Source organism: Salvelinus alpinus, chromosome 36 (genome assembly GCF_045679555.1).
Source record: "Salvelinus alpinus chromosome 36, SLU_Salpinus.1, whole genome shotgun sequence".
NCBI classification, from domain to species: Eukaryota; Metazoa; Chordata; class Actinopteri; order Salmoniformes; family Salmonidae; genus Salvelinus; species Salvelinus alpinus.
The window spans coordinates 19,705,312-19,777,400 of record NC_092121.1 but is presented as its reverse complement, the minus strand read 5'-3'; the positions used below and the strand labels follow the sequence as shown (position 1 = coordinate 19,777,400).

The 72,089-nt window shown below is 44.4% G+C and overlaps 1 protein-coding gene across 1 annotated transcript; it reads left to right on the top strand.

The window, feature by feature from the left end:
• The first annotated feature begins 12,096 nt into the window (after positions 1-12,096).
• On the top strand, positions 12,097-50,273 carry LOC139565503 (phospholipid phosphatase 3-like). Its single transcript, XM_071385904.1, has 6 exons — positions 12,097-12,990; positions 41,437-41,594; positions 41,886-42,172; positions 42,632-42,689; positions 44,381-44,557; positions 48,316-50,273. The coding sequence occupies exons 1-6, from the start codon at positions 12,786-12,788 to the stop codon at positions 48,415-48,417; spliced, it is 987 nt and encodes a 328-aa protein (XP_071242005.1). The 5' UTR covers positions 12,097-12,785; the 3' UTR covers positions 48,418-50,273.
• The last annotated feature ends 21,816 nt before the right edge of the window (positions 50,274-72,089 follow it).

Below are 72,089 nucleotides of genomic sequence, written 5' to 3'. Positions count from 1 at the left end.
AGAATGAGGAAGTGAGAATTGTGTAAGTAAACATAGACGTTCTCAGGAGCAAGAGTAACATTGGCTTTGAGTCTTTGAAAAGGACAGGGATAATCTTGGAGCTTTGTCTTAGTTTATGGGGATTCCAAATGTGATGGAATGAGGAACCATAGCAGTTTCATTGGTTACATAATCATACCGTAGTTCTGTATTCATGGTTGATGTACTACACAGCAACAGATTGCTGGCATGGACGCTTCGAACGTTATAAATTGTAAATAAAATGTATCACTAGCTTGGTTTCCATGCAATTGGTGACAGATTTTCATGCAAATATTCTCAAATCTGCATAAAAACAATATGCGCATTTTCCCAACAGAGATGTTTCCATCAATTGGACTTGCTGCAGATGTCTCTATGTGCTGAGGTATTGCACATATAAATACATTTTGCGGTTAAATTCCCATGTACGCATTTTCAACTCTACTGATGGTTTTCTCACATAAATAATTGCGTTATATAGCGAGTATGCCACTCTGGTTTTGGCATGTTTGCACTAGCTGTCACGATCGTCATGGGAAGAAGTGGACCAAAGCCCAGCGTGGTATGTGTTCATTCTATTTATTTCTTTAATGAACACCGACAACAACAAAACAAATTACGAACCTGACGTTCTGCAGGGCAAAATAACAACCAATGCAAAAATAAGAACCCACAAATGAAAGAGGGGAAAGGACTGCCTAAGTATGATTCCCAATCAGAGACAACGATAGACAGCTGCCCCCCCCCCCCCCCCAAAGGTGCGGACTCCGGCCGCAAAACCTGACTCTAAAGGGGAGGGTCCGGGTGGGCATCCCTTACGGCGGCCCTGGTGGGCTCCGGTGCGGGACGTAGACCCCCCTCCGCCCGCAGATCCCTTCGCTTTGGTGGCGGCCCTGGTGCATGGACCTTCACTGGAGGAACCGGGCCGCAGATCATCGCCGGAGGAACCAGACCACCGATCATCACCGGATCGTCGCTGGAGGCTCCGGACTGGGGGCCGTCGCCAGAGGCTCCGGACTCACCAGGCTGAGGAGACACACTGCAGGCCTGGTTCGTGGAGCAGGCACAGGACTCACCGGGCTGGAGAGACACACTGGAGGCCTGGTTCGTGGAGCAGGCACAGGACTCACCAGGCTGGGGAGACACACAGGAGGCCTGGTCCGTGGAGCAGGCACAGGACTCACCGGGCTGGAGAGACACACTGGAGGCCTGGTTCGTGGAGCAGGCACAACCCGTCCTGGCTGGATACCCACTTCAATCCAGCAAGTGCTAGTCACCAGCACAGGACGCACTGGGCTGTGAAAGCACACTGGAGGTCTGGAGCTTAGAGCTAGCACAATGCCTCCTGGGTGAATCACCACTTTAGCCCTGCACGTTCGAGGCACTGACACAGGACGCACTGGGCTGTGCAGGCGCACTGGAGACACCTTGCGCAGAGCCGGCGCAGGATATACCGGTCCGAAGAGGCGCACTGGAGACCAGGAGCGCTGAGCCGGCACCACCCTTCCTGTCTGGATACCCCTCTTTACGCGGCAGGTACGGAGAGCATGTACTGCACGCACCGGGCTGTGACTTTACACTGAAGGCACGGTGCGTAAAACCGGAAAACATGGCACTGGAACCATGACCAACTCCGCTCGCCCCGCTCGCCAACCCGTGTGCCAATTGGGGGGGTTGCCTCTCGTGCTCCCGACTCTGCCATAACTCCTGATCTATCCGCTCCTCTCTATCTGCCTCCGCCTGTTTCCATTGCAGGCTTTTGTCGCCTGCCATGATCTCCTCCCATGTCCACGATGTCCTAAACTCCCTTCTCTCCCGTGATCAACGCTGATCCTCTCTACTTCCGGCGCCGACCGAGATGGCCGCCTCGCTTCGCGTTCCTAGGAAAATATGCAGTATTTTGTTTTTTTATGTGTTATTCCTTACATTGGTACCCCAGGTAATCTTAGGTTTCATTACATACAGTCGGGAGGAACTACTGAATATAAGAGCAATGTCAACTCACCATCGTTACAACCAGGAATATGACTCTCCCGAAGCGGATCCTGTGTTTTGCCTTCCACCCAATACAATGGATCTGATCCCAGCCGGCGACCCTAAACAAAGACGCCGTAAAAAGGGCAAACGAAGCGGTCTCCTGGTCAGGCTTCGGAGACGGCCACATCGCGCTCCACTCCCTAGCATACTACTCGCCAATGTCCAGTCTCTTGACAATAAGGTTGATGAAATCCGAGCAAGGGTAACATTCCAGAGAGACATCAGAGATTGTAACGTTCTTTGCTTCACGGAAACATGGCTCACTCGAGAGACGCTAACGGAGTCGGTGCAGCCAGCTGGTTTCTTCACGCATCGCGCCGACAGAAACAAACATCTTTCTGGTAAGAAGAGGGGCGGGGGTGTATGTCTTATGATTAACGAGACGTGGTGTGATCATAACAACATACAGGAACTCAAGTCATTCTGTTCACCTGATTTAGAATTCCTCACAATCAAATGTCGACCGCATTATCTACCAAGGGAATTCTCTTCGATTATAATCACAGCCGTATATATTCCCCCCCAAGCAGACACATCGACGGCCCTGAACGAACTTTATCTGACTCTTTGTAAACTGGAAACCACACACCCTGAGGCTGCATTCATCGTAGCTGGGGATTTTAACAAGGCTAATCTGAAAACAAAACTCCCTAAATTCTATCAGCATATCGATTGTGCTACCAGGGCTGGTAAAACCTTGGATCATTGTTATACTAACTTCCGTGACGCATATAAGGCCCTCCCCCGCCCTCCTTTCGGAAAAGCTGACCACGACTCCATTTTGTTGCTTCCAGCCTACAAACAGAAACTAAAACAGCAAGCTCCCGCGCTCAGGTCTGTTCAACGCTGGTCCGACCAATCTGATTCCACGCTTCAAGACTGCTTCGATCACGTGGATTGGGATATGTTCCGCATTGCGTCCAACAACAACATTGACGAATACGCTGATTCGGTGAGCGAGTTCATTAGAAAGTGCATTGACGATGTCGTACCCACAGCAACGATTAAAACATTCCCAAACCAGAAACCGCTGCCATCAATCATGGTCTATATGTGCGCTCTAGCCAACAGCACGTAGTTGGGGCTGTTGGCTAGTGGCCAACAGCGCCAACTACGTGCTGTTGGCTAGAGCGCACATATAGACCATGACGAGATTGTTATTATCATGGACAAAATAGTGAGATTATTGTCAAATGGCAGCCAAGCATCGATTATCATGTCACCAGAAAGAAAACTGGATATTTATTGGAAAGGAGCATCAAGCTCATCACTTTTCACTTTCACCACCCTGTGAAGTTCATTATTTGTTTAATCTGTAGCCTAATAAACTGCATGCTTTCCCGACGAGTGTAGTGGGAGGACCACCCAACATGCTGCATGCTGTGACTCCAAATTTACTTTGATATGATAGTTATTATATCAATATTTGTGCATAAAAGCGTTTCCAACGACATTTATCGCATAATAATTTTTACCGACAGACAAAGATCCCACCTTGTCTAGCATACTGTTTTGTCGACATTTTGGAAAGTTTACAGAAAAATGTTCTGTTTCCATCAGGTGTGTCATTACATTTGTTTATCTGACATGTACTTTACTTTAAAGTTAATGAAAAGCTATTCTGGAGTGTGGCCTATGCTACATGTCGTGTTAATTTTCCCTCGTTCCCTTATTTTTTATGACTACTCTACATGCTGTGGCCATAGTTTATTATGTTGCCATGGGGAGGTGGGGCAGAGAGTCCCTTGTAAAAGACAGTTCATTGTCGATGTCAGTTGGCCTGAGCTCAAACATGACCTTTGGTAGGACATGGTTACCTGTACAAGGCCAGAGTACCATTTATTGGTCCGTGCTATCTGTTTGGGACGTCTGTACCCCATTGAAGTTTACATTTTAAATTGGTTAGGTAAGGGTTATGGTTAAGTTTAGGCTAGGGGTTAAGGTTAGGTTTAGAGTTTATGGTAGGGGCATTCCAAGCAACCTGGATAGCAATGACCCTCTTAGTGGGGTGGACTGACAGTTGATCAGTGTCATCTGAGGTGTGCTGTACTCAGGGTTGGGTAGGTTATTTTCTAAATGTAATCCATTACAGTTACCTGTCACGAATTGTAATCAGAAATGTAACTTTTGGATTACCCAAACTCAGTAATGTAATCTGATTCGTTTAATTTACTTTTGGATTACTTTCACCTTAGAGGCAATAGAAGAAGTCAAAAATGTGTGTCATCAAAGTGGTCTCTGACTTGTGGTCAGACTCGCTCAAGTGGAACAAATTTAAACTTGTACTTTTTGTCAATGCTGAATTTAATATCATTGAGAAAACACAGTACTGGTCAAAAGTTTGGACACACTTACTCCAATTAATATTGGAGTAATATATCTTAATATTTTTACTATTTTCTACAATGGTAGAATAATAGTAAAGACATCCAAACTCTGAAATAACACATACGTAATCATGTAATAAGCAAAAATGTGATATAAAATACCCTTTGCCTTGATGACAGTTTTCACACTCTTGGAATTCTGTCAACCAGCTTCACCTGGAATGCTTTTCCAACAGTCGTGAAGGAGTTCCTGTAGTGAGGTGCGTACTGGCGGCAGAGAAGTCAGGCGCAGGAGAGCGAAAACTGATTTACAACGGTGTCGTTTAATATCCATAAACCATCGTCAACAGAACAATACAATAAATGGGTCAAACAAAACCCGGTAAATACCAGCATACCATGCATAAGAAACAATTACCGACAAGGACATGGGGGGAACAGAGGGTTAAATACACAACATGTAATTGATGGAATTGGAACCAGGTGTGATGGAAGACAAGACAAAACCAATGGAAAATGAAAAGTGGATCAGCAATGGCTAGAAGGTCGGTGACTTCGACAGCCGAACACCGCCCGAACAAGGAGAGGGACCAACTTTGGCGGAAGTCGGGACAGTTCCCACATATGCTGAGCACTTGTTGGCTGCTTTTCCTTCATTCTGTGGTCCGACTCATCCCAAACCATCTCAATTGGGTTGAGAACAGGTGATTATGGAGGCCAGGTCATCTGATGCAGCACTCCATCACTCTCTTTCTTGGTCAAATAGCCTTTACACAGCCTGGAGGTGTGTTGGGTCATTGTCCGGTTGCAAAACAAGTAATAGTCCTACTAAGCACAAATCAGATGGGATGGAGTATCGCTGCAGAATTTTGTGGTAGCCATGCTGGTTAAGTGTGCCTTGAATTCTAAATAAATCACTGACAGTGTCACCGGCAAAGCACCCTCACATCTCCTCCTCCATGCTTCACGGTGGGAAGCACACATGCGGAGATCATCCGTTCACCTACTCTGCGTCTCACAAAGACACGGCAGTTGGAACCAAACATCGAACATATGGACTCATCAGACCAAAGGACAGATTTCCACCGGTCTAATGTCCGTTGCTTGTGTTTCTTGGCCAAAGCAAGTCTCTTTGTCTTTTTGGTGTTTTTAGTAGTGGTTTCTTTGCAGCAATTCGACCATGAAGGCCTGATTCACTCCAGTCTCTTCTGAACAGTTGATGTTGAGATGTGTCTGTTACTTGAACTCTGTGAAGCATTTACTTGGGCTGCATTTTCTGAGGCTGGTAACTGTAATTAACTTATCCTCTGCAGCAGAGGTAACTAGGTCTTACTTTCCTGTGGCGGTTCACAAGAGAGTCAGTTTCATCATAGCGCTTGATGATTTGTGCGACTGCAGTTTTCCTTATTGACTGACCTCCATGTCTTAAAGTAATGATGGACTGTCATTTCTCTTTGCTTATTTGAGCTGTTCTTGCCATACTATGGACATGGTATTTTTTACCAAATAAGGCTATCTTCTGTATACCACCCCTACCTTGTGACAACACAACTGATGGCTCAAACGCATTATGAAGAAAATAAATTACACAAATGAACACCTGCTAATTGAAATGCATTCCAGGTGACTACCTCATGAAGCTCATTGAGAGAATGCCAAGAGCGTGCAAAGCTGTCATCAAGGCAAAGGGTGGCTACTTTGAAGAATCTCAAATATGAAATATATTTTGATTTGTTTAACACTTTTTTTGGTTACTACAATATTCCATATGTGTTATTTCATAGTTTTGTTGTCTTCACTATTATTCTACAATGTAGAAAATAGTAAAAATAAAGAAAACCCTTGAATGAGTAGGTGTGTCCAAACTTTTGACTGGTACTGTATGTTTTTGCAAACATCTTTTATGAATTTAAAGGTAATTCAAGTAGCAATCATCTCTAGTTCTTCAAAAGAATCTGTAATCTGATCACAATATTTTTGATGTAACTGATTCCGTTTTTTTGTAATCATATTACATGTAATGAGTTGGCTGTACTGAGTAGACTACAATATATTAGATTAGGTGTTAGGTGTGTAGTGGTTATCACTAGGGTATGTCAATGTCACTGGATGCAATTAGAAAACTTTTCTGGGGGGGGACTAATTTCCCCCGCACATTGTCTAGGCTATACTCTTAGTTTTGTTCTCAGACATGTAAGCCTGGCAAGCGAGCTTAACTTTAACCACTGCTAAAGCAGTGGAGGCTGGTGGGAGGAGCTATAGGAGGACATGCTCATTGTAATGTCTGGAATGGAATAAATGAATGGTATCAAACTCATCTAACATATGTAATCCACATATTTGACTCTGTTCCATGTATTCCATTCCAGCCATTCAAATGAGCCCGTCCTCCTATAGCTCCTCACACTAGCCTCCACTATGCTGCAGGCTTCTCATCTCTCCTGGCCCACCTATTACACAGTAAATTACTTTCTACAGCCATCTAGTGGCCATTAAAATGACTGCTAACTGCTTTAGGCTCTTCTATTGAAGACAGAGTGAATGTATAACCTTTCTATCTAGTCCACTTGCTGGCGTCTGGAATCATCCCATGACCTTTGAGTCTGACATTTGAAAAGAAAAAGAGAAGTAAAGGTAGACCTGCAGGGGCGGATTGACCATGTGCTGGTCAATTTTTTACCTATTGGGCCTGTCTAACTTAATTTTTTTTCTTCACCTCTACAGATCAATGGTTGAGGGTTTGAAGCTCTATTCAATAAGACAAGGAGGTAATGACACAGACCTGTCAACCTAAATAATATGCTGTTAGTTCCTTATTTTTATTTTGTTTGATCATTCCTTTTCTCACTTGTGTTCGATCATATTTTCCTCTCTCACAATACTGTAGTATGGCTGAGAATGTTACGTGAGAGGAAGTACCCTTGCATGCTATCAGGCTCCTAGCCACGGCTGACTGTAGCATTGCTGAGATTGTTGCATGTGAAGAAGTAACCTTGCATGCCAGGCTCCTTTCCCACAACTGGTGAGGGACATGAGAAACATATTGGCCTGCATGTGAGTAAATGTGTTTGATTCATGAACATAGCTGCCTAGTTTGATGTTTCCTGTGCAAGCAGTTGTAGACCAATCATGTAAAACTACTGCACAAATGTGCAGTTATTTTACCTTGTGTAGTCTGTTTCTAATAAACCTTAATATACAGTTCTGAAAAGAAAGAGGTGACAATTTCTGTACTTCTCACCAGGTGGTGGCACTCTCCTACCGCTTGTACGTGCTATTCCATGCTGTGTAAGGAAAAATCTGAGACTGATCAGAAAGCCTACATTTGAAGGAATTCTCATCTCCAAGACAGTCATAAGATATATGCTAATAACTGTGTTATACCTATACATACCATTTTAGCAGAGACATTCAGGGTTGGAGATGTCCATTGAATATGCGGGTAGGCATAGGGTCTACTGCATGGTCTCCCATTAGGCCTTCACTGACCAGGAAAGTAACTGATGCTAGAGATACATCCATTTATTTGATCAAAGGAAGGATTAGATATTGTTGGGCAAACGGTGACATTTGAAGTGTAGGGCAAAGAGCAACATTTTCTCTCGTTTTTAATTGTTCTAGTTTAAGTAGGCCTGGGAAACATAATGGAATCTCTCATTACACACAAATCTACTCACCCATACTTACACTGACACCACAACACAAACTGCAAACATCCACATCCACATAACATGCACACACTATACTGACACCATACACACACGCACGCGGAAACACACACACGCTGCTGCTACTGTCTAATCTAGCCTGTTGCTTAGTCACTTTACCCCTACCTTTATGTACAGTACATACAGTAGCTACCTCAATTACCTCATACCCCTGCACATACAGTACACTCGTACTGGTACTCCCTGTATATAGCCGTGTTATTTTCTACTCTCTGTATACAGCCATGTTATGTTTTACTCCCTGTATATAGCCACGTTATGTTCTACTCCCTGTATATAGCCATGTTATGTTCTACTCCCTGTATATAGCCACATTATTTTCTACTCCCTGTATTTAGCCATGTTATGTTTTACTCCCTGTATATAGCCACGTTATGTTCTACTCCCTGTATATAGCCATGTTATGTTCTACTCCCTGTATATAGCCACGTTATGTTCTACTCCCTGTATATAGCCATGTTATGTTCTACTCCCTGTATATAGCCGTGTTATGTTCTACTCCCTGTATATAGCCACGTTATGTTCTACTCCCTGTATATAGCCGTGTTATAATCTACTCCCTGTATATAGCCGTGTTATTTTCTACTCCCTGTATATAGCCATGTTATGTTCTACTCCTTATATATAGCCATGTTATGTTCTACTCCCTGTATATAGCCACGTTATTTTCTACTCTCTGTATATAGCCATGTTATTTTCTACTCCCTGTATTTAGCCATGTTATGTTCTACTCCCTGTATATAGCCACGTTATGTTCTACTCCCTGTATATAGCCATGATATTTTCTACTCCCTGTATATAGCCACGTTATGTTCTACTCCCTGTATATAGCCACGTTATGTTCTACTCCCTGTATATAGCCATGTTATTTTCTACTCTCTGTATATAGCCGTGTTATTTTCTATTCCCTGTATATAGCCACGTTATGTTCTACTCCCTGTATATAGCCACGTTATGTTCTACTCCCTGTATATAGCCACGTTATGTTCTACTCCCTGTATATAGCCACGTTATGTTCTACTCCCTGTATATAGCCACGTTATGTTCTAGTCCCTGTATATAGCCACGTTATGTTCTACTCCCTGTATATAGCCATGTTATGTTCTACTCCCTGTATATAGCCATGTTATTTTCTACTCTCTGTATATAGCCGTATTATTTTCTACTCCCTGTATATAGCCACGTTATGTTCTACTCCCTGTATATAGCCATGTTATTTTCTACTCCCTGTATATATTCATGTTATGTTCTACTCCCTGTATATAGCCACGTTATGTTCTACTCCCTGTATATAGCCACGTTATGTTCTACTCCCTGTATATAGCCACATTATGTTCTACTCCCTGTATATAGCCACGTTATGTTCTACTCCCTGTATATAGCCACGTTATTTTCTACTCCCTGTATATAGCCGTGTTATGTTCTACTCCCTGTATATAGCCACGTTATGTTCTACTCCCTGTATATAGCCGTGTTATGTTCTACTCCCTGTATATAGCCACGTTATGTTATACTCCCTGTATATAGCCACGTTATTTTCTACTCTCTGTATATAGCCGTGTTATGTTCTACTCCCTGTATATAGCCACGTTATGTTCTACTCCCTGTATATAGCCATGTTATGTTCTACTCCCTGTATATAGCCACGTTATTTTCTACTCCCTGTATATAGCCGTGTTATGTTCTACTCCCTGTATATAGCCACGTTATGTTCTACTCCCTGTATATAGCCGTGTTATGTTCTACTCCCTGTATATAGCCACGTTATGTTATACTCCCTGTATATAGCCACGTTATTTTCTACTCTCTGTATATAGCCGTGTTATGTTCTACTCCCTGTATATAGCCACGTTATGTTCTACTCCCTGTATATAGCCATGTTATGTTCTACTCCCTGTATATAGCCACGTTATTTTCTACTCCCTGTATATAGCCGTGTTATGTTCTACTCCCTGTATATAGCCACATTATGTTATACTCCCTGTATATAGCCGTGTTATGTTCTACTCCCTGTATATAGCCACATTATGTTCTACTCCCTGTATATAGCCACGTTATGTTCTACTCCCTGTATATAGCCACATTATGTTCTACTCCCTGTATATAGCCACATTATGTTCTACTCCCTGTATATAGCCACGTTATGTTCTACTCCCTGTATATAGCCACATTATGTTCTACTCCCTGTATATAGCCACGTTATGTTCTACTCCCTGTATATAGCCACATTATGTTCTACTCCCTGTATATAGCCATGTTATGTTCTACTCCCTGTATATAGCCACATTATGTTCTACTCCCTGTATATAGCCACGTTATGTTCTACTCCCTGTATATAGCCATGTTATGTTCTACTCCCTGTATATAGCCACATTATTTTCTACTCCCTGTATATAGCCATGTTATGTTCTACTCTCTGTATATAGCCATGTTATGTTCTACTCTCTGTACATAGCCACGTTATGTTCTACTCCCTGTATATAGCCACGTTATGTTCTACTCCCTGTATATAGCCATGTTATGTTCTACTCCCTGTATACAGCCATGTTATGTTCTACTCCCTGTATATAGCCATGTTATGTTCTACCCCCCGTATATAGCCACATTATTTTCTACTCCCTGTATATAGCCATGTTATGTTCTACTCTCTGTATATAGCCATGTTATGTTCTACTCTCTGTATATAGCCACGTTATGTTCTACTCCCTGTATATAGCCATGTTATGTTCTACTCCCTGTATATAGCCACATTATTTTCTACTCCCTGTATATAGCCATGTTATGTTCTACTCTCTGTATATAGCCACGTTATGTTCTACTCTCTGTACATAGCCACGTTATGTTCTACTCCCTGTATATAGCCACGTTATGTTCTACTCCCTGTATATAGCCATGTTATGTTCTACTCCCTGTATATAGCCATGTTATGTTCTACTCCCTGTATATAGCCATGTTATGTTCTACTCCCTGTATATAGCCACATTATTTTCTACTCCCTGTATATAGCCATGTTATGTTCTACTCTCTGTATATAGCCATGTTATGTTCTACTCTCTGTATATAGCCACGTTATGTTCTACTCCCTGTATATAGCTGTGTTATGTTCTACTCCCTGTATATAGCCACATTATGTTCTACTCCCTGTATATAGCCACATTATTTTCTACTCCCTGTATATAGCCACATTATATTCTACTCCCTGTATATAGCCACGTTATGTTCTACTCCCTGTATATAGCCATGTTATGTTCTACTCCCTATATATAGCCATGTTATTTTTATTTGTTATTCACTGTGTATTTATTCCTCGTGTCACTTTTTCTATTTTATCTTTAACTCCGCGTTGTTGGAAAAGGACCCTTAAGTAAGCATTTCCCTGTTAGTCTATACCTGCTGTCTAAGAAGCATGTGCCAAATACAATTATATTTAATTACTAACTTAATTTAATACACATACCACAGTTCATGAAAGCACACTGAAATAAAAATGAATGCAATTAAATAAACTTTTATATATTTCTCTATACTCTTAATTCTCTCTCAAATATAGTATTGATTCTAGCATAACATAGATGTTAACAAATAAAACAAACAAAGATATTAGTGTAAAACAAAAAAGTAAGATAATCAAATTTTATTCGTCACATGCTTCGTAAACAACAGGTGTGCACTAACAGTGAAATTATTACTTACAGGCCCTTCCCTACAATGCAGAGAGAAAGAAAATAGAGAAATAATAGAAAAGTAAAACACATAATAATAGATATGCAATGAGTAACGATAATTTGGCAATATACAAGGGATACCAGTACCGAGTCGATGAGCAGGGTACTTGTGCAAGGTAATTGAGGTAGATATGTACTGTACATAAAGTGACAGATAGTAAACAGTTGCAGCAGTGTATGAGTTGAGTCAGTTAGTGAAAAAATTGTCAATGCAGATAGTCCGGGTAGCTATTTGGTTAACTACTGTATTTAACTAACAAGTGAGGGTGGGTTGTCAGAGGGTGCGACTGGAGCAAAGGAGATATAAACATTTTGCAAAACAAACTGCTGGGGGTCTGCCTAGTTTTGGGGAGGGACAAAATGCGAGGGAACAGGAGGACTGAACAGAAAATAGTCCAACACATGGAGAGGGCATTTGGAATAGTTGAATGAATGACATATGGGCAAGTTTGAAAGTTGACAGACTAATTGAGCAATGCGTGTTTTGCAAGTTATTCTTTTAAAATATTGATTTTGTTGGTTTTAGGGTAACGTATCGTGATGTAACGTGGCTAGCCAGCTACAGTAGTTGAAGACTTTGAACAGAACACGATACAGTGGGACAGTGAGCGCTTTAGCTCGCAACACCTCAGTGAACTGCCAGCTTTGCTTGACTAGCAAGAACACTTCTCTTTCAGTTTATCTTTACTCTTCTTTACGCTGTCGTCGAACTTGTCTTACATTTCACAGATAAGCTTGTTGCTAACGGTTTGATAGGTGTCAAGTTTAACTTTTGTGGTTGTTGGACATGGTTTTCAATAACAGCTAGCTAGCTAAAGTTAGTCAGCCATCATTAATTTGTATTTTTCAACGTTGGACGGACTGAATGTTCACCTTTGGGATACTTAACGTTACTGTCAGTAAACAGCAACAAGACAACATCAACGTTGTATTTTAAACGAGACAATATGCAAAAGTTCAACTCGACACACACTAGTACTCTTCCTCGGGACGCTGAGCTTCAGCAGCGTTTAGCCGACAACGGGGGAGCCGGGGAGGCGATGAAGGAAAACGGCGCTGGGAAGAATCACATCCTTGCAGAACCTGCAGACAGTTCACTCTGTACCAAGAGAAAGATGCTGGTCGCCTTGGATGTTTTCTGTCTGTTTGTAGGTAAGAATTATGGTGAACCCCCGTTGCATATTATTTCACCCTTTTTATTTGACTGAATCTCAACGTAGCAGCATGACATGATTGTCTGCTTTGCATTCATTAAATTCTTAGCCTGTCTCAGTATTTCCATCTTATTTCCGAGGAAATATGCAGAGGTCAATATCATAAACATGAATATAATTAATAGTATGCATGCCACAGGATGGGCAATTATTGCACATAAATCTAGGAGGCTCACTCTCACATTTTGTCCAAGTGATGATAGACGACCATTTAATTAAACGCATTACATTTATTAGCACAAGTAATTAATGAGAAGAACCAACGACAAAGTGCAACAGGTCTAGCAGTTCAACAGGTCACAATACAAGAATAAGTCCTTTCAAAAGCCAATTCAGCACTTAAGCACTGAAGAAAAGCTGGCAGGAGAGTTGTCCCGGGAATTCTTGAGTTCCCATGACAACCATCCATGGGGTTCTCAAGAAAAGAACATTAGAATAAAACATGTTGCTACCACTTTCCTGCTTGTGTTCTAATGCCAAAATTACATTTGTTCATTGTTTGCCTTGCTTCACTACAGCATTATCCCTTGCCAAGTATCTAAACTCCACTGAGTTGAGCACATTCTAGAGCTTTTGAATTGAACCTCCTCGATACTTACCTTGTAGGCCTACCTATGCTTGTCCTTTGTTGCGTGCATTTCTTTGCTGAAATCCATATTTTTTTTTAAAATAAAACGTTAATCAAATACAACCACCGATGTTTTCCTTGTTGAGATTCAATTGGCATTCGCGACTGAGTTTCCATCTTAGAGAACCAAGCAATGAGGAAACAGTCAGTGGTTGTATTTGATTAACGTTAAATAAAAAATATTATGGATTTCAGCAAACAAAGAAAGGCACGCAACAACAGAGGACAAACATAGGTACATGATAAGGGTTTAAGATTTTTTATTATTTTTTAAGTATCGACATATCGCGAGTCAGAGGTTAATTTAAGGAACTCTAGTCTGCACTCAACTCCATGGACGGGTTGAGGCACTTGGCAACAATATCTAATGTGTGCAACAAAGATATTCTGCCAAATTAGGAGGCTATTATATAATTCAATAAAGCATTGGATAATGGCCTAACAGTATGAATGCTGATAGGGTTAGCAGTGTTAAGCCATAATGTGGAACATGAGGCAATATGACAATCACAACGCACCAACACAGAGGGACTATTGGGTTGCTACTTTGTGGTAGTTATCATTGGTTACTCCTCAACTAACATGAGTGAAACACAATTGTGTGCCTAACTACACCCCTGAAATGAAATGGGGTGGGGGTGTCGATCAGCCTCTCTGGTGCTGGCACTATGTGAAAGCAGGGAAGAGTGGTTTGTTTTGAAGTCGTTAACATGACACAAACAGGACTATAAGGTGGAACCCGTCCAGGCAGACAGACAGGTCTGCCAGCGCACCGTTGGCGGTTACGAGCTGCCTGCTGCTTCCCAGACAGACACTGACAGACAGGTTCACTCTCACTGTACAGCCTGTTATTCCTCCTTGCCTGCAGGTATGCTATTGCCTCCTCTTCTGCTAGGTAGTGTAACAGTATAACTTTAGACCGTCCCCTCGCCCCGACACGGGCGCGAACCAGGGACCCTCTGCACACATCAACAACTGACACCCACGAAGCGTCGTTACCCATCGCTCCACAAAAGCCGCGCCCCTTGCAGAGCAAGGGGAAACCCTACTTCAGGTCTCAGAGCAAGTGACGTAACCGATTGAAATGCTATTAGCGCGTACCCGCTAACTAGCTAGCCATTTCACATCCGTTACACTCACCCCCCTTTCAACCTCCTCCTTTTCCGCAGCAACCAGTGATCCGGGTCACGGCACCAATGTAACAGTATAACTTTAGACCGTCCCCTCGCCCCGACACGGGCGCGAACCAGGGACCCTCTGCACACATCAACAACTGACACCCACGAAGCGTCGTTACCCATCGCTCCACAAAAGCCGCGGCCCTTGCAGAGCAAGGGGAAACCCTACTTCAGGTCTCAGAGCAAGTGACGTAACCGATTGAAATGCTATTAGCGCGTACCCGCTAACTAGCTAGCCATTTCACATCCGTTACACTAGCATGCTTGACACTCACCTAAGTGCTTAGGAAGTGGCTGGTAAGTGCCAGACAGAGACTGACTGGCCCAGAGTCAGAAGATGGGAAGGAAATATACTTTTTCAGTTCTTAGCTCAGCCTAATGAGAACACGTGGGCTGGTGTTGACTTTCCTTATCCCTGGCTGCTGGTTGCATTGCAACACTAGGATTGACTCAATCACCGGGTTGCATGCTTGAAAGAACATGAGTGAGAGGAAGTGAGAGATTTAGAAAGTGTCTTTTTAAAGTCTCTCAAGACAAAGCGCAGCATGGCATGCTTGCCATCATCTTCCACAATTCACTACCATCATCTCTGGTATCATCATCTTCCCCCATTCACCACCATCACCTCTGGTATCATCATTTTCCCCCATTCACCACCATCACCTCTGGTATCATCATCTTCCCCCATTCACCACCATCACCTCTGGCATCATCATCTTCCCCCATTCACCACCATCACCTCTGGTATCATCATCTTCCCCCATTCACCACCATCACCTCTGGTATCATCATCTTCCCCCATTCACCACCATCATCTCTGGTATCATCATCTTCCCCCATTCACTACCATCATCTCTGGTATCATCATCTTCCCCCATTCACCACCATCACCTCTGGTATCATCATCTTCCCCCAGTCACCACCATCACCTCTGGTATCATCATCTTCCCCCAGTCACCACCATCACCTCTGGTATCATCATCTTCCCCCATTCACTACCATCACCTCTGGTATCATCATCTTCCCCCATTCACTACCATCACCTCTGGTATCATCATCTTCCCCCATTCACTACCATCACCTCTGGTATCATCATCTTCCCCCATTCACCACCATCACCTCTGGTATCATCATCTTCCCCCATTCACCACCATCACCTCTGGTATCATCATCTTCCCCCAGTCACCACCATCACCTCTGGTATCATCATCTTCCCCCATTCACTACCATCATCTCTGGTATCATCATCTTCCCCCATTCACTACCATCATCTCTGGTATCATCATCTTCCCCCATTCACTACCATCACCTCTGGTATCATCATCTTCCCCCATTCACCACCATCACCTCTGGTATCATCATCTTCCCCCATTCACCACCATCACCTCTGGTATCATCATCTCCCCCCATTCACCACCATCACCTCTGGTATCATCGTCTTCCCCCATTCACCACCATCACCTCTGGTATCATCATCTCCTCCCATTCACCACCATCACCTCTGGTATCATCGTCTTCCCCCATTCACCACCATCACCTCTGGCATCATCATCTTCCCCCATTCACCACCATCACCTCTGGCATCATCCTCTTCTGGCATCAGCCTTGTTAATTTAGTAGGAAGTAGGCAGTAGGAAGTTCTCTCATTCATTTATATGCAGATGATACAGTCTTATACTCATCTGACCCCTCCCCGGATTTTGTGTTAAATGCTCCACAACAAAGCTTTCTTAGTGTCCCAACAAGCTTTCTCTACCCTTAACCTTGTTCTGAACACCTCCAAAACAAAGGTCATGTGGTTTGGTAAGAAGAATGCTACTCTTCCCACAGGTATTATTACTACCTCTGAGGGTTTAGCGCTTGAGGTAGTCACCTCATACGAGTACTTGGGAGTATGGCTAGACGGTACACTGTCCTTCTCTCAGCACATATCAAATCTGCAGGCTAAAGTTAAATCTAGGCTAAAGTTAAATCTTGGTTTCCTCTATCGTAATTGCTCCTCTTTCACCCCAGCTGCCAAACTAACCCTGATTCAGATGACCATCCTACCCATACTAGATTACGGAGGCAGGTAAGGGTGCTCTCGAGCAGCTAGATGTCCTTTACCATTCGGCCATCAGATTTGCCACCAATGCTCCTTATAGGACACATCACTGCACTCTATACTCCTCTGTAAACTGTTCATCTCTGTATACCCGTCGCAAGACCCACTGGTTGATGCTTATTTATAAAACCCTCTTAGGTCTCACTCCCCCCTATCTGAGATATCTACTGCAGCCCTCATTCTCCACATACAACACCCGTTCTGCCAGTCACATTCTGTTAAAAATCCCCAAAGCACACACATCCCTGTGTCGCTCCTCTTTTCAGTTCACTGCAGCTAGCGGCTGGAACAAGCTGCAACAAACACTCAAACTGGACAGTTTTATCTCAATCTCTTCATTCAAAGACTCAATCATGGACACTCTTACTGACAGTTGTGGCTGCTTTGTGTGATGTATTGTTGTCTCTACCTTCTTGCCCTTTGTGCTGTTGTCTGTGCCCATTAATGGTTCTACCATGTTTTGTGCTGCTACCATGTTGTGTTGCAACCATATTGTTGTCATGTTGTGTTGCTGCCTTGCTATGTTGTTGTCTTAGGTCTCTCTTTATGTAGTGTTGTGTTGTCTCTCTTGTCGTAATATTTGTCCTATATTCATATGTTATTTATTTTTATTTATTTATTTAAAAAATCCCAGCCCCCGTCCCTGCAGGAGGTATTTTGACTTTTAGTAGGCCGTCATTGTAAATAAGAATTTGTTCTTAAATGACTTGCCTAGTTAAATAAAGGTTAAATTAAATAAATAAAAATAAAAATTTATTTTTGGTTCTTTCTTGATAGATATGATTGGCGTCACTATCATCAGCTATATTGTGAATTAACAGTATGCTTTGTCTCTAGTTGTCTCTGTCTCAACTCCAACAGTATGTCGTGTCTCTAGTTGTCTCTGTCTCAACTCCAACAGTATGTCGTGTCTCTAGTTGTCTCTGTCTCAACTCCAACAGTATCCTTTGTCTCTAGTTGTCTCTGTCTCAACTCCAACAGTATGTCGTGTCTCTAGTTGTCTCTGTCTCCTCTCCAACAGTATGTCGTGTCTCTAGTTGTCTCCTCTCCAACAGTATGTCATGTCTCTAGTTGTCTCTGTCTCAACTCCAACAGTATGTTGTGTCTCTAGTTGTCTCTGTCTCAACTCCAACAGTATGTCGTGTCTCTAGTTGTCTCTGTCTCAACTCCAACAGTATGTCGTGTCTCTAGTTGTCTCTGTCTCAACTCCAACAGTATGTCGTGTCTCTAGTTGTCTCTGTCTCAACTCCAACAGTATGTCGTGTCTCTAGTTGTCTCTGTCTCAACTCCAACAGTATGTCATGTCTCTAGTTGTCTCTGTCTCAACTCCAACAGTATGTCGTGTCTCTAGTTGTCTCTGTCTCAACTCCAACAGTATGTCGTGTCTCTAGTTGTCTCTGTCTCAACTCCAACAGTATGTCGTGTCTCTAGTTGTCTCTGTCTCAACTCCAACAGTATGTCGTGTCTCTAGTTGTGTCTGTCTCAACTCCAACAGTATGTCGTGTCTCTAGTTGTCTCTGTCTCAACTCCAACAGTATGTCGTGTCTCTAGTTGTCTCTGTCTCAACTCCAACAGTATGTCGTGTCTCTAGTTGTCTCTGTCTCAACTCCAACAGTATGTCGTGTCTCTAGTTGTCTCTGTCTCAACTCCAACAGTATGTCGTGTCTCTAGTTGTCTCTGTCTCCTCTCCAACAGTATGTCGTGTCTCTAGTTGTCTCTGTCTCCCCTCCAACAGTATGTCGTGTCTCTAGTTGTCTCTGTCTCAACTCCAACAGTATGTCGTGTCTCTAGTTGTCTCTGTCTCCCCTCCAACAGTATGTCATGTCTCTAGTTGTCTCTGTCTCCTCTCCAACAGTATGTCGTGTCTCTAGTTGTCTCTGTCTCCCCTCCAACAGTATGTCGTGTCTCTAGTTGTCTCTGTCTCAACTCCAACAGTATGTCGTGTCTCTAGTTGTCTCTGTCTCCCCTCCAACAGTATGTCATGTCTCTAGTTGTCTCTGTCTCCTCTCCAACAGTATGTCGTGTCTCTAGTTGTCTCTGTCTCCCCTCCAACAGTATGTCATGTCTCTAGTTGTCTCTGTCTCCTCTCCAACAGTATGTCGTGTCTCTAGTTGTCTCTGTCTCAACTCCAACAGTATGTCATGTCTCTAGTTGTCTCTGTCTCAACTCCAACAGTATGTCGTGTCTCTAGTTGTCTCTGTCTCAACTCCAACAGTATGTCGTGTCTCTAGTTGTCTCTGTCTCAACTCCAACAGTATGTCGTGTCTCTAGTTGTCTCTGTCTCAACTCCAACAGTATGTCGTGTCTCTAGTTGTGTCTGTCTCAACTCCAACAGTATGTCGTGTCTCTAGTTGTCTCTGTCTCAACTCCAACAGTATGTCGTGTCTCTAGTTGTCTCTGTCTCAACTCCAACAGTATGTCGTGTCTCTAGTTGTCTCTGTCTCAACTCCAACAGTATGTCGTGTCTTTAGTTGTCTCTGTCTCCTCTCCAACAGTATGTCGTGTCTCTAGTTGTCTCTGTCTCCTCTCCAACAGTATGTCGTGTCTCTAGTTGTCTCTGTCTCCCCTCCAACAGTATGTCGTGTCTCTAGTTGTCTGTCTCCTCTCCAACAATATGTCGTGTCTCTAGTTGTCTCTGTCTCAACTCCAACAGTATGTCGTGTCTCTAGTTGTCTCTGTCTCCTCTCCAACAGTATGTCGTGTCTCTAGTTGTCTCTGTCTCCTCTCCAACAGTATGTCGTGTCTCTAGTTGTCTCTGTCTCCCCTCCAACAGTATGTCGTGTCTCTAGTTGTCTGTCTCCTCTCCAACAATATGTCGTGTCTCTAGTTGTCTCTGTCTCCTCTCCAACAGTATGTCGTGTCTCTAGTTGTCTCTGTCTCCCCTCCAACAGTATGTCGTGTCTCTAGTTGTCTCTGTCTCCTCTCCAACAGTATGTCATGTCTCTAGTTGTCTCTGTCTCAACTCCAACAGTATGTCATGTCTCTAGTTGTCTCTGTCTCCTCTCCAACAGTATGTCGTGTCTCTAGTTGTCTCTGTCTCAACTCCAACAGTATGTCGTGTCTCTAGTTGTCTCTGTCTCCTCTCCAACAGTATGTCGTGTCTCTAGTTGTCTCTGTCTCAACTCCAACAGTATGTCGTGTCTCTAGTTGTCTCTGTCTCCTCTCCAACAGTATGTCGTGTCTCTAGTTGTCTCTGTCTCCTCTCAAACAGTATGTCGTGTCTCTAGTTGTCTCTGTCTCCTCTCCAACAGTATGTCGTGTCTCTAGTTGTCTCTGTCTCAACTCCAACAGTATGTCGTGTCTCTAGTTGTCTCTGTCTCAACTCCAACAGTATGCTTTGTCTCTAGTTGTCTCTGTCTCAACTCCAACAGTATGTCGTGTCTCTAGTTGTCTCTGTCTCCTCTCCAACAGTATGTCGTGTCTCTAGTTGTCTCCTCTCCAACAGTATGTCATGTCTCTAGTTGTCTCTGTCTCAACTCCAACAGTATGTCGTGTCTCTAGTTGTCTCTGTCTCAACTCCAACAGTATGTCGTGTCTCTAGTTGTCTCTGTCTCAACTCCAACAGTATGTCGTGTCTCTAGTTGTCTCTGTCTCAACTCCAACAGTATGTCGTGTCTCTAGTTGTCTCTGTCTCAACTCCAACAGTATGTCGTGTCTCTAGTTGTCTCTGTCTCAACTCCAACAGTATGTCATGTCTCTAGTTGTCTCTGTCTCAACTCCAACAGTATGTCGTGTCTCTAGTTGTCTCTGTCTCAACTCCAACAGTATGTCGTGTCTCTAGTTGTCTCTGTCTCAACTCCAACAGTATGTCGTGTCTCTAGTTGTCTCTGTCTCAACTCCAACAGTATGTCGTGTCTCTAGTTGTCTCTGTCTCAACTCCAACAGTATGTCGTGTCTCTAGTTGTCTCTGTCTCAACTCCAACAGTATGTCGTGTCTCTAGTTGTCTCTGTCTCCTCTCCAACAGTATGTCGTGTCTCTAGTTGTCTCTGTCTCCCCTCCAACAGTATGTCGTGTCTCTAGTTGTCTCTGTCTCAACTCCAACAGTATGTCGTGTCTCTAGTTGTCTCTGTCTCCCCTCCAACAGTATGTCATGTCTCTAGTTGTCTCTGTCTCCTCTCCAACAGTATGTCGTGTCTCTAGTTGTCTCTGTCTCCCCTCCAACAGTATGTCATGTCTCTAGTTGTCTCTGTCTCCTCTCCAACAGTATGTCGTGTCTCTAGTTGTCTCTGTCTCCTCTCCAACAGTATGTCATGTCTCTAGTTGTCTCTGTCTCAACTCCAACAGTATGTCGTGTCTCTAGTTGTCTCTGTCTCAACTCCAACAGTATGTCGTGTCTCTAGTTGTCTCTGTCTCAACTCCAACAGTATGTCGTGTCTCTAGTTGTCTCTGTCTCAACTCCAACAGTATGTCGTGTCTCTAGTTGTCTCTGTCTCAACTCCAACAGTATGTCGTGTCTCTAGTTGTCTCTGTCTCCTCTCCAACAGTATGTCGTGTCTCTAGTTGTCTCTGTCTCCCCTCAAACAGTATGTCGTGTCTCTAGTTGTCTCTGTCTCCTCTCCAACAGTATGTCGTGTCTCTAGTTGTCTCTGTCTCAACTCCAACAGTATGTCGTGTCTCTAGTTGTCTCTGTCTCAACTCCAACAGTATGCTTGTGTCTCTAGTTGTCTCTGTCTCAACTCCAACAGTATGTCGTGTCTCTAGTTGTCTCTGTCTCCTCTCCAACAGTATGTCGTGTCTCTAGTTGTCTGTCTCCTCTCCAACAGTATGTCATGTCTCTAGTTGTCTCTGTCTCAACTCCAACAGTATGTCGTGTCTCTAGTTGTCTCTGTCTCAACTCCAACAGTATGTCGTGTCTCTAGTTGTCTCTGTCTCAACTCCAACAGTATGTCGTGTCTCTAGTTGTCTCTGTCTCAACTCCAACAGTATGTCGTGTCTCTAGTTGTCTCTGTCTCAACTCCAACAGTATGTCATGTCTCTAGTTGTCTCTGTCTCAACTCCAACAGTATGTCGTGTCTCTAGTTGTCTCTGTCTCAACTCCAACAGTATGTCGTGTCTCTAGTTGTCTCTGTCTCAACTCCAACAGTATGTCGTGTCTCTAGTTGTCTCTGTCTCAACTCCAACAGTATGTCGTGTCTCTAGTTGTCTCTGTCTCCTCTCCAACAGTATGTCGTGTCTCTAGTTGTCTCTGTCTCAACTCCAACAGTATGTCGTGTCTCTAGTTGTCTCTGTCTCAACTCCAACAGTATGTCGTGTCTCTAGTTGTCTCTGTCTCAACTCCAACAGTATGTCGTGTCTCTAGTTGTCTCTGTCTCAACTCCAACAGTATGTCGTGTCTCTAGTTGTCTCTGTCTCCTCTCCAACAGTATGTCGTGTCTCTAGTTGTCTCTGTCTCCCCTCCAACAGTATGTCGTGTCTCTAGTTGTCTCTGTCTCAACTCCAACAGTATGTCGTGTCTCTAGTTGTCTCTGTCTCCCCTCCAACAGTATGTCATGTCTCTAGTTGTCTCTGTCTCCTCTCCAACAGTATGTCGTGTCTCTAGTTGTCTCTGTCTCCCCTCCAACAGTATGTCGTGTCTCTAGTTGTCTCTGTCTCCTCTCCAACAGTATGTCGTGTCTCTAGTTGTCTCTGTCTCCTCTCCAACAGTATGTCATGTCTCTAGTTGTCTCTGTCTCAACTCCAACAGTATGTCGTGTCTCTAGTTGTCTCTGTCTCAACTCCAACAGTATGTCGTGTCTCTAGTTGTCTCTGTCTCAACTCCAACAGTATGTCGTGTCTCTAGTTGTCTCTGTCTCAACTCCAACAGTATGTCGTGTCTCTAGTTGTCTCTGTCTCAACTCCAACAGTATGTCGTGTCTCTAGTTGTCTCTGTCTCCCCTCCAACAGTATGTCGTGTCTCTAGTTGTCTCTGTCTCCCCTCCAACAGTATGTCGTGTCTCTAGTTGTCTCTGTCTCCTCTCCAACAATATGTCGTGTCTCTAGTTGTCTCTGTCTCCTCTCCAACAGTATGTCGTGTCTCTAGTTGTCTCTGTCTCCTCTCCAACAGTATGTCGTGTCTCTAGTTGTCTCTGTCTCCTCTCCAACAGTATGTCGTGTCTCTAGTTGTCTCTGTCTCCCCTCCAACAGTATGTCGTGTCTCTAGTTGTCTCGTCTCCTCTCCAACAATATGTCGTGTCTCTAGTTGTCTCTGTCTCCTCTCCAACAGTATGTCGTGTCTCTAGTTGTCTCTGTCTCCCCTCCAACAGTATGTCGTGTCTCTAGTTGTCTCTGTCTCCTCTCCAACAGTATGTCATGTCTCTAGTTGTCTCTGTCTCAACTCCAACAGTATGTCATGTCTCTAGTTGTCTCTGTCTCCTCTCCAACAGTATGTCGTGTCTCTAGTTGTCTCTGTCTCAACTCCAACAGTATGTCGTGTCTCTAGTTGTCTCTGTCTCCTCTCCAACAGTATGTTGTGTCTCTAGTTGTCTCTGTCTCAACTCCAACAGTATGTCGTGTCTCTAGTTGTCTCTGTCTCCTCTCCAACAGTATGTCGTGTCTCTAGTTGTCTCTGTCTCCTCTCCAACAGTATGTCGTGTCTCTAGTTGTCTCTGTCTCCTCTCCAACAGTATGTCGTGTCTCTAGTTGTCTCTGTCTCAACTCCAACAGTATGTCGTGTCTCTAGTTGTCTCGGTCTCCTCTCCAACAGTATGTCATGTCTCTAGTTGTCTCTGTCTCAACTCCAACAGTATGTCGTGTCTCTAGTTGTCTCTGTCTCCTCTCCAACAGTATGTCGTGTCTCTAGTTGTCTCTGTCTCCTCTCCAACAGTATGTCATGTCTCTAGTTGTCTCTGTCTCCTCTCCAACAGTATGTCATGTCTCTAGTTGTCTCTGTCTCCTCTCCAACAGTATGTCGTGTCTCTAGTTGTCTCTGTCTCAACTCCAACAGTATGTCGTGTCTCTAGTTGTCTCTGTCTCCTCTCCAACAGTATGCTTTGTCTCTAGTTGTCTCTGTCTCAACTCCAACAGTATGTCGTGTCTCTAGTTGTCTCTGTCTCAACTCCAACAGTATGTCGTGTCTCTAGTTGTCTCTGTCTCAACTCCAACAGTATGTCGTGTCTGTAGTTGTCTCTGTCTCAACTCCAACAGTATGTCGTGTCTCTAGTTGTCTCTGTCTCCTCTCCAACAGTATGTCGTGTCTCTAGTTGTCTCTGTCTCCTCTCCAACAGTATGTCGTGTCTCTAGTTGTCTCTGTCTCAACTCCAACAGTATGTCGTGTCTCTAGTTGTCTCTGTCTCAACTCCAACAGTATGTCGTGTCTCTAGTTGTCTCTGTCTCCTCTCCAACAGTATGTCATGTCTCTAGTTGTCTCTGTCTCAACTCCAACAGTATGTCGTGTCTCTAGTTGTCTCTGTCTCCTCTCCAACAGTATGTCGTGTCTCTAGTTGTCTCTGTCTCCTCTCCAACAGTATGTCGTGTCTCTAGTTGTCTCTGTCTCAACTCCAACAGTATGTCGTGTCTCTAGTTGTCTCTGTCTCCTCTCCAACAGTATGTCGTGTCTCTAGTTGTCTCTGTCTCCTCTCCAACAGTATGTCGTGTCTCTAGTTGTCTCTGTCTCAACTCCAACAGTATGTCGTGTCTCTAGTTGTCTCCTCTCCCAACAGTATGTCATGTCTCTAGTTGTCTCTGTCTCCTCTCCAACAGTATGTCATGTCTCTAGTTGTCTCTGTCTCCCCTCCAACAGTATGTCGTGTCTCTAGTTGTCTCTGTCTCCTCTCCAACAGTATGTCGTGTCTCTAGTTGTCTCTGTCTCCCCTCCAACAGTATGTCGTGTCTCTAGTTGTCTCCTCCTCCCAACAGTATGTCGTGTCTCTAGTTGTCTCTGTCTCCTCTCCAACAGTATGTCGTGTCTCTAGTTGTCTCTGTCTCCTCTCCAACAGTATGTCGTGTCTCTAGTTGTCTCTGTCTCCTCTCCAACAGTATGTCGTGTCTCTAGTTGTCTCCCCTCCAACAGTATGTCATGTCTCTAGTTGTCTCTGTCTCCCCTCCAACAGTATGTCGTGTCTCTAGTTGTCTCTGTCTCCCCTCCAACAGTATGTCGTGTCTCTAGTTGTCTCCTCTCCAACAGTATGTCATGTCTCTAGTTGTCTCTGTCTCCAACAGTATGTCGTGTCTCTAGTTGTCTCTGTCTCCTCTCCAACAGTATGTCATGTCTCTAGTTGTCTCTGTCTCAACTCCAACAGTATGTCGTGTCTCTAGTTGTCTCTGTCTCAACTCCAACAGTATGTCGTGTCTCTAGTTGTCTCTGTCTCCAACAGTATGCCTTGTCTCAGGGAGTTCCAACCTAATTTCCCTAAATGTCAATAGCAGATTCCTCAGGCTGTTGACCCCTCGTTATCTGCCCCGTCAAGGGACTCATTTATTACCGTCACTCTGGAATTCCCCCAAGGCATCCATTCTAATGGCCTTTGCTCAGTGTGGTCCCTTCTGTCTCAGACAGTACTTTCCTTCTAAGTGTTTACTGCAGTGAAGTAAACACGTTAACACGGTGGTATGGCATTATGAATGACTGTTATTAACACGGTGGTATGGCATTATGAATGACTGTTATTAACACGGTGGTATGGCGTTATGAATGACTGTTATTAACACGATGGTATGGCATTATGAATGACTGTTATTAACACGGTGGTATGGCGTTATGAATGACTGTTATTAACACGGTGGTATGGCATTATGAATGACTGTTATTAACACGGTGGTATGGCGTTATGAATGACTGTTATTAACACGGTGGTATGGCATTATGAATGACTGTTATTAACACGGTGGTATGGCGTTATGAATGACTGTTATTAACACGGTGGTATGGCGTTATGAATGACTGTTATTAACACGATGGTATGGCATTATGAATGACTGTTATTAACACGGTGGTATGGCGTTATGAATGACTGTTATTAACACGGTGGTATGGCATTATGAATGACTGTTATTAACACGGTGGTATGGCGTTATGAATGACTGTTATTAACACGGTGGTATGGCGTTATGAATGACTGTTATTAACACGGTGGTATGGCATTATGAATGACTGTTATTAACACGGTGGTATGGCGTTATGAATGACTGTTATTAACACGATGGTATGGCATTATGAATGACTGTTATTAACACGGTGGTATGGCGTTATGAATGACTGTTATTAACACGGTGGTATGGCATTATGAATGACTGTTATTAACACGGTGGTATGGCGTTATGAATGACTGTTATTAACACGATGGTATGGCATTATGAATGACTGTTATTAACACGGTGGTATGGCATTATGAATGACTGTTATTAACACGGTGGTATGGCGTTATGAATGACTGTTATTAACACGGTGGTATGGCATTATGAATGACTGTTATTAACACGATGGTATGGCATTATGAATGACTGTTATTAACACGGTGGTATAGCGTTATGAATGACTGTTATTAACACGTTGGTATGGCATTATGAATGACTGTTATTAACACGGCGGTATGGCATTATGAATGACTGTTATTAACACGGTGGTATGGCATTATGAATGACTGTTATTAACACGGTGGTATGTCATTATGAATGACTGTTAATCAGAGCCTAAAACCAGGATCACTTCATAATGAAGGCTTTCACTTTGGCTTTGACTTAAATACCTATGTGTGTGACCGTGTGTGTGTGTGACCAGGTAATACTGTACCCCAGATCAAAAATATGTCTAAGTGGGATGATTGATGTTTCACAGAGAGAGCATTTTTCTACTGTGTCAGTATGTCTCTCAAGCATACGGATGTCTCAATCTGTCTGTGTGCATTCCTCCTGCACGCATTATTGAGCTTTCAAAAGAGGAGCTCAGGTCTGAACAGAATCCATGTTCTGAGGCCATGCTATGCTAGAGACACAGCGTCCAGCAGCATAGGCAGGGTCAGAGGTGAAGGGTCAGTCATTGATGTACCTGTGGGCAGGCTGAGACAAGCTTGCCTGCCTCCTGTACGGCTGCCTGTCTCTCTCTCCAGCACAGGTGGTCCTCACTCTGTCAGCACAGTTATTTGGGCCCTTAAAAGTAATTGGAAGGTGATCTGAAGTCTTGAGTGGTTTGTGAAAACCATCAATTACAGTGACCACACAGTCATTCATATTTGCTCAGGATAAAGATTCATAGATGAAATTAGACCCAAATCAATAGCAAAATTAGAGCATGGATTTAGCTGCCTCGACTAAGCTGGGTCAAATGTTTTTAAATAGCACTTAAAACATCTTACGGATCATCACCTCGACAACATCCGGTGAAATTGCAGAGCGCGAAATTCAAATTCAAATTCATGAAAATACAAGTGTCATACATTCATCTTATTAATCCAGCCGCTTCATCAGATTTCAAAAAGGCTTTACGGCGAAAGCACACCATGCGATTATCTGAGGACAGCGCCCAGGAAACACAAAAGCATTACATACATTTCCAACCAAGCAGAGGCGTCACGAAAGTCAGAAAAGGCGATAAAATAAATCACTTACCTTTGAAGATCTTCATCTGGTTGCAATCACAAGGTTCCCAGCTACATAACAAATGGTCCTTTTGTTCAATAAAGTCCTTCTTTATATCCCAAAAAAGTCTGTTTCATTGGCGCGCTTGACTCAGCAATCCACCGGTTTCCCTCGTTCAAAATGGATACAAATGAATCCCGTAAATTACCAATAAACATCTTCCAAACATATCAAACAACATTCCTAATCAATCCTCAGGTACCCTAATATGTAAATAAGCGATACAATTTAAGACGGGGAATACCGGAGACCATTACCGGAGATAAATAACGAAGTACGCGCAACAAACACTACAGCCAAAATGGGAGCCACTTACTAAAACTACAAATTCTAGCTCATTTTTCAAAAAACAAGCCTGAAACTCTTTATAAAGACAGGTGACATCTAGTGGAAGCCCTAGGAACTGCAATCTGGGAGGTATTCCTTTTATATTCCCATTGAGAGCCAAAGTAATCAGGGGTGAGCTGAAAAAAAGACAATTCTGGATGGATTGTCCTTGGGGTTTCGACTGCCATTTCAATTCTGTTATACCCACAGACATTATTTTAACAGTTTTGGAAACTTTAGAGTGTTTTCTATCCAATACTACAAATATGCATATCCTAACTTCTGGGCCTGAGTAACAGGCAGTTTACTTTGGGCACCTCATTCATCCAAACTTCCGAATACTGCCCCTAGCCCGAAGAAGTTTTTAAGCTCTCCCTGAGAGACAGTGACCGGTAGACACCACAGAGACGATTACTGGTTGTGTGTTGTACTGTGTGTGTGTGTGTGTGTGTGTGTGTGTGTGTGTGTGTGTGTGTGTGTGTGTGTGTGTGTGTGTGTGTGTGTGTGTGTGTGTGTGTGTGTGTGTGTGTGTGTGTGGGACTGAGTGTGTGTGTGTCTGTTTGTAGGAGGGTAAGAAGACGTGAGGTAGCTCGCCTGAGAGGAAGGCCTATTTCTCCCGGAGTGATCAGAGAAAGTCCTTGCTATCTGGGATCCTTGGGACGTCCCTACCCCATTGAAGTTTACATGTAAAAGGGTTAGGGTTAGGTAAGGGTTATGGTTAGGTTTAGATTAAGGATAGGGTTTAGGGTAGGGATAGCATTAACCTCAGAGCGAGTTCAAAGGTCCACTTCTTTCCTGCTTATCTCCACTCGCTTTCCCGCTCTTTCTTCTCCTTGCTTCAACCATTTTGGGATGGAAGGTGTCCCAGAAGAGGGGAGGATGCGTGGTGAAGTGCGCGTGTGCGTGCGTGTGTGTTTTCTTGGGCATACAGTATGTTTGTGTAAGTGGGCTTGTGTTTCTGTTCAGCTGGCAGGGAAAGCTGTTGAGTGAGACAGTGAGAGGGCCAGCATGCTGCAGCATGCCACTGCGTCAGGAATATTTTAAGCAGTCCACTCGCTCTGGGCCTGTGTGTGTAACCGTGCGTGTGAGTTTGTCTCTGTGTTTTTAGTCCTCTTGCATGGTCATGTTGAACAGTATGCGTTTGTGTGCATGTGCCTCTGTTTACAAATTCACTGATGCATTTTCACTCAATGTTTTTAGCCCTAATGGAATACATGATGAAGTCATTACATGGGAACATGGCAGTATTATGACGTTGACAGATGCAGCTTCCAATAAAAGAAACCCAATCAAACGATTAGCTGAAGGAAAAAGTGATGTTGCTCTTTACCCAGTTGCTGTAGGGCATTTCCATCTAATAGGAGCCATGAGCACCAACATGTTAAGTTCATAGGAGCATGTCAAAACAAAACTAAGAGTCTATATTTTTGAGAAATTAAGGCATATATACATTTTCCAATTATTTTCCATCCGAAAAATGAGGAATAAGCAAAGACTTTGATTTGTGGTCAAACAGATGGAAAAATGGTCTTAGACAACATCTAGCAGGAAAAGTCTGACAAGGTATTAGAAATGCATCCATATTGAAGTAAAGACCCCTGCCAACTAATATCAGCACTTATATTTAGGTTTGGTCGAAATTATTTGCCTCCAGTAAGTTTAAGAAACATTGCCTTGTGCCTTGTAATTCCGTTATAAAAAACACACATTATCTTACAGATATTTTCACATTTCTGTCCCTAATGAGGAGTGAGGATAATGAAAGTTCACAGAAGTAATAGGTAAAGGTAGACCTACCAGTTAGTTATAGTTTTTTAACTGATATCAAGTTTATTAATTATTAAGTGATTAAAACTCATAATTCTGTTACCAAATTGGTAATTGAATTACTGGAGAATCGGTAACGGAATTACTGCAATTGAATTGACTACAATGGGAAATCATAGTAGTCACAAACCACAGATGGGTCACCTGCTACTGTCCTCCCTTCAACTGTCATACTGTTATGTTCAGCTCATAACTGTTTTTTCCTCTTTCTGTTGTCTGGGGGGGCCGCATAAGTGCTTTTTCGGTCCAAATAGTGTAAATAAAAAGAATAATTATCTGGTTGGAAAAACCCTTTCAGTGTAAACTTAAATGACTAAAGCCACATATAAAGTAAGTAGAAAAGACAATGGACCTATATATTTTAAAATACCGTAAAACGTATTAGAGAGAGGCTTCTATTTGAGTCACGTGTCTATTTCTGTAATTGCACACAGCTTTTGCTATTTTGCATAGTTAATAGTTTAATTCCAGTATTTACTTCCAGAATTGTAATCATTTTCTTAATTTCCTTCACAAATATGTTATCATTCACACACAGTCACATTTCTTTTATCATAGTATGCCTCTCTCTCTCTCTCTCTCTCTCTCTCTCTCTCTCTCTCTCTCTCTCTCAAAAAAACCTTTTCCTTGACAATAATTATTCTCCTTTGACTGCATTTTCACCAGTTTTTAAATTTATTAATATATTTTTTAAATTATTCTTTTTTGGGGGGAGGGTTCTGTACTGTCGAAGTTGTTGACTGTTTTTGTGCTTGCCAGTTAGCTAGCAGTTCTCAGCTGTTAGCAGCAAATGGCTAGAAGATTCTTAATGGAGATTAAAAAAAGATAGTTGCCATAATTTTTTCGAGTCGTTACTGAATTATTTAATGTATCAAATCAAACATTAAACTGCTTTAAAAAATTCATGGTAATTCATGGTAACCTCCGTAAACAATTCATTTAGACCCACCGTTTATTTGAAACTGCCGTTTATTTGCTGAAATGTGTGCCGCTGCCCGGCTATTAAAAGGTACGGGTGGCTATTTGAGACTGCTTTTAATTGAAGTTTTACGGTACTGTAATCTTTGAAAACTAACAATCACCAAAATGAAAGGTAGACAGTCATGGAGAATAGAAAATTCCCAAAACATTAATATATCAGTATTGATTTTGCTATTATGTTTAAGCAAAAGAACACGGAATTAGCTATGGCAATGTCACGCTCTGACCTTAGAGAGCCTTTTTATGTCTCTATTTGGTTTGGTCAGGGTGTGATTTGGGGTGGGCATTCTATGTTTTGTTTTTCTATGATTTTGTATTTCTATGTTTTGGCCGGGTATGGTTCTCAATCAGGCACAGCTGTCTATCGTTGTCTCTGATTGGGAACCATACTTAGGTAGCCCTTTTCCCTCCTTTCTTTGTGGGAAGTTAACTTTGTTTGTGGCACATAGCCCTTTAGCTTCACAGTTGTTTTTGGATTGTTTATTGTTTTTGTCGGCGTCATATAATAAAGGAATATGTACGCTCACCACGCTGCGCTTTGGTCTACTTCTGTTGACGGCCGTGACAGAACCTCCCACCACAAAAGGACCAAGCAGCGTGGTAAGGGGGACTTATGGACTTGGGAGGAAATCCTGGATGGTAAAGGACCCTGGAGGCAGGCTGGGGAATATCGCCATCCCAAGGAGGAGCTGGAGGCAGCAAAGGCGGAACGGCATCGTTACGAGGGAACACGGCTAGCAAGGAAGCCCGAGAGGCAGCCCCCTGTTTTTTTTTTGGGGGGGGGTGACACGAGGAGATTGGCTGAGTCAGGTTGGAGACCTGAGCCAACTCCTCGTGCTTACAGTGGCGAGTGTCGTACTGGTCAGGCACCGTGTTATGCGGTGGAGCGCACAGTGTCTCCAGTGCGCGTTCACAGCCCGGTGCAATACATCCCAGCTCCCCGCATCTGCCGGGCTAGGGTGAGCATCCAGCCAGGACGGGTTGTGCCAGCCCTGCTCTCCAGACCTCCAGTGCGCCTCCTCGGCCCAGTATATACTGCGCCGGCTCTGCACACTGTGTCTCCGGTACGTCTACACAGCCCAGTGCGTCCTGTGCCAGCGCCCCGCATTTGCAGGGTAAAGATAAGCACCCAGCCAGGACGGGTTGTGCAGGCTCTAAGCTCTAGACCTCCAGTGCGCCTCCACGGCCCAGTGTATCCGGTGCCTCTGCCAAGGACAAGGCCTTGGACAAGGTATGTCTCTCCAGCCTGGTGAGTCCTGTGCCTGCGCCCAGAACTAAGCCTCCTGTATGTCTCCCCAGCCTGGTAAGCCCTGTGGCAGTTCCACGTACCAGACTGCCCATACGTTCTCCAGTCAGAAGCCTCGAGTGATGATCCATGGCACGAAGCCTCCAATGATGATCCATGGCAAGAAGCCTCCAGTGATGATCCATGGCAAGAAGCCTCCAGTGATGATCCATGGCAAGAAGCCTCCAGTGATGATCCATGGCAAGAAGCCTCAAGTGATGATCCATGGCAAGAAGCCTCCAGTGATGATCCATGGCAAGAAGCCTCCAGTGATGATCCATGGCACGAAGCCTCCAGTGATGATCAATGGCAAGAAGCCTCCAGTGATGATCCATGGCACGAAGCCTCCAGTGATGATCCATGGCAAGAAGCCTCCAGTGATGATCCATGGCAAGAAGCCTCCAGTGATGATCCATGGCAATAAGCCTCCAGTGATGATCCATGGCAAGAAGCCTCCAGTGATGATCCATGGCACGAAGCCTCCAGTGATGATCCATGGCACGAAGCCTCCAGCGAGGAGTCATGGCACGAAGCCTCCAACGACGGTCTCCTCTCCGGAGCCTCTGGCGACGTTCTCCAGTCCGGAGCCTGAGGCGACGGTCTCCAGTCCGGGGCCTCCGGCGACGGTCTCCAGTCCGGGGCCTCTGGCGACGGTCTCCAGTCCGGGGCCCGCGGCGACGGTGCCCAGTCCGGGGCCCGCGACGAGGGTGCCCAGTCCGGGGCCCCAACGAGGGTCCCCGCACCAGCGGTGCCACCAAAGTGGGGTGAGCCAGTGGTGGAGCGGGGTCTGCGTCCCGCACCTGAGCCGCCACTGCGGATAGATGCCCACCCAGACCATCCCCTATAGGTTCAGGTTTTGCGGCCGGAGTCCGCACCTTTGGGGGGGTACTGTCACGCCCTGACAGTAGCCCCCCAAATCGTTGTCTCTGATTGGGAACCATACTTAGGTAGCCCTTTTCCCTCCTTTCTTTGTGGGAAGTTAACTTTGTTTGTGGCACATAGCCCTTTAGCTTCACGGTTGTTTTGGATTGTTTATTGTTTTTGTCGGCGTCATATAGTAAAGGAATATTTACGCTCACCACGCTACCCTTTGGTCTACTTCTGTTGACGGCCGTGACAGGCAAAATGCATAGAATTGCAGGGAATTACATTTAAAACTACAAACAATTCTCTACACCGCCTAGATAGGAGCCTCTAAATAAAATGTTGAAATTCAGCCTCACGCTGGGTTGGTCACACCCATTGGCCTGAAACAGCCCCCGGCTGGGTGAGGCAGGGTGGGGAGTGGGAGCAGTGGCTTTCTCCTCTGTAGGTAAGGATCCACTGTAGGGGTCAGAGGTCAGCTTGGGGTATCTCCCACACCCAAATTGCTACAAATTCTCCCTATTCTCCCTTTGGTGAAGTGAGTTTTTCCATATAATCGGTGTTAAGAGTGAAGGGTAAAGCCTAGTCCCATTGTGTGTCGGTCTGCAGTCTCTGGTTCCCCCCCAACCCCCCATTCCCTGTCTGTCAAAACAAATGAGTCCTCCTTCTACCCCCTGCTCCTCCATGTTGGCTTTCAGACAGCCCCCCTCCTGGTGCCCTCCCAGCATGGCCCCCTATCTACCCCATCATCCTATCCTCCTGACACATCTTACCTGCCGGATCCCCCTTTATCCACCTCAGCCCCAACCCTCTTCTGTCTGGCTGTCTGAAGCTCTTCCAACCACAGACAAACCACTAAACCAAACAGTCTGACAGCCCAGTCCTCACTGCACATGTCATATACCACAGACAAGCAGACAGAGCACTCCCCCCACCCTTACTGTCACACTGCAGACAGACAGCCGCCTCTCCAGCCACCCAGCCTGAACCACACACACCCTTACCTTCACGCTACGCCACAGACCACCAAACCCCTTTACATACATACCACCGAGACCGCCAGGCAGGCAGGCCCCTTTATGTTCCCCTACTCTCTGTCAGCCATCCCTCGCCACACATACCCTTAGCTCCAGAGCACGGCTGCAGTGCTGCAGGAAGAAGTCAGTGGAGTGTGGTTAGAACAGAGAGGCTAGGGGGAAGCGTGTCTGGACCTGACGACAGCTACAGTAACAGTTACACAGCCTGGAAACTAGAGACAGCACTACCGATAGTGGGTGGGAGGGAGGGGGGTTCAGAGGCTTGTTAATTGGAAGTAGGCTATAGCTGCAGTCTTTCATCTCTTCCTCCTGACTTGTTTTTTGAGTTAGCTCTGTTGTTTCGTGGGAACTATGGACAGATAGTGTTGCTGCCTATGGACAGATAGACCGTGTATCGAGTGATTATGTTAGTGATTATGTGTACAGTAAATAACGTTCTGGTTGTGTGTGTACGTGAGTCCAACTGCAGCAGATGCTGCTGATATCAGATAGTCAGTGAGATGCCGTTGGGCTGTTTTTGTTTCCCAGGCTTTGTCCTTTGATGATCAGTCTTTTTGTGTAGGCATCATGGCAGACAAAACAGTGAGCAGTGCACCCAGTTAGAACAATCCAGACAATTTAGGAGAGGGGACAGCAACGTCGTCGCCCCCCCCCCCTATCCTGTACCACCTGGATCAGCCCAACAAGTAAAAGCTGGGAGAAAGGACACTGTAGTGCTCATCCACACACACATACACACACACACACACACACACACACACACACACACACACACACACACACACACACACACACACACACACACACACACACACACACACACACACACACACACACACACACACACACAGTCGCTCTAATCAGGAGGATGGTGGTTTACTAGTCATAATCACAGCCCAGGTGCCAATGACTTAATCTCCTGTCTGAGGCTTACCTGGCTCACCCCTGTGTGTCCGTGTGTGTGTCCGTGTGTGTGTGTGTTGCACACCCAACTACTATTTTATACAAAGACTCTTTGTCCTTAATGTCAGGTGAAACACAAAAGACGTCTGGTCCTGCTCTGACTCTCACTGACTCAACCCAGATAGAGATCACATACACACTATGTTGTGGCCAGGACACATTGTCTAAGAACAGTCTTCAGGGAATAGAAGTCCAGCTCTGTATAGTAGACACATCTACCAGTTACAGTGCTATTATTAGGGATTCCAGCAGGGTTTACTAAAGTTAGAGTAACAGCACTTCATAGGTGTATAAAATAGATTCACTACACCAGTTACAGTGCTATTATTAGGGATTACAGCAGGGTTTACTAAAGTTAGAGTAACAGCACTTCATAGGTGTATAAAATAGATTCACTACACCAGTTACAGTGCTATTATTAGGGATTACAGCAGGGTTTACTAAAGTTAGAGTAACAGCACTTCATAGGTGTATAAAATAGATTCACTACACCAGTTACAGTGCTATTATTAGGGATTACAGCAGGGTTTACTAAAGTTAGAGTAACAGCACTTCATAGGTGTATAAAATAGATTCACTACACCAGTTACAGTGCTATTATTAGGGATTCCAGCAGGGTTTACTAAAGTTAGAGTAACAGCACTTCATAGGTGTATAAAATAGATTCACTACACCAGTTACTGTGCTATTGTTAGGGATTACAGCAGGGTTTTACTAAAGTTAGAGTAACAGCACCTCTCTATGTAATGATTCACTACACCAGTAGCAGTAGATTGACTTCTGGATAAACAAGCAGCTTAGACCTGAGGTTGAGGACCAGAGGCCCTGGCACTGGCCCTAGAGGCCTGCCTGGCTGAAGAGAGATGGACCACCCCTGGAGGGTAGTAGGGGAGCGTTCTCCTCTCTGCCCCAGTGACTGTCCAGGACAGCAGGCCAAGTGGGTGGTTGGTTGGGGTCACCCCTCAAGAGATCCAGTGGTCACTGGTCACTCAGCACCCATGGTATACTATATAGTGACTGTCACCTAAAATGTTGGTTGATGCCTTGTTGAGTAGTAGGCTATGTTACAGTCTAGTATTGATATTCATGTGTTAATAATATACTAGTACTGTTTAGTGAAGCTGTTAGTTTGGGTCTGTCTGTGTGTTTGTTCAGTGCCTGTCTACGGGTTGTTTAGTTTGCTGTGGTTTCTTTGGCTCCAGGGTGGTTTATTTGGTTAGCTATGGTTGGTTGAGGTTTTTGTGGGTAGTTTGGGTTTTGATGTGGCTTGTTTGGTTGCGTGTTAGTCCATGTGGTGTTTTGTGGGTTGTTTGTGTGTGCAAGTGGGGTTTGTGTGTTCTGGAGGCATTCTGCTGGACGAGGCGAGGTCCTGTTTACAGAGCAGGTCCCAACAGAGCCCAGTTCTCTGACCCTCACATTCCAGAACCACTGCTAATCGTCTCCGTCTGTGAAACACTTCACCACATCTCTCAATTCTCAATCTCTCTCTCCCTCTGTAGTGCCCCCCAACCCCTTATCCATCCCCCTCTCTCTCCCTTTCTCTGTTTGTCAATTTGCCGTACCCCCTCTAACCATGTTTTCCAGTCTTTTGAGTTTGACACTGTTTTATTGACTGGTACACATTATGAGCAATATGCCCTCAAAGCATCCGCATAAATAACACACATAATAACTAACAAGTAACATCTGCCCCCCTCCTCCTCCCTCCTGCTCTCTCTCTTTCAGTCTTTATTCTCTTTCTCCATGGCTGTTCTGTTTTTTCTCTGTGTTGTTGTTCTCTTCTCACAGTGAGCTCATTCTGGGCTGTGGTCATAGAAGTGTAAATTAGAACCAGAAGAGTTTCTTAAGAGTGAGGCACATATCCCCTCTCCTCTCATTCCCTCACCCTCTCTCTCTTCCTGTTTCTCCTCCCTCTCTCGGTCTCTCCCTTTGACTATTTGAAAGCATTCCCACTTTGAGAACTCCGTCCAGCAGCACATTTGGCCCGTGTGTGTGTGTGGGTCTGTGTTTGTGTTTTTCTCTCTCCTCTCTGTTTCTCTCCCTCCCTCTCTCTCTGCTCCACTCTGCTCTGCTGCTGTGTCCTCTGAGGCTGCTCTTGGCCAGGTGCAGCGGTTTGCTCACAGCTGCCTGACAGATGAGGTGAGGGGCTCTGGAGTGTCTTTTGCGTCTTCTTGTGAAAGCGTTTAGAGCCGGTGTAAACCCCAGTGTAAAGACTGGAACTTTACTGGGCCTGGCTGAGACCTCTCAGACCTCTGAGGTTGTATAGGCTAGGTGCAGGCTCGGTTGACAGTGTGTGTTCTGCTGCAGAACACATCACATATGTGTTCTGTGTGTTCTCTATGGTTTCACAGTGGTGTGTGTTTGGGAAGTTTGTATAAGATGTGTTCTCTATGGTTTCACAGTGGTGTGTGTTTGGGAAGTTTGTATAAGATGTGTTCTGTGTGTTCTCCATGGTTTCACAGTGGTGTGTGTTTGGGAAGTTTGTATAAGATGTGTTCTGTGTGTTCTCCATGGTTTCACAGTGGTGTGTGTTTGGGAAGTTTGTATAAGATGTGTTTTGTGTGTTCTCCATGGGAAGTTTGTATAAGATGTGTTCTCCATGGTTTCACAGTGGTGTGTGTTTGGGAAGTTTGTATAAGATGTGTTTTGTGTGTTCTCCATGGTTTCACAGTGGTGTGTGTTTGGGACGTTTGTATAAGATGTGTTTTGTGTGTTCTCCATGGTTTCACAGTGGTGTGTGTTTGGGAAGTTTGTATAAGATGTGTTTTGTGGTATGTGGCAAACTGGCGGCCTCTTTTTTTTGTGGACTGTTTTAGAGTAGCATTTTGAGGAGCTCTGTAAGCGAGCGTTGTTGGGTCCCGGCCACGTGAGCCCAGGCTGTCAAATCAAATTTTATTGGTCACATACACGTATTTAGCAGATGTTATTGCGGGTGTAGCGAAATGCTTGTGTTTCTAGCTCTAACAGTGCAGTAATATCTAACAAGTAACATCTAACGATTTCAATACACACAAATCTATGTAAAGAAAGGGAATTACGAATATATAAATATATGGATGAGCAATGTCAGAGCGGCATAGACTAAGATACAGTACAATAGAATACAGTATATATCAATGAGATGAGTAATGCAACATATATAAACATTATTAAAGTGACTAGTGTTCAATTTTTTAAAGTGGCCGGTGATTTCAAGTCTATGTATATAGGCAGCAGCTCTAATGTGCTGTTTATGGACTTTAACACACAAATGTGGACATGACAACACACACATATTTACAGAGCGGTCAATACATCATTGACAGGATCGGTCATAGTTTGCCTACTGAGTGGTTGATGGCTCCCATTACTGTGAGAAACACACTAGAGGATCCAACGCTAACGGCTCAACCAGCCAGCACCACACTTTTATTATGGCAGGAATGGAGACACTGTCCATTAGCAGACTGACAAACCAGAATAACATTGATTATAACCGTAACTCTGGCCCAGATACAGAGAGAGAGAGAGAATTGTGGTAAAGAAGTAGCCTGTTGTGGTGGATGGCCCAAGCGTAGACACCACCATGACATGTGTTTTCAGAGTAAAGCTATAAAACCTATACAGGGTTTCAGCCCCTGACTTTGTCAGTGTGTGCTTGAGTCAAGAGAACCACATCTCTCTTCTGGGCCGTTCCATATGATTTCAATCCCTTTGTGACTGCACCCCTTTTGATTTGAACAAAACCTTTCATACATGTTTGCCCGTGTAGGAAGTGGTCAGAAAGGGACCTTTTTCGACCTGAATGCCAAAACATTCAGGAGATGGAGGTTCTCAAAGTTGACCCGTTTTTCATACCCCACACTACCAGGAGACATTCATGTCTCATTCATGTCAGTTCATCAAAGGAAGCTGGAAGGCCTTCAAAGAAATTTAAAGGGATAGTGGTAATTTGGCAATGAGGCCCGTTATCTACTTCCCCAGAGTGGAAGGAACTCGTGGATTTCATTTGTATGTATCTGCGTCCAGTATGAAGGAACTTAGAGGTAGTTTCACAAGCTGCTAACGCTAGTTAACAACTTCCTTCAAACTGCATGCAGATACACACAAACTATATCCACAAGTTCATCTGTCTCTGGGAAAGTAGATAAAGGGCCTCATTGCCAAAATCCTCATCTACCCCTTTAAGTACCTAAGTAAGGCCTCCTGATGCATATACAACATCTTTACCTTCATCTCTGTCTTTGTCCTGAGTCATGTTATTGGGTCCTTACCAACTCCAGACAACCACTCTCTCTCTCTTCTCTGGGAGAGATCTGGCTTTTCTACGGTGGTCTGGAGTTAGGCCCTTGCGTGATGTCAGAGGCTCTGTAGAGGGCTGCAGCTTGAAGTCGCACGCCATGGTGTGTTTATGTGTGTGCCGTGTGTGTATCTCATGCACGTGTTTGTACAATGTGTGTGTGTGTGTGTGTGTGTGTGTGTGTGTGTGTGTGTGTGTGTGTGTGTGTGTGTGTGTGTGTGTGTGTGGTCTAAATGCGTCTGAAATGAGGAGCATGTGATTCTGGCAGGAGAAGTAGATCAGGCAGAGATCAGGGTCAGGTGAGATGTTTTCACTATCTCTCTTCTCTCGCTCTCTCCCCTCGTCTCTCTCTTCTCTCGCTCTCTCCCCTCATCTATCTCTTCTCTCTCTCTGCTGTCGTCAGAGCCTCTGCTATCTGCCTGCAACGTGTTTCCCTCTCCTCTCCTCTCCTCTCCTCTCCTCTCCTCTCCTCTCCTCTCCTCTCCTCTCCTCTCCTCTCCTCTCCTCTCCTCTCCTCTCCTCTCCTCTCCTCTCCTCTCCCTCCCTCCTCCTGTCTTCCTGGCCCTCCCGTGCCTTCTCTTAACCAGAGGATATGTCGTTATCTGTGTTTGGTCTTTCTCTCTGACAAACACATACTTCCAGTATTAGCAAAGGTCACAAGCAGACATTTGCTGTATACTACAGTAACTTTACCCTGCTTATAAGCCAATGACGCTACACTACTTCCTCGTTTTCATTCCTAAATTGTATTGGCCCTTAGGTACATTGATATGTGTGTAGGTTCTTAACTGTATGTCTTGGGCTGAAAGGGTGGCTGTATGGATCTGTTTTGGTAGTATTTATGATTGACTGACTGGTACTGTGAGTGAGATATATCTGCAGAGTATTCATGGTTATATAGTGCAGGTAGACTGAAACCTGTTGAACTCTGGTAGAGTCACAGAAAGTCACACTGAAGGTCAGTGAGCCATGTCCTACTCCCGTCTGCTACTGTTGATCTACAGTCTCTAATGGCCTGTGTGTTGTCCTCTCCTCCTGTCACGTAGTCTCTCTGAGATTTCCTGGCAGCAGCAGTGTTTGCCTGGGCCCGTTCCAGTTCCAGGCTCTATGATGAGGGAGAGGTTAATCATTAGTCCCATGCTCTCCCTGTTCCATGGGGGATAGGGCTATGGGGGCATGGGATAGGGGACTACATGATGGGCTAGAGGGGCTGTGGGGAGCAGAGAGAGGAACTAGGGTAGTTTGGAAGTTCAGAGTGAGTATAGTGGTGTAGATTTAATTTCAGATCTAGCCTTGGATTTGATTTCATCCTCCCTGCTGTGTGACTGGTGCCAGTATCATAACGAGGTTGCACAATCTTTACCCAATGAACTTTCACCAGCAGCAGGGCAGGCTGCAGCGAGGTGTGTTTGCTTAAGAAAGCCAGACCTTGACCACCCTCCTTTACGCCTTCCTTACACACAAACTTTTAATTGGTTAGCCGACCAGGAAATTAACTTGATACAGTATTAACAATCCTTAAAATAAGAAGGTAATGTGTTACTACATTGATTTAATAAATATTCTGCCAATACAGTGGTAGTTAATGTTTAATGTTGTAAGCTCCTTGTGCGTCTCTGTGCCACACTACACTATTTCTATTCCCTTATAATTGGAAACAAAAGACTACTCTATTCCCTTTCTATTGGAGGTCTCTGCAGTCACGGTGTAGTCTATACTGTAGCCTGGCTATTAGTTTACTGTAAAACCCTTTGGCTTTCACCACTTTGTCATTTTCTGTGTAATAGACTCAGTATCTCAGTATCCTCTGTTCTCCTTTCCTCCTGAATAATCCTTCATTCTGCACTGTCATCTCTGTCTCTCTCTCGTCTCCCCCTCCTCCAGCCTCTCTGGTGGAGCTCCAGTATGTAAGGAATGCCAGATACTTTGGGAGATCTTGAGTCCAGTCAGTGGATGACTGACAGGCCTAAGGCCCACCCCCTCCTCAGATTGCACCCAGGCCTATATCCTGTCTCCTAAACCCTTCTCATATAAAACAGGATCAAGGATCATTGACAACTCTTTGTCTTGGCTCACTGTGCGATGCGTCACTCTTACTTTTTTCTCACACACACACACACACACACACACACACACACACACACACACACACACACACACACACACACACACACACACACACACACACACACACACACACACACACACACACACACACACACACACATACATACATACATACATACATACATACACACACACTCCTCATATCTTTTACTCTCTTTACCTCTTTCTATTCTGTCTCTTCATCTCCCTCATAACTGTGTCAAAACCCCCCTCTCTCTCTCTGTCTCTCCAGCCTCCATCCCGTTCTTTGCGTGTGAGTTGAAGGCGGTGACTCCGTACCGGAGGGGTTTCTTCTGTGGGGACCAGAGCATCACCTACCCCTACCTGGAGAGAGAGGCCATCCCTGACGCACTGCTCATCGCTGGGGGCATCGTCATCACTGGCCTCACGGTGAGACACACAACACAACACACCACTTACACACTGTAGGATCTTACTGAGTATATACACATGACATACTATCACCTCTTACACACTCACTGTAAGCAGACAAGAGGTTCACCTGGAAGTAGATGTATTATGAGCCATTCCATATTTAGCCTTTATTTAGTCAGGTCATTGAGAAAACCTTATTTTTTACAATACGCTGTGAAAGCGTCGTTTCTCTACCGGTATCTATCTCAGGTTTTTTACGAAGAGGACTGATTCTAACTCTTGATCCTCCTCTTCTTCCCTGGCCAGATTGCGCTGGGCGAGTGTTACCGGGTTCGTTTCTGTGAGGTGCAATCGCAGGCCTTCGTGCGCAACCGCTACGTGTCCTGCCTCTACAAGGAGCTGGGCAGCTTCCTGTTTGGCTGCTGCGTGGGCCAATCACTGACCAACATGGCCAAGCTGAGCGTAGGGCGTCTGCGACCTAACTTCCTGTCGGTGTGCAACGTGACATACGCCTCGCTCAACTGCATCCCCGGCTCCTACGTGGCCCAGGTCACCTGCAGGCAGCCCAAACACAAGATGGTGGAAGAGGCCAGGTCAGTACCGAGAGGGACGCCTTCCCTATTCACACTATAGGGCCAAACCAGGCCTGGCCAAACTGAGCTGGCCTGGTTACACATCCACCATAGTTGCTGGAACCGTGCAGGAAAGGACAATGTGAAAATAAATATCAGAACTAGCGCAGTGCAGTTGTGGTTGGTCCTGTAATGTGAATCAAGCTTCAGTGTATCAGAGTTGGGCTCAATTCGAGCTCAATTCCTATCAGTTGGATTGGATATGAGACTTTTCCATTGTTATGCAATCCTGAAAAGTCATGCACTGACTGGAATTGAGATGTAATAGACCCAAACGCCGCTAGTCTAGTCAAAGTGAAAGTCTGTCTTTGTGAGAAACTATTGGTATGAATGTTTATTAGCATAGATTGAGATGCAGCAATATTGACACTAGATAACTGGGTTAATGAATGACATCCCTGTTATCCCTTTATCTTTCAGGAAGTCCTTTTTCTCTGGCCATTCCTCTTTTGCCATGTACACCATGCTCTACCTGGCGGTAAGTGTCACTGACAATTGGAGACACACACACACACACACACACACACACACACACACACACACACACACACACACACACACACACACACACACACACACACACACACACACACACACACACACACACACACACACACACTTGCACGTGCCTGTGGCGACAAAGAACAGCACACCTGCCAAGTAACGTTTATACACTTGAAGTCACCTGCTTTAGCTGGGATTACTACAGATTAGTTGAATGAAGGAAAGAATGATCTTTCACAGTTTTAACTTTCACTGTAATTATGAAAGAAAATATTGGACACTTTGTCCCTGTAGAGATGGAGTGCACACTCACTCACACACATACTCACAAACACTCAGTCATTCAAACACACTCACATACACACATTGTACATGCAAACTCTGAGAAAGGCAACTTTTCAAAAACCGTCCTGCCTGAAATGAAAAGGGAGAGGGAGGAAGTTTTCCACAGGGAACATGAATAGAGGGAGAGATGGAGAGCAGACAGAGCACTCCTTGTTTGGGGTTGGGGGGGGGGGGGGCTGCTGAGAGATCGACAGGCTTCTTTCAACAAGAGAACCCCACTCCCCTCCTCCCTCTCTCTCTCTCTCTCTCTCTCTCTCTACTGGACCATTGGTGAGGAACACATTGTAGGGTGAGAAATGACAGAGGAAGACAAAAGCCCATCATGGCTCAAGCATTTGTTCCCATAATGTATTCATTCACATTCTAAATGGAATTTCTCCACTTCATTAAGTCTCCAATGGTCCGGAATATGACTGGAATAATCGCAAAACTATTTACGGGAAATATATATGAAACTCATTCAATTTCAATCTGATAAAAGGAGAGGATTCACCATTCAAAAACATTGTTAATAGATTTCTCGGGTCCTCCCCTCCTCACCCCTCCCCTCCTCACTCCCACTTATCAGAAAGGGACAGAGAGAAAGAGGGAGAGAAAGAGAGTGAGGCATTGAGAGCAGTTGAGTGTCCTGAGAAAAACAGGGGGCCTCATTCTTCATTCTGTCTCCTCTTCTCCCTCTCTCTTCTCCCTCTATTTTCCCTCCATCCCGTCTGTGGCTTCCTGGCGAATAGCTAGTACTACTACTGCAGACTGACTGTATCCTTTAGAATCCATGGGACCTGCAGCGACATGCAGCCAGGGCCCTGGGCCAGCTGCTGGGGTTGGAGGGCAAGAAGACTGACACCTGCTTCCAGTCAGAGTGAGCCAACCCCCCTAACCAGCTCCCCTCCGGAGGAATACGTTCCACATGTCCCAGTGACAGGCCCAGGCAGCAGTCACCTCAGAAACAGCACCATGCATCTCTACAGTTAACCCCTGACCCCCCAGTCAGTCTCTGTCTGGTCCCTGACTGACACTCCTCCTCTACTGTAGTAATGATGGGGCCTGGAGGGCAAGATGAGATGGAGGAAAGGTTTATTAGGGTGCTGAGCCCAGTGTGGATTGACTAATGCCAGGTCCTCTTCCTCACCCTCTAGACGTGTGTGTGTTAACTGTGGTTAATGTACCATGTGACCAGATCACTGTGGAAAGAACGAACTACGTTGCAGTTTATGCACACACACAGACGCATGCAAAAATGCATGAGAGTGCCTGCACACACACACACACACTTCTCATATTTGAAGGTTCTGATCATGTGACGCTGCTCTCCTTCTCCAGTTCTACCTGCAGGCACGGTTGTCATGGCGAGGGGCTCGTCTGCTGCGCCCGCTGCTGCAGTTCCTGCTGGTGATGATAGCCGTGTACACCGGGCTGAGCCGCATCTCCGACTACCGCCACCACCCCACCGACGTGATCACTGGCTTCATCCAGGGAGGCCTCACCGCCTACTGGGTGGTAAGTGTCTGGCCCTCCCCTCCCTCTGGCTCTATGGAGCTGTGGGATTGGGAACAAATGTGTTGATGTATGATCTCCTATGTCAGTCAGGTTTACAGGATGAAATAATGTCAACCATGCCTGCCTAAACAATGACATGTCCTATCCATCTGCCTGTACAATCTGTATTTATCTATCTGCCTATATAATCTGTATTTATCTATCTGACTATATAATCTGTATTTATCTATCTGCCTGTATAATCTGTATTTATCTATCTGCCTATATAATCTGTATTTATCTATCTGACTATATAATCTGTATTTATCTATCTGACTATACAATCTGTATTTATCTATCTGACTATATAATCTGTATTTATCTATCTGACTATACAATCTGTATGTATCTATCTGACTATATAATCTGTATTTATCTATCTGCCTATATAATCTGTATTTATCTATCTGACTATATAATCTGTATTTATCTATCTGCCTGTATAATCTGTATTTATCTATCTGACTATACAATCTGTATTTATCTATCTGACTATATAATCTGTATTTATCTATCTGACTATACAATCTGTATGTATCTATCTGACTATATAATCTGTATTTATCTATCTGCCTGTATAATCTGTATTTATCTATCTGACTATACAATCTGTATTTATCTATCTGCCTATATAATCTGTATTTATCTATCTGCCTGTATAATCTGTATTTATCTATCTGACTATACAATCTGTATTTATCTATCTGACTATACAATCTGTATTTATCTATCTGACTATACAATCTGTATGTATCTATCTGAATATATAATCTGTATTTATCTATCTGCCTGTATAATCTGTATTTATCTATCTGACTATACAATCTGTATTTATCTATCTGACTATATAATCTGTATTTATCTATCTGACTATACAATCTGTATTTATCTATCTGACTATATAATCTGTATTTATCTATCTGCCTGTATAATCTGTATTTATCTATCTGACTATACAATCTGTATTTATCTATCTGCCTATATAATCTGTATTTATCTATCTGCCTGTATAATCTGTATTTATCTATCTGCCTGTATAATCTGTATTTATCTATCTGCCTGTATAATCTGTATTTATCTATCTGACTATTCAATCTGTATTTATCTATCTGACTATACAATCTGTATTTATCTATCTATCTGCCTGTATAATCTGTATTTATCTATCTGACTATACAATCTGTATTTATCTATCTGACTATATAATCTGTATTTATCTATCTGCCTGTATAATCTGTATTTATCTATCTGCCTGTATAATCTGTATTTATCTATCTGCCTGTATAATCTGTATTTATCTATCTGACTATACAATCTGTATTTGTCTCATTCTGTCCCTATATGGTGGGATCTCATCTGGGTCAGGCTGAGCAGTATAACCAGTCTCTCTGGCGGTTGGGATATATGTCTTATGTTTGATGGATTTTCTTGGTTGCCTTTGTGTGTTTGACGGATAATGTTCCATCTCTATGTATCTGTGTTTGACGGACAGTGTTCCATCTCTATGTATCTGTGTTTGACGGACAGTGTTCCATCTCTATGTATCTGTGTTTGACGGACAGTGTTCCATCTCTATGTATCTGTGTTTGACGGACAGTGTTCCATCTCTATGTATCTGTGTTTGACGGTCAGTGTTCCATCTCTATGTATCTGTGTTTGACGGTCAGTGTTCCATCTCTATGTATCAGTGTTTGACGGACAGTGTTCCATCTCTATGTATCTGTGTTTGACGGACAGTGTTCCATCTCTATGTATCTGTGTTTGACGGACAGTGTTCCATCTCTATGTATCTGTGTTTGACGGACAGTGTTCCATCTCTATGTATCTGTGTTTGACGGTCAGTGTTCCATCTCTATGTATCAGTGTTTGATGGACAGTGTTCCATCTCTATGTATCTGTGTTTGACGGACAGTGTTCCATCTCTATGTATCTGTGTTTGACGGACAGTGTTCCATCTCTATGTATCTGTGTTTGACGGACAGTGTTCCATCTCTATGTATCTGTGTTTGACGGTCAGTGTTCCATCTCTATGTATCAGTGTTTGACGGACAGTGTTCCATCTCTATGTATCTGTGTTTGACGGACAGTGTTCCATCTCTATGTATCTGTGTTTGACGGACAGTGTTCCATCTCTATGTATCTGTGTTTGACGGACAGTGTTCCATCTCTATGTATCTGTGTTTGACGGTCAGTGTTCCATCTCTATGTATCAGTGTTTGATGGACAGTGTTCCATCTCTATGTATCTGTGTTTGACGGACAGTGTTCCATCTCTATGTATCTGTGTTTGACGGACAGTGTTCCATCTCTATGTATCTGTGTTTGACGGACAGTGTTCCATCTCTATGTATCTGTGTTTGACGGTCAGTGTTCCATCTCTATGTATCAGTGTTTGACGGACAGTGTTCCATCTCTATGTATCTGTGTTTGACGGACAGTGTTCCATCTCTATGTATCTGTGTTTGACGGACAGTGTTCCATCTCTATGTATCTGTGTTTGACGGACAGTGTTCCATCTCTATGTATCTGTGTTTGACGGTCAGTGTTCCATCTCTATGTATCAGTGTTTGACAGACAGTGTTCCATCTCTATGTATCTGTGTTTGACGGACAGTGTTCCATCTCTATGTATCTGTGTTTGACGGTCAGTGTTCCATCTCTATGTATCTGTGTTTGACGGACAGTGTTCCATCTCTATGTATCTGTGTTTGACGGACAGTGTTCCATCTCTATGTATCTGTGTTTGACGGACAGTGTTCCATCTCTATGTATCTGTGTTTGACGGACAGTGTTCCATCTCTATGTATCTGTGTTTGACGGACAGTGTTCCATCTCTATGTATCTGTGTTTGACGGTCAGTGTTCCATCTCTATGTATCTGTGTTTGACGGACAGTGTTCCATCTCTATGTATCTGTGTTTGACGGACAGTGTTCCATCTCTATGTATCTGTGTTTGACGGTCAGTGTTCCATCTCTATGTATCTGTGTTTGACGGACAGTGTTCCATCTCTATGTATCTGTGTTTGACGGACAGTGTTCCATCTCTATGTATCTGTGTTTGACGGTCAGTGTTCCATCTCTATGTATCTGTGTTTGACGGACAGTGTTCCATCTCTATGTATCTGTGTTTGACGGACAGTGTTCCATCTCTATGTATCTGTGTTTGACGGTCAGTGTTCCATCTCTATGTATCAGTGTTTGACGGACAGTGTTCCATCTCTATGTATCTGTGATTGAAGGACAGTGTTCCATCTCTATGTATCAGTGTTTGACGGACAGTGTTCCATCTCTATGTATCTGTGTTTGACGGTCAGTGTTCCATCTCTATGTATCTGTGTTTGACGGACAGTGTTCCATCTCTATGTATCTGTGTTTGACGGACAGTGCTGCATCTCTATGTATCCGTGTTTGACGGACAGTGTTCCATCTCTATGTATCTGTGTTTGACGAACAGTGTTCCATCTCTATGTATCAGTGTTTGACGGACAGTGTTCCATCTCTATGTATCAGTGTTTGACGGACAGTGTTCCATCTCTATGTATCCGTGTTTGACGGACAGTGTTCCATCTCTATGTATCTGTGTTTGACGGACAGTGTTCCTTCTCTATGTATCCGTGTTTGACGGACAGTGTTCCATCTCTATGTATCCGTGTTTGACGGACAGTGTTCCTTCTCTATGTATCCGTGTTTGACGGACAGTGTTTTATCTGTGTCTCTCCAGGCCTTCTATATTTCCTCCATGTTTAAGAACAACCGTCCAGACCTGTCTCCCACCAGCATGTCTCTGGAGAGCCCCCTGTCCAGCCAACAGACCGTCTGCTAGCAACACCTGCCCCAACACACCCCTCCTCACCTACCTGGACGGATGGGGGATGGGAGAAAAGACAGAAAGAGAGAGAGAGGGAGAGACAGTCAGATAGCAGAGGTGAGCAGCACATGGAGGGACAGGGAGGGAGAGAAAGTGTGTGAAAAGGAAGGGGGATGAGATAAGAGGTAGAGCAGGTAAAGAGCGTTCTAGCAAGTACACACATGCTCTGATGAATACGTCAAGACACGCACACACACGCAGTGCCACCTCTCTCTCACTAACACACACTACCATCTAACACACACACACACACACACACACACACACACACACACACACACACACACACACACACACCAAATCACTGTAGAGTACAGCCCGTCCACATGGAGATATGCATAGTAATTTTACAGATATTTTTGTATTCGAAAAACGACAAATGTTTCTATTTTTCAAATGAGAGTCGTAGATGAAGCTGCTAATGATAATGATTTGTTCCTGTTCTAAGTAGAATATGTTTTATATGTGATGGTGGTTAGTGGGCAGTGCATTAGGTTAGCTCTCACAAACACACGGTCGGTCAGTGTCTCTAAATTATCTTCTTTGGTCGTCACTTCGTTGGTCATCCTCTGACCAGCCTGGATGATGATATCATCAGCTGGACTCCACTTCTTCAGCTTGACGTCCCCTGACTCTAATTCTGTGGATGTCTCATTGACGTTCCCCGACTCTAATTCTGTGGATGTCTCATTGACGTCCCCTGACTCTAATTCTGTGGATGTCTCATTGACGTCCCCTGACTCTAGTTCTGTGGATGTCTCATTGACGTTCCCTGACTCTAATTCTGTGGATGTCTCATTGACGTCCCCTGACTCTAATTCTGTGGATGTCTCATTGACGTCCCCTGACTCTAATTCTGTGGATGTCTCATTGTGTGAAACGAGACAGTCAGAACTGAACTGTTATTTCAGACCTCTACACGGAACAACAGCGCTGCATGGAGTGACAAACCCTGGCAACCAAATAAGGAACAAGCACTGGCCTCGTGTGCCCTCTTTACCAGTACCCTCTCCATCCTTCACCCTCTAACTACACAGCAACTAGTAGAGGATGTCATGGACAAAGACAAAATAGAACACTTTGTATTAAACCAAGTATCTTATCTTAACTTCAGTTACCCAGGAGTGATAGGGTGGAAATCTGCTTTGCCCAGGTTACGTCCCCTCCCCTTCACTCCCACGCTTTTCCATGTCTGTACTCTGTACTAACCACTTATTACTGTGTCTCAGAGGCGGAGCTATGACTGAACCCTGTAACCTTTGACCTATTACCCTGACCTCTGAGCTGCACCTTGAGTTATGCCACTCTCACAGGGGAGCCAAAATGTCTGCCTCGTGTTGCCTATGGCAGAGGTCCCCTGTATATTCCTATTAATAGCACTTGAACTACATAATGGAACCTACTCTAATTGCTATTATATATATTTTATCTCAAGTTTGAATAATCAGTGTTTTATTTCTCTTAATATGTCACTCATACGGTATATGTTTTAGTTTTTTTCCAAATGATAATTAATCAAATTGAATGTAAATAGATATGTCCTTTTTATAAACCACACAGAATTTCAAAAGTATTATTAGTGCCATTTTTGGACAGTTTTTTCACGTTTATGTGTTATGTGTCTGTGTTGTTGATCAGGTACGCAGAGTTGTTGTTATTGTCATAACGACTAGACTGAGCCAGAGCTATTATCAGAAAGCTATTTCTTGTTTCCAGTTTTGTGTTTTTTGTTTTCTCTGTGAATGCCAGAATGGCTGAAAATAACCACTGTACTCAAAAAACCAAACCAATAAAATGAATGTTGAATCTTTTGACCTCCTATTGTCCACTGATATTCCTTAAAATGTCTCACACACTTGTTTTCTTTCCACACAGAAACAATGTTTGTCATCTGACTGTTTATGTGCTCAACTGAGTAAAGAATCAGTTGTTCGTCACACACACATGACCAGTAAGTAAGTTCAAGCTTAGTTCAGGAGAAGTTAGAGGTGAAACCGAGAGCAACAAAAAATATTGAATTCCAAAGTCACAAGTGACTTCACCTCAAGTTTCTGACTGGGAAAGAACACACCTACTTTCTCCCTCCACCACCCCGCTCTCCTTTCTCCCTCCCTTCTCTACCTCCCCCTCTCTTTCAATCCTTTTGGAGTGCAGCAGAGCGCGCTGGGCTTTTTGGGGATCATGCTGCCATGGCGATGCCTGGCTAGATAGTGGGCTGGGGAGGTGGAGGCCTTTTTATTTATTCTCTTTCTTTTCCAATCCACTTCCTGGCTGAGTGAGGAGAATAAAAGGCAGCTGAGATCAGAGTGAGAGAAAGGAAGGCTGCAGTAATGGGTGTGTATGGAGGTGAGGAAAAGGGAGGGCTGGCATGCAGCGGAAGAACGGGATGAAGGGAGAAGCTGGGGTTCAGTAATGTAGGGAAGGAGTAATGGAGCAGTTGGCAGTGGGGACGGGGTGACGGGGGAAGCCGGGGTTCAGTAATGTAGGGAAGGAGTAATGGAGCAGTTGGCAGTGGGGACGGGGTGACGGGGGAAGCCGGGGTTCAGTAATGAAGGGAAGGAGTAATGGAGCAGTTGGCAGTGGGGACGGGGTGACGGGGGAAGCTGGGGTTCAGTAATGTAGGGAAGGAGTAATGGAGCAGTTGGCAGTGGGGACGGGGTGACGGGGGAAGCTGGGGTTCAGTAATGAAGGGAAGGAGTAATGGAGCAGTTGGCAGTGGGGACGGGGTGACGGGGGAAGCCGGGGTTCAGTAATGAAGGGAAGGAGTAATGGAGCAGTTGCAGTGGGGACGGGGTGACGGGGGAGAGAGGGAGGAGGGATTTGGGTGTGGGGCTTCGGGCTGGGAAGGAATGTGACGGTGGTTGTCAGGCCTGTTTTGTGTCAATACTGTTACTAAGAGACACATTTAATTCCTTAGCACTGTAAATGCCTGCGCTTGTGAAGATGTTGTTGTCTATCTGTTTTTGTCTTGGTCATCATTGTGTGTGTGTTTTCTTTTTGGGTGAACAGGAGAGAAGAGTAGGTGCTCTACTAAGCTTACAGCACAGCCTTTCAAACATGACATCTTGATTGCGCCGTAGATGTCTTCCTTGGTGACCCTTTGACCTTGTTCAAATGAATGGGATTAACAAGAGGAGGCCGATATTCCCTCCAGTCCATAGAGCAGAGAGGCCAGACTAACTGAGGCGTGTGTCCTGTCTATCTGAAAGGTCCCACTCGTTCCAGCCCTCTCCACTGTGTGAGTTGTGGCTGTAGTTTAGTATACACATACAATAGTAGCCCCAGCCGGCCTGTGGTCATTTAGATGAGGCTGATTGAGCCCTAATCTCAGCCTGTAAAACACATTACTGTCTCCACGCTCCATTCTGAATAAAATAAAGCACACTTTCTCCCTCCTCCCCATACTTAGGGCTGGGGAATTCGTTTGATAAGACATTTGTTTTCAGATAAAGTACAGGTCTAAAAACAGAATAGTTCCATGGGCGGATGTTACGGCGGGCGATCAGAATCAATGGTGTGGAGGGAGGGAACCCTGTGATGGGTTGCTACTTACTGCAGGCAGGCTGGCAGGCAGACAGACGGGCACGTAGCTCACCTGCATACCTGTCTAGTGGAGGTGGAGAGGACACCTGTATCATACCTGCTGTCTGCCTATCATACTATCAGATGGGATAACATCACCCAGGCATTTAAAACTCCCCCACCAGGCTTCCTTTGAGGGCTTCTTTCTGGTAATGTAATGACCAAGACACTTCTATAGTCCGCCAAATACTTCTCATAATAAGGCACAGTTTCAAGCAGCTTAATGTTGTACATTGAATCAACAGTGGAGAAAGAGGAGCTATTTCTTCTTTACATATAATCTTTTCTCCCAGGGTCGGTCTCCATGGCATTACAGACATAGCCTCTGGATTGGAACTTAGTGGGGTTCTTATCCCTCTGCAGCTCAATTCTTGATAGAATTAGAAGGGATCAATGGGCTCTTTAGTATGCTTGAGTTGAGACCTGCTGCTGCTCAGCTCCATTAGACTGAATATTCCTCCATATACTCCATCTATCCCAGTAATGACAGTTTGGGAATGCTTTGGCTGCAGCCATTAAGACCTGAGACTGGAGAGCAGAGCACATGTGTCCTGACTCCTGATACAGGCCTGTGAAAGGCATTAGTCTCTCTGCTCCAGCAACGCAGCGCTAGATATATCTGCCTTCATCATGTTGCACCGAGGGGATTAGACCAGGCCAGATCATTTAGTATGCAGAAAGAGAAGAGAACACGCCAAACGGTGCCAGAAATAGCTTTTCGAGCCCTGCGGGTGGACGTACGTCAGGTCTGCGATGGCAATTAGTGTGACGTGGAAACTGCAGATGGTGTGTGTGTAGTCTCAGACACGTAGCATCACACACTCCACCTGCATACTCAACCCACTGGACAACCACATGCCTCAGAGTCCACACCTGTATAACTATGATATATCTGATGGGGATAGTATCATAGCGTGGGCATTTGGGCACAGCCACACCGCCTCCAGGATAGCCGTTTTGGCAAGGATGGACCCAAGGCGGGGTGGAGGGGGAGCTTTTGTAATCGTTGAATATTGATGAGTGAAGTTGCATTTTTTTTTGCATATTTGGATCCCACCGTTGAATGTTTAATTTGTGCGTGAGACAGACTGGTAAAAAATATCCAATCTCAACATCAATTTAGCAGCTTCTCAAAACAAATTTTTGGACATGGCTGCTGTGCCAGCCCAAACAATACTAAAGTATGCAGCAGGAAAGACGGACTATAGTATTGCCTTTCCTGTTCGCTGCCAAGCCTTTAAACTTAAGAAGGATTGTAACCTATATCTAGCATTTCACTATTTGATATGTAAATAATCTCTATTTCAAATATTGTTGCATGGCAGCAGTTGTGGCCCTTGGGGCCCGGGATGTCTAATAAACACAGCCTAACACTGAGGACGGTGAATAACACCACAGGCCCCTATTTACCTACCTGGAAGTCATTCTGTCGGATGTATATGGCTGCTCAATGTGTGGATGTTATTTTACAGTGTCTGACGGTGTGAAACAGAACGTTGCCGGGTACATTACCCTGAGGGTGGTATGCTATCAAGTGCTACCACTATCTATGTCAAGGTTATCGGGGCCACTTTGACCCCTCAGTACACACATGAACATAAACAGCTAGATTAGTCCGACAGGTAAGAATGTCTAAAGGTTCCTAAGGAATGTGTTGGACTATGACAAAACATGGAGCTAAAAAACAATGTTATCTGTACGACAGAGACAAGACACCATGTTGATAGAGATATCAAGCAACGTGTTTATACTGTACGGTCTGAAGGATGAGAGACTACATGCCTGGTGGGTGGGTGGGTGTGTGTGTGTATGTGTCTGCATGCCTGTGGGTGTGTGTTTGTGTTTACATACTCAAGTGCATGCATGCTTGTGGGTATATACTATACGCCAGGCATTGTGGGTCGTTAAGGACAGATTGGAATGTGATAACAAGGGCTGGAGAGTGAAAGCATGGTAAGTAATAGTGAGGTGTCAGGGACGAGGGAGGAGAGACAAACCAACCATCTGGGTCCCAGGGTCAGGGTCAGTCCACAGAGCCTCACACTCCCTCACACTCTGACATGTTATCATGACATGACACTCAGTGCCTGTATCTCAAATGGCACCCCATTCCCCAAGGCCCAGGCCAAAAGTAGTGCACTAGGTAGGGAATAGGGTGCATTTGAGACACATCCAGGGTCTGTTTATAGAGGCTGAAGAGCCATGTAGAGTAACACATGTATCTGCTCTGCAGTTCTCCATTTCTCTGCACTTATTCATCTGCAGTCTGCCAGCGATGAGCTGACACTAGACCAGTCCATTTTAGAGAATGTTGCGGTCTGCAAACAATTATGTAGTTGACATTGACATAATGGCTTACCGGTATTGTTGTTTTTGCGTGGTGCTGTGAGATGTTCTTTTGGGTCATACATTATGTTAACTATTACAAAGAATTGTAGTACAATGTGTGTGTGGTGTGTGTGTGAGAGTGCGCATGTGTGTACAGTGTGTGTACAGTGTGTGTGTGTGTACAGTATGTGTGTGGTGTCAGTGATGGGGAGGAAGGGGGTATCAGTGCAGTGGTAGTACCAGTACTTCCTCTCCCGTGTTCACAGCTGGAACAACAAGGAGGACTGGACAACCTAGTGTGGTTGAGGCCACAGGGACCAACGTGTGTATGTGTGTGCGTGTGTATGTGAGAGAGTGTGCGTGTGTGGCGTGTGTGTGTGTGTGTGTCTTGGCAACGAGTTAAGCCAAGATGTAGGAATGGCTTGGATACACAAGGTGTTGTCACGCTGAGTGCTGATCCTCTGGCCGTAGATACAAGACAAAGACAATAATCAGTGTTAAAATGGGGTGACATCCACACGCATGAACCACTTATATTATCTCTGTCCTTATTAGAACAGTGGCAAACATGTCGCTCAAACACTTTGTTTCTATACTTCTCTCAAACTGTACAACCTGCTTATAACACCCTATTCTAAAGTAGGTGTATAGGCACAGTAGGCCAAAGGTCACAGGATGTGAGTGTTAACAGCTATTGTAGTAATTGGCCCATTGACAGAATGACACGGTTTCACAGCGATCCGTCTGCCTGCTGTTACCATGGTTATTAGTGTGACCCGAGGGTGTTGAGTTATGACAACGTCTCTCTTGTAGTTACTGTTCCTCTTCCCTTTGGTGGCCAGTGATGGATGGGAATCCTCTGGAACCCTCCGCAATCACCGGAAATGATGAGGAATGATGAGGAATGATGAGGAATGATGACAGCCATATGGAAGCATTCCAGGCACCAGGAGGAGCCTGCCTGTCTGGACAGCACTGCCAGTCACCCTCGTTCCCTCTCTTGGCCTAGTGTTCCAACTTCCATCCGTGACGTGTGCTGACCTGTCCCCCCTCCATTCAGGTGAGTACCTGAGCACCTCACTGATCCCGCGGGACAATAGAGGATAGACAATGGTTTATCCCAACAAAGCCCGTGTTTATTTAACAGCACGGCTCACCCAAATGTGGACAGCTTAATAGCTGGGTTCCTTCCATACATAAACAAGGAAGTGAGAGAGAAGAAGGACATTCCCATTCCAGGTCATTTATACCACTGTTACTTCTGCTCCCCTTTCCCAATCTCTGGTGTCCGTCAGTCATCGGTGGTGAGGTAGCTAGCTGGCTTTAGTAGTGAAAGAGAGGAAGCAGTGCACACCAGGGCAAGGCAATTATACAGTACGAAGGAAGGAAAACAACCTGTAGAGAGAGTTTGTAACCTGATGTGAGTTTTGTCCTGACATTTACTTCCACCACATGAGTGCAGTGCACAGTAATAATACATTCTCTGACTTGGAGTGTTGTGTGTTTGAGCGATTGTACGCTACGTATGTTTGGCTGTATGGGAGTGTGTGTGTGAATGTTCTTGGTGTGTTTATATTTGTGTTTAGGGACTGCAGAAATACACACGGTGCTGTCTGTGTGAAATCCTGATTGTTTCTGAGGATTATCCTCCACAATACTGGGCTTTATCAGAAGGGCCAGTACTGTTGTAACGAGACACTCTTTACCCTGGGTTCACGGAGCGAAGGAACAGAACTAGAGCCCACACCAACAAGGGAAGAGGGAGAGGAAGAAGAGGGGTAGCGAGAGGGAAAAGAGAGTGGTAGAGAGACAATAAAAGGGAGAAAAGAGAGGAGAAGAGAATGATAGAAAGGGAGAGCCAGAAGTGTAGATGAGATGAGAGAGAAAGAAGAGGTGGAGAGAGAGTGTAAAATGGAGACAATAGAGGAGGAGAATGGGAGAGGAAGGATGAGAACAGAGAGAAAGAGAAGGGAAGAAGAGAGAGGGGAAAACAACACAAAAAGAGAGAGTTGAACAAGTTTACCACAAGGCAGCGGTTCAGAAAGAGAGTGATTTGTTTGTTTGACAGAGATCCCTCTCAGGAGATTCTTCTCTGGATAACAGATTCATAGGGGCTGACCAAGTGACTTGCTATAGTTGAGCAATACGTGACCTAACTGTACGTGAATAAGCAGTGCATCACTGTGACATAGTACAGGAAATGACTGTGACATGAGTAGCCTATACTACATTCAGTTCCTGTAATCTATGCACGTGAGGATAGGCCCCTGGGCACACAAAGCATGCACAAACACACACAAACACACACACACACACACACACACACACACACACACACACACACACACACACACACACACACACACACACACACACACACACACACACACACACACACACACACACACACACACACACACACACAGGTTGTCTTGGATGTCTCAGATCAGGGTGTGAGGGAGAGGTGGTCAATGTGCTTGATGTGATTGTTTTATTCCCTCCCTTTTATAAGACTTTCTCAGAGAGCTCAGGTTGCTCTGCTTCATCGCTGCATAGAGAGAGAGAGAGAGATGTGGTTAGAGACCCGGTTAGAGCTCCAACGCACAGACCCGGTTTGAGGTCTACAACACAGACCTGGTTAGAGCTCCACAACACAGACCCGGTTAGAGCTCCACAGCACAGACCTGGTTAGAGCTCTACAACACAGACCTGGTTAGAGCTCTACAACACAGACCTGGTTAGAGCTCTACAACACAGACCTGGTTAGAGCTACACAGCACAGACCTGGTTAGAGCTCTACAACACAGACCTGGTTAGAGCTCTACAACACAGACCTGGTTAGAGCTCTACAACGCAGACCTGGTTAGAGCTCCACAACACAGACCTGTTTAGAGCTCTACAACACAGACCTGGTTAGAGCTCCACAGCACAGACCTGGTTAGAGCTCTACAACACAGACCTGGTTAGAGCTCCACAACACAGACCTGGTTAGAGCTCTACCTGGTTAGAGCTCTACAACACAGACCTGGTTAGAGCTCCACAGCACAGACCTGGTTAGAGCTCTACAACACAGACCTGGTTAGAGCTTTACAACACAGACCTGGTTAGAGCTCTACAACAAAGAAACTCCATAGTGTGGAGATGGCCTTTCAGATGTCCTGGCCGTGGTCACACACACACCGAAACACACAGAGAAACAAACGCTGGCACGCACACACTACAGCCCCCTGCATATTCCACCCCTGGCCGACCCTGAGACCAAAGCACTTCAGAGGGCCGTGGTGGGTCTGCAGTCGGCCTGCCCTTCCTCTGGAGATGGTGCTCATCTTTGATCCCACACCATGAGAATAGGGATTACGCTGAAGACTGTTTTAGTTGAATGGAGTTCTATAAGACTTTTAGGCTTTTCTTAGCCTGATTTCACAGTCTTCACACAGATCTAGGGTGGTACTTTGGGGACTGTAACATCTACAGACCTATGTTATGTTCCTCATTCTCTGTCTCTGTCTTTCAGTCTCTCTGTCTTTCTGTCTCGCTGTCTGTCATGCGCTGACCAACTGGCAAGTGTCTTCACTGACATTTTCAACATCTCCCTGTCCGAGTCTGTAATACCAACATGTTTCAAGCAGACCACCATAGTCCCTGTGCCCAAAAACACTAAGGTAACCTGCCTAAATGACTACAGAGCCTTAGCACTCACCTCTGTAGCCATGAAGTGCTTTGAAAGGCTGGTCATGGCTCACATCAATACCATCATCCCAGAAACCCTAGACCCACTCCAATTTGCATACCGCCCTAACAGATCCACAGATGATGTAATCTCTATTGCACTCCACACTGCCCTTTCCCACCTGGACAAAAGGAATACCTATGTGAGAATGCTATTCATTGACTACAGCTCAGCATTCAACACCATAGTGCACACAAAGCTCATCACTAAGCTAAGGACCTTGGGACTAAACACCTCCCTCTGCAACTGGATCCTGGACTTCCTGACGGGCCGCCCCAGGTGGTAAGGGTAGGTAACAACACATCCGCCACGCTGATTCTCAACACAGAGGACCCTCAGAGGTGCGCGCTTAGGCCCCTCCTGTACTCCCTGTTCACTCATGACTGCACGGCGAGGCACGACTCCAACACCATCATTAAGTTTGCAGACGACACAACAGTGGTCGGCCTGATCACCGACAACAATGAGACAGCCTATAGGGAGGAAGTCAGAGACGTGGCCGTGTGGTGACAGGACAACAACCTCTCCCTCAACGTGATCAAGACAAAGGAGATAATTGTGGACTACAGGAAAAACAGGACCAAGCACACCCCATTCTCATCGACAGGGCTGTAGTGGAGCAGGTTGAGAGCTTCAAGTTCCTTGGTGTCTACATCACCAACAAACTAACAGACAGTCGTAAAGAGGGCACGACAAAACCTATTCCCCATCAGGAGACTGAAATTATTTGGCATGGGTCCTCAGATCCAAAAGGTTCTACAGCTGCACCATTGAGAGCCTCCTGACTGGTTGCATCGCTGGTTGGTATGGCAACTGCTCGGCCTCCGACCGTAAGGTACTACAGAGGATAGTGCGTACGGCCCAGTACATCACTGGGGCCAAACTTCCTGCCATCCAGGACCTCTATACCAGGCGGTGTCAGAGGAAGGCCCTAAAAATTGTCAAAGACTCCAGCCACCCTAGTCATAGACTGTTCTCTCTGCTATCGCACGGCAAGTGGTACCGGAGCGCCAAGTCTAGGTCCAAGAGGCTTCTAAACAGCTTCTACCCCCCAAACCATAAGACTCCTGAACATCTAATCAAATGGCTACCCAGACTATTTGCATTGCCCCCCTCTTTTACATCGCTGCTACTCTCTGTTGTTATCGATAACTCTACCTACATGTACATATTACCTCAATTACCTTGACTAACCGGTGCCCCCGCACATTGACTCTGTACCAGTACTCCCCCGGAATATAGTCTCGCTAATGTTATTTTACTGCTGCTCTTTAATTACTTGTTACTTTTATTTCTTATTCTTATTTGTATATATATTTTTTTTAACTGCATTGTTGGTTAGGTGCTCGTAAGTAAGCATTACTAATGCAATTTGATTTGATTTTGTCTTTGTTTCTCTCTCCCTCTGTGTCTCTTGGTCTCCCTCGGTCTCTCTCTCTCCCTCGGTCTCTCTCTCTCCCTCGGTCTCTCTCTCTCTCTCTGCCCTAGAGGCTGACAGTCAGTGGGGTTTAAGCTGTGTCCATTCACAGCTGCCTCTCTGGAAGTCCTGATTGGGCTGTTAACGTGATATTGTTTTCAGAAATGGAACCCATCCAGGCCTGCTGTGTGTTTTCATTGTGGTCGTTTTTCCACACGGTGTATTTTAAAACTGTGCCTGTAAGCCATGTAAACACTGGCCAAACAGGGTTCCTACTCCCAGTGTAGGGTAATGCTATTGTTACCACTAAGTATTCAGGCAGGGTAAGGCTATACTGCCTCAGCACTAGTCAACTCACACTCTCAGGTGGGATTGGTATTATTTTAATTGAACCTTTAGTCAACCAGGAAGTGGTCAGAGTATCTCTCCCTAGGGATACCTGAATAGAGGTACAAGGCTTTATATTAGTTAGACTGTGGAAGATAAGAGAACAGGGTTAACCTGTTAGCCTAGTATAATGTAGCGTAGCTTAATCATGAACACAGAAAGGTGTGGTGCAGCAGAACTATCCACACAGACCCCCCATACACCCCTCCCTCTCTCCCACTCCTCTCCACCATCCCCCATTATTCAAAATTCCTCAGAATTACAGAAGTGAAACCTGTGACCCTCTGGGGAGGAAAACGATGTATCTCTCATCACTACCCTGATGGTAGGAGGAAAGAGGGAGGGAGACAGGTGGCAGGACGAAATAGAGGAAGTTAAACAGTTGTGTTGGTCGACAGATATTTATTGACATCCCTTCACCTGGCCTGTATTAGTGGAGGGAGCAATGGAGCATTCAGCTGAGTGGAGCCCCATAGAGCCAAAGCCAGGGCTGTTCTAGGCTGTTTGTTAGCCTGGGCCTGGGGAGAGAGAGACATGCAGCTAGCAGCTCCTTGATGTGTGTTTATAGGCAGACCTGCTTCACTCTCCTCTACGTTCCTCTCCGCTCTCTGTTTATAATGTCGGTCCTGTCCCCCAGCAGAGGGGCTCTGTCTCTATCTCTCTCTGTCTGTCCCTCTCTCGCGCTCTCTCTGTTTATGCTGCCTGTCCCCAGCAGAGGGGCTCTGTCTCTCTCTCTCTGTGTCTGTCTCTCTCTCTGTCTGTCTCTCTGTACCTCTCTCTCACTCTCTCTGTTTATGCTGCCTGTCCCCAGCAGAGGGGCTCTGTCTCTCTCTCTCTCTGTCTGTTTCTCTCTCTGTCTGTCTCTCTGTCCCTCTCTCTCACTCTCTCTGTTTATGCTGCCTGTCCCCCAGCAGAGGGGCTCTGTCTCTCTCTCTTTCTCTCTGTCTCTTTCTCTCTTTCTGGAACACAGCCTGGGCAGGATGTGAATACCTCCTACTGTCACATGATATCTATGGAAAGTTGATCATATGATTGTATGGAGCCCCTTCCTCTCTCCCCCCTCTCTTCCCCCCCAGTCCCTTCCCCTCTGGTAACTCAGGCCAACTCAATCAGGTAGTAGGTCTCTAGTATGTTTAGGAACTGAGAACATGTCAAGTTCACTTGGAGTGTAATTCAACATTACTTAGCTTTTATTTTCCTCCAACTCTATGGATGGGCCTTTGGTATGGACATGCCTGAAATAGAGTGAGGGCAAGAGAGAGAGAGAGGGAGTTTGGGAGAGAGAGAGAGAGAGACAGAGGGAGGAAGGGAAAGAGACAGAAAGAGGGAGAAAGCGATCGGGCCAGATTGAGTGACAGACTCCTGTCTGTGTTTTCTCGCTGGACCAGTGAATCTGTAAATTAAGCATGCTGCTTCTGGCAGCCCCTGCTTTATCTGTGGGTGTGTGTGTGTGAGAGAGAAAGAGAGAGTGAGTGTGAAGGGGCAGATGACAGAGGGCCCTTTGAGCGCCTGCTCTCCTGCTCTCACGGACACAATCTGATGGGAGGGTTGTCACGCTGTCTCCAAGGACCAGCTCCCAAAGACAACAGGAGGATGTCCTGTGCTATCACACCCACGCAAACACATTATCTCTCTCTCTCACACACACACACACACACACACACACACACACACACACACACACACACACACACACACACACACACACACACACACACACACACACACACACACACACACACACACACACACACACACACACACACACACACACACACGTGTACACACACACACGTGTACACACACACAGTGACCTATGTGCCACGCATTAATGCTCCTTGTTTCTACAGTAGCTACTGTAGACCCTCACAGATGTGATCATGTACACAGACAGTACTGAGTCTAAAGCACTGTATGTCTGTCTTTGTGTGGTGTCTGATGGGTGTTCACCCTATAGACAGTAATGGAATGGAACGGATGATGAGTTTATTGAAATGAACTGAAATGAAATGAACCACAAGTGATCACAATAATTATATTATTTTCAATATCCACAATAGCCACACACTCTCCATTCACTGAGGGTCAATTGTCACAGTCAACCTAGAGTGTTCATCTTTATAAACATGTTATGCACCAGCCTACTTGTGATCATTTTACCTATTGAATCATTCAATCAGTTATATACCTTGAGGTAAAGTTCAACATGACTGGAATCAGACGAAGGCTTCTGTTTCATTTATTCAACAAGAGCCCCTTCTAGTGGTCAGAATGATGTAGCCCTGAGTGTTTACCAGCCATGTCACTTAGCTAGGTACAACTCTGAACTCTGGTTCTCTGACTTTGTCCTGGTCCTACAGAAACCACCTACAGTGCACTGAATCATGACACCATTATCAGACTGCCCCACTAGTAGGAATCAGGTCCATGGAAATTGTGAAAGGAAAACAGGGTTTCAATGATTGCAGGTGTTTAATATCAGTGCTAGAGCTGAAACTGATTTGCATAATGATGCAAGACTTCCCCAATGAGTCAGACGTCACTGTTAACTCTACCTCTTCCATGTATCATAACTTTCACTATGAGTTACACCTATCTCTTCCGCGTTTGCACCTCACGGCGGCAGGCACACAGTTGTTTGCAGTACTACAATGTCTGTTGCATATCTTTTAACTTTTTTGCTGATCCTCTTGTCAAGTCAAGGTAAGAAGATAGTGTTAGCATTTTAGTCTGTGTTGCTGATGTTTGAATAGCCAGAGGCCATGCTTTGGGTTAAAGCCGTCTCTGACAGATTTCTGTAGACACACCTTCAGTCTAGTCGTATTGCTTTTTCGATAATATGAGCATTTGTTTATCTATTTTCTATTTGCCATTATGTTGAGGAAGTTACATATTATCTATGGAAAGAGATAGCATTGCAAAATAAAAACTGCGCCACGTGTTTGCAGAATTCTCCAAAATGGCGGCGACTCATTCATTGTGGGGCGCGTACAGTACCAGCAGAATATTAGTTGTTGTGAAATGTCTCTCCTTTTTATCAGTATCAAGATCTGAAATCTTGAACTGTTATTTTTCATTCAAAGCATTGTTTGTGACGTTGTAAGTTTAAAATTCCTGGTGAAAGAAAAGACATACCTACCGAGATTGTTTCCTACATCTAGTGATGCAGACTATATCCATCTTGTTGATATGCTATTGTGCTTATACAGTAAGCTGTCCCTTCCGGACATTCTAATCTCTTCAACATCAGTAAAGATTTGCACTGTAGATGACTGTGGCAATTGTCTTCCTCCTTCTACAGCCTGTTGGGGCGGAGAGAAAACCAAGAATATAGCTTGTGCAAACCTCAGAACAGGAAATGCTTACAGATACTGTGTAGATGTGAAAGAGGAATCTACAAGGATCTTATGCGTGGAGTGGATGTCCATGATCCCCAAAGGGGTGACTTCAACCACAGATGATGTACGACTCGATGATACAAACGGGGGGTTCCATATCCTTCACCCAGAATGTATCTACGGTAGAATCAGAAATACGACTGTCTTTCACACTTCAATATAGACAGTAGATACAGTTGAATGACAAATGTATTCAAACATGTAGAATATTGTTTTTGTGTGTTAGATCTAACTTTGCTTTTGTATTTTTTCTTCCACAGACGTCTACGTGGCTTGCTGAACTTTGCCGACACAAAAACACTTCACAAGCACCCAATGTGATTGATGTCAGTTACTCCTGCATCACCCTCCTGCAGTGTGTCAACGTAGACCACACTGCCATAAGCAATTTTACTGTGAGTATTGCTATTATATTATATGTAAAATACAATGCCAAAAAAACAAACAAATGTAAACTATTTGATTATAAAAAAGTAAATATATTGATGTTATCTTATTTCTGAATCAGGAGCATTGGACCCATATCATTGTCTCTGGTGCATCAGGTGAGATGTGTATATTGCTTTTCAAGTTTGAGGACATGTGTCTTCTTGTTATTTATTTATTTTTTCACATATACAGTGCCTTCGGAAACTATTCATTGACTCATTGACTTTTTCCACATTTTGTTATGTTTCAGCCTTATTCTAAAATGTATTAAATAGTTTTATCCCCACATCAGTCTACAATACCCCATAATGACAAAGCAAAAACAACTGTTTGGACATTTTTGCAAATGTATTAAAATTCGTAAACTTAAAAATAACATTTACATAAGTATTGACTGTTTATGCTACAAGCTTGGCACACCTGTATTTGGGGAGTTTTTCCCATTCTTCTCTGCAGAACCTCTCAAGCTCTGTCCGGTTGGATGGGGAGCGTTGCTGCACAGCTATTTTCCAGTCTCTCCAGAGATGTTCGATCGGGTTCAAGTCCGGGCTCTGGCTGGGCCACTCAAGGACATTCAGAGACTTGTCCCGAAGCCACTCCTGCGATGTCTTGGCTGTGTGCTTAGGGTCGTTGTCCTGTTGGAAGGTGAACCTTTGTCCCAGTCTGAGGTCCTAAGCGCTCTGGAGCAGGTTTTCATCAAGGATCTCTCTCTACTTTGCTCCGTTCATCTTTGCCTCGATCCTGACTAGTCTCCCAGTCCCTTCCTCTGAAAAACATCCCCACAGCATGATGCTGCCACCACCATGCTTCACCGTAGGGATGGTGCCAGGTTTCCTCCAGACGTGACGCTTGGCATTCAGGCCAAAGAGTTCAATCTTCGTTTCATCAGACCAGAGAATCTTGTTTCTCATGGTCTGAAAGTCTTCAGGTGCCTTCTGGCAAACTCCAAGCGGGTTGTCATGTGCCTTTTACTTTGCCACTGTACCATAAAGGCCTGATTGGTGGAGTGCTGCAGAGATGGTTGTCCTTTCTTTAAGGTTCTCCCATCTCCACAGTGGAACTCTAGAGCTCTATCAGAGTGACCATCGAGTTCTTGGTCACCTCCGTGACCTGGGCGTCCAGCTCTAGGAAGAGTCTTGGTGGTTCCAAACTTCTTCCATTTAAGAATGATTGAGGCCACTGTGTTCTTGGGGACCTTCAATGCTGCAGAAATGTTTTTGTACCCTTCCCCAGATCTGTGCCTCGACACAATCCTGTCTCAGAGCTCTATTGACAATTCCTTCAACCTCATGGCTTGGTTTTTGCTCTGACATGCACTGTCAACTGTGAGACCGTATATAGACAGGTGTGTGCCATTTCCAAATCATGTCCAATCAATTGAATTTACCACAGGTGGACTCAAATCAAATTTATTGGTCACAAATAAACAGCAAACCTGGTTTCAAAAGCAACACCTCACGGCACAACGCCTCTCCCCTATTTGACCTAGATTGTTTGTGTGTATGCATTGATATGTAGGCTACGTGTGCCTTTAAAAAAATGGTATGTAGTTCTGTCCTTGAGCTGTTGTTGTCTATTGATGTTCTGTATTATGTCATTCTGTATTATGTTTCATGTTTTGTGTGGACCCCAGGAAGAGTAGCTGCTGCTTTTGCAACAGCTAGTGGGGATCCTAATAAAATACCAAAATACATACACTTGGTTAGCAGATAATATTGCGAGTGTAGCTAAATGCTTGTGCTTCTAGTTCCGACAGTGCAGCAATATCTAACATGTAATCTAACAATTCCACAACAACTACCTAATACACAAAAATCTAAGTAAAGGAATGGAATAATAATATATACATATCAATATATGGATGAGCAATGACAGAGCGGCATAGGCAAGATTCAATAGATGGTCTAAAATACAGTATATACATATTAGATGAGTAATGCAAGATATTTAAATATTATTAAAGTGGCATTATTAAAGTGACTAGTGATCCATTTATTAAAGTTGTAAAAACATGTCAAGGATGGTCAATGGAAACAGGATGCAACTGAGCTCAATTTGTAGTTTCATAGCAAAGGGTCTGAATATTATTTTTAATTTGTTTTTGCAGAAATGTAAAAAAAAATGTTTTTGCTTTGTCATTATGGGGTAAAGTGTAATCCATTTTAGAATAAGGCTGTAACGTAACAAAATGTGGAAAAAGTCAAGGGGTCTGAATACTTTAAGGCACTGTACATACCTATATATAAATATATACAGTATATCACAAAAGTGAGTACACCCCTCACATTTTTGTAAATATTTGAGTATATCTTTTCATGTGACAACACTGAAGAAATGACACTTTGCTACAATGTAAAGTAGTGAGTGTACAGCTTGTATAACAGTGTAAATTTGCTGTCCCCTCAAAATAACTCAACACACAGCCATTAATGTCTAAACCGCTGGCAACAAAAGTGAGTACACCCCTAAGTGAAAATGTCCAAATTGGGCCCAATTAGCCATTTTCCCTCCCCGGTGTCATGTGACTCGTTAGTGTTACAAGGTCTCAGGTGTGAATGGGGAGCAGGTGTGTTAAATTTGGTGTCATCGCTCTCACACTCCCTCATACTGACTGGTCACTGGAAGTTCAACATGGCACCTCATGGCAAAGAACTCTCTGAGGATCTGAAAAAAAGAATTGTTGCTCTACATAAAGATGGCCTGGGCTATAAGAAGATTGCCAAGACCCTGAAACTGAGCTGCAGCACGGTGGCCAAGACCATACAGCGGTTTAACTGGACAGGTTCCACTCAGAACAGGCCTCGCCATGGTCGACCAAAGAAGTTGAGTGCACGTGCTCAGCGTCATATCCAGAGGTTGTCTTTGGGAAATAGACGTATGAGTGCTGCCAGCATTTCTGCAGAGGTTGAAGGGGTGGGGGGTCAGCCTGTCAGTGCTCAGACCATACGCCGTACACTGCATCAAATTGGTCTGCATGGCTGTCGTCCCAGAAGGAAGCCTCTTCTAAAGATGATGCACAAGAAATCCCGCAAACAGTTTGCTGAAGACAAGCAGACTAAGGACATGGATTACTGGAACCATGTCCTGTGGTCTGATGAGACCAAGATAAACCTATTTGGTTCAGATGGTGTCAAGCGTGTGTGGCGGCAACCAGGTGAGGAGTACAAAGACAAGTGTGTCTTGCCTACAGTCAAGCATGGTGGTGGGAGTGTCATGGTCTGGGGCTGCATGAGTGCTGCCGGCACTGGGGAGTTACAATTCATTGAGGGAACCATGAATTCCAACATGTACTGTGACATACTGAAGCAGAGCATGATCCCCTCCCTTCGGAGACTGGGCCGCAGGGCAGTATTCCAACATGATAACGACCCCAAACACACCTCCAAGACGACCACTGCCTTGCTAAAGAAGCTGAGGGTAAAGGTGATGGACTGGCCAAGCATGTCTCCAGACCTAAACCCTATTGAGCATCTGTGGGGCATCCTCAAACGGAAGGTGGAGGAGTGCAAGGTCTCTAACATCCACCAGCTCCGTGATGTCGTCATGGAGGAGTGGAAGAGGACTCCAGTGGCAACCTGTGAAGCTCTGGTGAACTCCATGCCCAAGAGGGTTAAGGCAGTGCTGGAAAATGATGGTGGCCACACAAAATATTGACACTTTGGGCCCAATTTGGACATTTTCACTTAGGGGTGTACTCAGTTTTGTTGCCAGCGGTTTAGACATTAATGGCTGTGTGTTGAGTTATTTTGAGGGGACAGCAAATTTACACTGTTATACAAGCTGTACACTCACTACTTTACATTGTAGCAAAGTGTCATTTCTTCAGTGTTGTCACATGAAAAGATATACTCAAATATTTACAAAAATGTGAAGGGTGTACTCACTTTTGTGATATACTGTATATTACACAGTACTAGTCAAAAGTTTGGATACACCTACTCATTCAAGGGATTTTGTTTATTTTGACTATTTTCTACATTGTAAAATAATAGTGAAGACATCTAAACATGTAGTAACAAAAAAAGTGTTAAACAAAACAAAATATATTTTATATTTGAGATTGTTCAAAGGAGCCAACCTTTGCCTTGATGGCAAGAGCCCCTTCTAGTGGTCAGAATGAGCTTAATAAGCTTAACAACATGAAATAGTTTAAATCAAATCAAATGGTATTGGTTACATACACATATTAAGCAGATGCTATTGCGGGTGTTATGCTTGTGTTCCTAGCTCCAACAGTGCAGTAGTATCTAACAATTCACAATAATACACACAAATCTAAAAGTAAAATAATGGAATTAAGAAATATATAAATATTAGGGCGTGCTATATCGGAGTGGCATTGAATAAAATACAGTAGAATACAGTATATACAGATGAATTGAGTAAAACAGTATGTAAACATTATTAAAGTGACTAGTGTTCCATTATTAAAGTGTCCAGTGATTCAATGCGGGTGGTAGCCGGCTAGTGATGGCTATTTAACAGTCTAAAGGCCTTGAGATAGAAGCTGTTTTTCAGTCTCTTGGTTCCAGCTTTGATGCACCTACTGTATACTGACCTCTCCTTCTTAGTAATAGCGTGGTGAACAGGCCGTGGCTCATGTGGTTGATGTCCTTGATGATCTTTTTGTCCTTCCCGTGACAACGGGTGCTGTAGGTGTCCTGGAGGGCAGACAGTGTGCCCCCGGTAATGCGTTGGGCAGACCGCACCACCCTCTGGAGATCCCTGCTGTTGTGGGCACTGCAATTGCTGTACCAGGCGGTGATACAGCCCGACAGGATGCTCTCAATTGTGCATCTGTGAAAGTTTGTGAGGGTCTTAGGGGCCAAGGAAAATTTCTTCAGCCTCCTGAGGTTGAAGAGGCGCTGTTGCGACTTCTTCACCACTCTGTCTGTATGGGTGGACCGTTTCAGATTGTGATGTGTGATGTGTACCCCTTGAGGAACTTGAAGCTTTCCACCTTATCCACTGCGGTCCCATCGATGTGCTGTCTCCTGAAGTCCACGATCAGCTCCTTCGTTTTGTTGACGTTGAGGGAGAGGTTATCTTCCTGGCACCACTCTGCCAGTGCTTTCACCTCCTCCCTGTAGGCGTTCTCGTCATTGTTGGTAATCAGGCCTACTAATGTTGAGTAGTTTGCAAACTTGATGATTGAGTTAGAGGCGTGCGTGGCCACGCAGTCATTGGTGAACAGGGAGTACAGAAGGGGGCTGATCACGCACCCTTGTCATGCCCCTGTGTTGAGGATGAACGTAGTGGAGGTGTTGTTTCCTACCTTTACCACCTGGAGGCGGCCCGTCAGGAAGTCCAGGACCCAGTTGCACATGGCGGGGGTTCAGACCCAGGGCCCCGAGCTCAATGATGAGCTTGGAGGGTACAATTGTGTTGAAGGCTGAGCTATAGTCAATGAACATTGTTATTCCTCTTATCCAGATGGGATAGGGCAGTGTGCAGTAATGGCGATTGCCTGTTTGATTGTCTTACGGAGGGAATAACTACACCTTGCCGTGGTTAAATGGCTTGGTTCATGCTTTCAGTTTTGTGTGAATGCTGCTATCTATCTGCGGTTTTTGGTTTGGGTAGGTTTTAATAGTCACAGTTGGAACAACATCCCCTATACTCTTCCTGATGAACTCAGTCACTGTGTCCGTGTATACGTCAATGTTATTCTCAGAGGCAACCCGGAACATATCCCAGTCCATGTGATCAAAACAATCTTGAAACATGGATTCCAATTGGTCAGACCAGCGTTGAATAGACTTTAGCATGGGTGCTAAACTGTTTGAGTTTCGGCCTATAGGAATGGAGAAGCAGAATGGAGTCGTGATCAGATTTGACAAAGGGAGGGCAGGGGAGGGCCTTGTAGCCATCGCGGAAGGGAGAGTAACAATGGTGGAGTTATTGAAGCAATGTGTTGTACTACCGGCAATGTGTTGATAGAACTTCGGTAGCATTTTCCTCAAATTTGCTTTGTTAAAATCCCCAGCTACAATAAATGCAGACTCAGGATATGTGGTTTCCAGTTTGCACACAGTTCAGTGTAGTTCCTTGAGTGCGGTCGTGGCATCGGCTTAAGGGGGGAATATACTATAACCGAAGATAATTATCTTGGGAGGTAATACGGTCGGCATTTGATTGTGAGCAGTGGTGTAAAGTACTTAAGTAAAAATACTTTAAAGTACTACTTAAGTAGTTTTTGGGGGTATCTGTACTTTTTCTTGACTATTTATATGTTTTACTTTTTCACTTTTACTTTACTACATTCCTAAAGATAATAATGTACATTTTACTCCATACATTTTCCCTGACACCCAAAAGTACTCATTACTTGAATGCTTAGCAGGACAAGAAAATTGTCAAATTCACTCACTTATCAAGAGAATATCCTGGGTCAGCCCTACTGCCTCTGATCTGGCGGACTCACAAACACAAATGCTTTGTGTTGGAGTGTGCCTCTGGCGATCCATAAATTGAAAACACAAGGAAATGGTGCTGTCTGGTGCTTAATTTAAGGAATTTTAAGTATTTACAGTTTTACTTTTGATACTTAAGTATATTTTAGCAATTACATGTACTTTTGATACTTAAGTATATTTAAAACCAAATACTTTTAGTCTTTTACTCAAGTAGTATTTTACTGGGTGACTTTCACTTTAACTTGTCATTTTCTAATAAGGTATCTTTACTTTTACTCAAGGATGACAATTGGGTACTTTTTTCACCACTGATTGTGAGGTGTTTTAGGTCAGGTGAACAAAAATAATTGAGTTCCTGTACATTATCACAATCATACCATGAGTAGTTAATCAAGTGATAATGCCAGAGAAGCCGGTGTTTGGAGGATATATTGGCATGGGTGTTGTTAGGCCCGAGACGAAGTCAAGCCAATATATCCTCCAAACACCGGCTTCGAGGGCGTTATCACTTTTATACAATGGGTTACCAACATATTAAAATAATGATTTACATACTTTTCTTTAGAAACTTAATTTTAATGAATTTATTCATACTATTTCATCCCGACACAAATCTAGGGTTGCTACCCAAGCCGGCTGGTGGTTTGTTCTATCGGTTCGGTTGCTAGAGACGCGACCCAGTCATTCAGTCTTTATGTTCTGTATCTATGGGCGACGACCCAGTCGTTCGTTCTAAATGTTCCATTGCCATACTGGCTGGCAACGTTCTTATTCCTTGGTTGCTAGCTAGCCAACTACGGCTAATTTAAAGCCAGAATTATAGCAAAGTAGCTGCATTTGCATTTGTTTAAGCTGTTTTTTAGTGCCATTTATTTGGATACATCCATAACAATGAGCTAATGTGGTGCGATTTTTCCTGGCATAGACAAACACTTGTTCAGAGGAGCTAGCCAACAACAATCACTTAAAACTGAAGCTGGAAAGACTGCAAACTAGCTGCACTTTGTTTCGTTTGACCTTTTTCCAATTGGCATTTCTTTGTATTTATCCATAAAAATGATGCCAGCTGATTCATGATTTCGACTGGCTGAGTGTCTCGTCCCGACTCCCGACACATTCATTACTATGGGACAGCTGGAGATCGAATTTGAATATTGAAACAATGTTAAATGTCAGAGAGACAGACAGTAAGGTTTATACAAATTTTCACTGTTGAAAACGAAATGTTAGTCTAAAAGAAATGTGAGATAATGTCTAGATGCTTTTTATAGTGGAGATCAAGTTTACAAAGTGCCTGGCTAGGCTGATGAGACAGTGGATTGCACAGTCAGGTGGAACAGAGTAAATAGGCATTTTAACGTCACAGATTTAGCCGGTGGTAACTTGTGGAATAGACACTGGCTGGAATGCGGTTTTAACCAATCAGCATTCAGGATTAGACCCACCCATTGTATAATCATGAAACATACACCACCGCCTCTCTTCTTCCCGGAGAGTTCTTTATTCCTGTCTGCGCAATGAACTGAGAACCCAGCTGGCTGTATGGATGGGGACAGTATACTCGGAAGCGGTGGATGGTGTGCACACCTTCCGAGTCGGACTAGATGTATGTAACGTAATAACACCAAAAACATTCTGGGTTAATAATGTAAGAAATAACACACAAACGAAATACTGCAAAGTTGCTTAGGAGCTAGAAGCAGAGCTGCCATGTCTGTTGGGCACCATCTTGTATTCTATATTGAAATAATATCATAGCCATTATCAATGGGCAAAACAATGTTAAGCCATTTAAGTGATTGTTGCAGCAAATTCCTCTTGACTGTGATCGTGGAAAATTACAAACCCACTCTTGGTCACGCTGCCAAAGATGAAGAGCCTCTGAGAGTGACCACAGTTTTTGGGTCCATCCTGTTCTTTTCGTATCTTTCAAGGGCACA

Excerpts from the sequence above, each read along its gene's own strand:
- LOC139565503 (XM_071385904.1), top strand. The coding sequence starts at position 12,786 with ATGCAAAAGTTCAACTCGACACACACTAGTACTCTTCCTCGGGACGCT. Across the intron at positions 41,595-41,885 it reads TCGTCATCACTGGCCTCACG|ATTGCGCTGGGCGAGTGTTA; the intron begins GTGAGACACACA and ends TTCCCTGGCCAG. Across the intron at positions 42,173-42,631 it reads AAGATGGTGGAAGAGGCCAG|GAAGTCCTTTTTCTCTGGCC; the intron begins GTCAGTACCGAG and ends TTTATCTTTCAG.